Here is a 72,089-nt window from a genome sequence, read left to right as displayed (position 1 = left end):
CTCATAATAATATCAAAGTCCACCATTTTAAACTCATGTAAATCAACCATAGTACAGTGGTCACAAATCACAACTACACAGTTTCTATATACTCGATTAGCTATTACCGGTTCACTAACGAGTGTCGATACCTCGAAAGGTTTGATTGACTCCAGTTTGACCCCAAATCGACCCACAATAAATGGAGCAACATATGATAGCATGGAGCCTGGATCTATCAATGCATATAAATCATGAGAAAGTACCGATAATATAATTGTGATGACATCAAGGGAAGACTCAAGATCCTGTCGCCCAGCCAAAGCATAAATACGGTGCTAGGGACCACTAGAACTGGGAGCTCTCCCTCAACCTCTACCATGGCTGACCGGCGCCTGTGAACCTTTCCCTAGAGGGCGTATAGATGATAAAGACCCAGCTGTCGACCCTAAAGACTAGATCCTCCCCCTACCACCACTCGAGGGGCAGTCATGCACGAAATGGCCTGGCCGACCACATGTATAGCAAACATCTGAGCCTAATCGACACTGGCCCCAATGTGACTTCCCGCACTGGGAACATCATGGCATGGGTGGCCTTGCCTGACCCAAGTGGCCTCTGAAATGAGAACCTGAAGCCCTAAAACTCTGACTCGGCCGGGAGTGAGTAAATCTATCAAATCTCTGGCCCATAAATCGTGGAGGCGCACTAGTCATAGAATGGCCTGAATACCTGAAAAACTGTTGTCTTTTCCCTCCTCTGAATTCACTCATCAGACCCGAAGATCTAGCCCTCTTGCTATACCCTCTATCATGCTCACTTATTTGATGTTGTTGGCTTTCTTCTAAATTCTGGGCATGGGCTTGAATGCGAGAAATATCCATATTATCCTGAAAGGACGCAGTCAAGCATTTATCCATCAAATGTGTCCCCAAGCCACTCACAAAATTGGTGCACTCGGTCACCCATATCCGCTACCATGTCCGGAGCATACCTATCCAAAGAGTTGAAGCGGAGACTATACTCTAAAGCACTCATGCTTCTTTGCTTAAGATTAAAGAACTTATCGGCTCTGGCCCACCAAACCTCTGGAGGCAGATAATGTCGAAGGAAGGCATCAACAAATTCTTGACATACCAGGGAGGTGCATTCAGTCCCATTGAAGCCATCCAAACCGTACACCAACGAACCGCGACATCCCGCAATCTAGAGGATGCTAACTCTACCGATTCAATTTCTGAAGCATGCATTAGCCGAAGTGTCCTCAACATCCCATCAATAAAGTTTTGAGGGTCCTCATCCGGCTTTGACTCGAAGAATTCTGGAGGGTTCAAGCAAATAAAGTCACGGGCCCTTACGCTAACAGCCCTATCACCTTGACCCATACCTTATCGCTAGGTCTAAGCGGCAACCAATCTAGTAAGCAAATGAATGGCCTCTTTCATATCTTGGCCCGAAGCATCTGGTGGAGGAGCTAGGGCTGAGACTCCCTCATGCTCCTCTGAAATAGTCAATGAGTGAGAGGACTGAGATTGAGCCGCATTCTGGGACTCACCCTCTATTATAACCGTTGGCCGTACCCTCTCGGCCCGCTTTTCTGCCAGTGTCTTGCCCTTTTGGGCTGCCGTAGCTTTCCTCCTTACAAGAATTTCTGAAATACATAATACACGGTTAAGGAAAGAGAAATCCTTATATCATGGCTCTATCACACGATCAAAGAAGAAAGAATATCATTCATTCCTAAAATGCCCATAACCTCCTATTTATAAGTGTGGCACGCAACACACCCATAAACAAGACTTTACTGGACACGGCTCATAGACACACCCTAGGACAGAACTGCTATGATACTACTTTTATCACAACTCAACCGGAGGGCCATGACAAGCATCCGGTGCTAACCCACCCGGGCACCCTTTAACGTACATTCACATTCACATCTAGGTGAGCCATATGGCCTACACATGGTTTAAATACAACAATAATACTAATCTCATTGGGCAATGACACAGTTATATCATCTTCAACAACTATGCGTATATCTATATACACAAGCCGACGAGGCTAATGAAATGATATACAAACTATAAGGCGACAAGGCTAAAAGACATCTAACCATACACAATGGTCTATGAGCCTCTAAGGAGAGTATGTAACATCATATAGACAGGACAGGACCCCGCCATGCCCATATGTATGTACAAAAAAGAATAGTACCAACAGCTGCAGCTCTGGATCAAATGGAGCTCCTCTATGCAGTCCATGAACAAATAATCTATGGGTCAAGCCTATCTCCTTGTCCACCTGCGAGTACAACGCAGCGTCCAGAAACAAAAAGAACGTCAGTACGAATAATGTACTAAGTATGTAAAGCATAATCAATAACATAAATGGGATATAGGAAATAACATAAGATAGAGAATTCATGGAATGAAAGAGCTATGCATACTTCTAGCGACATTCTTCATATTTACTTACCCTTTTTCTAATGGGAAACTTCCATTTCATACATTTAGAAGTATCATACCCGACCATAGAGGTTTGGCGTCCTACATACCCGACAAGAATAAGGTTCGGTATTATACGTACCTAGCCCTACCAAGGCTCAGTGTCATCCGTACCCAACAGCAGTGGTGTGTGCGCGAAAGGTATCATACCCGGCCATATAAGCTCGGTGTACATAATAGCCATACATACTTAAACACCTATACATAAGTCCATTGAGTATCATCAAAATCATCACCATCATAGTTTTCAATAAATCTTTCCTTAGAGGATCAACTATCATATAAAGGAGGTAATAGCATCGTGAAAATACCGAGAATCATGAGCTTTAGTAATTTTAGGGATGGAATCATTTGGAGGACGTTTATGGAACTCATGAGAAAGTATATATGTATATATATATATATATATATATATATATATATATATATATATATAGCAATGGAATCATGCCTTAATGAAAGAAGGTCTAGCCTTACATACCTCGTCGTCTTCTTAACTACTTAACGTTCACAGTCGAGCTTGAGAAATCTACATTTAGAAGGATTCATACCATGGTTAAGCCTTAATGATACACTTAAATGCAAACTATAAAAATTCATGATCTAACGAAAGTTGGGCAGCATTTCCCCTATTTCATCAACTTCCACCATATTACAAAACAACTCCTAAATAACCATAATAACATCCATAATATCATAATTGAGTACTTACATTCCATTAAGTCTTCAAAATTCATTCTCATATTCAACTTATACTAATAACTTCATACCGACCCTTTGCACAATTTCATACATGCTTTCTCATCATCATTATTACCTTCTATAACAAGATTATACCCATATCATACTAGGAATCATGACTTAAGTTAGCTTAATACTCAAAAGCACCATAAAAGCTACATTTAGACCTCATTTTCTACTTTCTTCTTCTACCCAAGTTGCTCAACAACTAAGCATTCTTGATAACATGAAATAAGCATGAAAACTAACCTTTTAACTCATTAGAATGAGCTTTTGAGCAGCTATCAACTTATATGAAAACCCTAGCTTTAATACCCAAGAATTTCTTGTAGTCTACTAACCCTAGCAAGATTTCTAACACATGAGTATCTTGATTCTTGCCTCTTGATCTTGGTTTTCTCTTGGGTTGGAGTGGAATATGCTTGGAGAAGTGTTTGGAGCTCTCAAGACTTGTGGAAATGTGAGAAATGAAATAAAAGAACAAGGGTCATCTATTTATACAAAAATAAAAAATCTGCTCGATGGACTTATACGGACCACTTATACGGTTCGTATAATATTATACGCTCCGTATAAGTGGACCGTATAATATTATACGCTCTGTATAAGTGGACCGTATAACACCACCATGAAAAAATCCCTCTCTGTAAAGGTCATGTTATACATACCCCCCTTATATGAACCGTATAAAGTTATACGGACCGTATAAGTGGTCGTATAACTTACAGTTACCCAAAACATTCTCTCGTTGATTCGTTTGACTTCCAATCCTTGTGGAACCTTCTTGGCACTTATATAACACTTTATTAACCATAAAATATGCCCTATAGCAGCCCCTCAAGACATTACCAAATAAACATTAGGTCAATTATAGCGAAAACCTTTCCGAGCACGACTTACATTTCACTTCCTTCAACAAACTAAATTTCATATATTCATATTACTTTGAAATCTTATAGTTTTCACCTTAAGCTATATAATATTTCCCTTAATCTCATAAGGATTTCATAATCACCTAAAGCTCATGTTAACCTACTCACAAGGCAACAATCCGAAATGTTTGAGATGTAACAGAAAGCATCTACAAACTCCTGCCAAGCCGGGGGAGGTGCGTTTTCCTTTCTTGAAGATATCCAATTATTATACCAAAGAACGGTGACATCCCTCAACCTATAGGAGGCCAACTCCACTGACTCCGTATCAGAAGCATGTATTATTCTCAGCGTCCTCAACATTTCATCTATAAAACCCAGTGGGTCTTCATCTAGCTTTGACCCGAAAAATTTTGGAGGATTCAGACTCATAAAATCACAGGCTTTGGCACTAGCCGCTCTATCACCTGGACCCGCACTCTGCCGATGACCTTGAGCAGTAACTAGCTGGGTCAATAACTGAATAGCCTCGGTCATCTGTTGGCCCAAAGCACCCGGTGGAGGAACTCGAGCTAGAGTTGAGGCCCCTTCATGCTCCTCTAAAATAGGTGGAGTATGGGAAGTATGAGATGGAGCCTCATTATGGGACTCATCCTCCTCTATATTTGTCGGTGGCTCCTGTTCAACCCATCTTTCGGTCGCAGTCTTGCCCTTCTGGGCGGCTGTTGCTTTCCACTTCATAGGCATAGCTGAAATCATAACGCCAATTAGAGAGAAAAGAGGAATCTTACATTATAGCTCTATCGCATGATCTATGAAGAAGAAGGACGGTCATTAATCCTAAATGTCCCGCAACCTCTTGTTAATAAGTGTAGCGCGCTTCACACCCATAAATTAGACTCTACTGAACATGGCTCGTAGACACACCCTAGGACGGAACTGTTCTGATACCACTTTTGTCACGACCCATCCAGAGGGCCATGACGGGTACCCGGAGCTGGCTACCGGGCACCACTTGTCATGCTTAATTATCATACTCAACCTGACCAAATATAACTTCTCAAAGTAAAACTTACTATGAAATAATTACTACACATCTCCCAAGAATATGCGTATATATATGTATATACAAGCCCACGAGGCTATAAAATGATATGTAAAATATACACTGAAGAGGCCACATAACATATACTACCCACACATGAGTATCCACGAGCCTCTAACTGGAGTACTGAAATCATAAGGATGGGACAGGACCCCGCCATGCCCCGATATGTACACAAAAGAATATACCAATAAGCGGTAACTCCGAAGTAGTGGAGTTCTCCTGTATAGCTGCTGATAAAGCTCCTAGGCGTCTGTTTCGTCTCCTTGTCTACCTGCGGGCATGAACTCAGCGTCTATAAAATAAAGGACGTCAGTACGAACAATATACTGAGTATGTAAGGAATAAATAATAACATCATAAAGAAGTAAGCAAACAGTAGATAAGGAGATAACCTGTACTGCTAGCCTCTGAAGGCGGATATCATGCATGTTACGTTTCTTTAACATCTTTCATACATACATTCATATATATATATATATATATATATATATATATATATATACATATATACATATATATCATCATTAATGTGGCGAAACGTACTGCCCGATCCATCGTATCATGTATCATGCGGAACGTGCAGCCCGATCCATTTATCCATATATTCATTATACATCTATATATTGCCACGGAACGAACGGCCCAATCCATTTATCCACATATCCCGCATCCAGGCATCCCGCGTCCGAGATGATATCTAATATGATGACTGATCAGGTGGTATTGCGTATAGAACGCCTCATCCTTTTTTCTATATCCCATGTATACATACTCATATATCCATGTACATCATATACTATACATAGCATGCGTGAGAGCCCAAGCGAAAGCTACAACTCTATCGGAGTGACGTAAGGTCGGGAACCTCCGATTACATTATGGAATAATCATCATCGCTATGTCTCACCTCGAAAGAACTAATATCATGAGGTGAGGCAATAACAAGAAATAAGATCAATGAAATCATAAAGGTAGGATTATCAAGCTCATAATAGCGTCATTATCATCATCATGGAACATCTCATCTTTAGTGTCATAAGAAGCTTTTAAGAATCATGAACTTCTAACTTTTGGAAGTAAAGAGGTTATGGAAACATATATGGAATCAGAACATAGGAATCATGCCTTTTGAAAGAAAGGGACTAGCCTTAACATAACTTTACGTCTCCTTAACGACTAAGCGTTCTCCTTCCAAGCTCACAACTCTACATTCAAGAGAATTCGTATTACGTTAGATCATTAGAAACATGCTTAAGACTAAGCTAAGGCAACTAAAAGCTAACGACAATTGGGCAACATTTCCTTTGTTTCAACAACTTCCTCCATATAATAAAAAAACTCCCAAACATCAATAATAACACCCATAACATCATAATCAATAAAATTCTTCAAGTTAAACATTATTCAATCCTCACAACTCCCTTTCAAAATCATCCACAACCATAGCTACAACACAACACCATACTCATCCTTCACATAATACTTCATCAACGACATTAGCATCCTTCATAACAATATTATACTCATTTCATACTAAAAATCATGACTCAAATTAACTTACTACTCAAAATATCATTATTTCCATATTTGAGCTCATATTCTACTTTCTTCTCTAATCCAAGTCTTTCGACCACTCAATACTTTTAATACATGAAATAGATGTACTCACCTTTGATCATGTAAGGATGAACTTTGGATGAATATACTTTACTTGAGAGAAGCCCTAACTTCAATACCAATGGAATTCTTGACTTCTATCAGCCCTAGTGAGCCTCTTTTTCACTTGATTCTTGGTAATTAGTCCTTGATTCCCCTTGAATTTGTGTTAATATGGTGTGGAGAATATTCTAGAGTCTTCAAGACTTGTAGAAAAAGTGGAAACGGCAAAAAATAAAAGCAAGGGTCGTCTATTTATAACTGGAACTGGAAAGTTCCAGCGAGGCGGTTTGACGAGCGGGTCGACGACCCGTTGACATGTCGACAATCCGTTGACTTGCTCCGTCAACATGTCGACGGCTCGTCAACACTGATGATGTCTGCAGAATTTCCTGATTAAGTTCAGATTGCGTCGATTCGATCCGTTCAACTTATAATCCTGTAAATTTCCAGGAATACCTACAGGTACATTTGTGTATAGGGTAAGACACTCTCTCCCTTAACTTTCTCCAACGAGCTTTCTTCTCTAGCCTCAAATGTCTTTGGAATCTTAATTAGAATCATTAAGTATCCCTTCTTACTTGTAGGGACCTCATATGCACCTTAACTTGTGTTAGTCTATTCACCACAACAACCTAAAATTCTGAGGTGTAACACTTATCTAGGCCAGAGCAACAGAAGTTTTGTTACACCTCGTAGCTGGTATGTTAAGATTCGTTAGGTGTTTGCTGCGTAATCGTGGATACTGGAGTATCTTCTAGGGTATATGATATTATGCGCGCCTACCTTATGGTTATGAGAGTTTAAGTTCATATAGTAAGCTAGGAAAGCTTTGGAGGGCAAGCGAATCAAGAAAATTAAGTTTGTTGGATTTTGAAAAAAACATGATGGGTAATTTTAGCCCTACTTGAGGAAGGAATATCTTTTAGTATATGAGGAGCTTGAGGCAAAACAAAAGCCTAAAGTGGAGTTCATGAAGTATATGAGGCAACAAACCGTGCATCAGTCAGACATCGAAGTCAAATGTCATGAGCATTTTAAGATGGGCTGTTAAAGCAAGGAATTAACCCTACGCGAGCGCGCTAGAAGGTGGCACGAACGCCCAGAGGAGAACCCAGCAACTCAGCGCGAACGCGCCAGGGGGCAGCGCGATCGCGCTAAGCAAATATTATGTCTATCCAGGTAGATTTTGGAACTCTATATAAGGGAGGCTTACCCCCCTTTCTTCATCCAAACACACCAGAGAAATCCCCAAATATTCTGAAAATTTCCCACAACTTCCCAATATTAAATTTTAGCCCGAATTAAATATAATCCCCGAATTCTGGTTAAAACTGTGTACAGTTACGATTATAATATCATATTGCGGGGAATTTTAGCTGGAATTCAAGGTGAAAAGTGAAGATATTGCGGTTCTAGTGGAGGTAAGGTATGAATCTCCCTTTAGCAATATTGATTTAGGCATATTTACAAAGGTAGAGATATTAAATGATCGTATACCGAATTTGTTGGTTGAGAAAATTGAATAAACATCGTGTGGGATGTTTTATGGAATACTTTGGTATTGATGATGTTGTTATTGGCGTTGGCGTTGTTGTTGCTGTATTGGTTGTTGGTATTGTAATTTCAGGCTAGGGATATAAACAGGGGAGATGCTACTCGAATTTTGGCAGATTCTAAAGGACTTTGATTTAAAGACTTGAGATAGGCATATGACGATAAGTCTAATGGTAGTATAATTTCTCTTGAACGTAGATTTACAATTTCGGGACAATAAGAGTTAATTCGTAGGAGATCAATCAGGTATGTTAAGGTTGTTCCTTCTTTTCTTGGCATGTTTCCATATATGGTAAGAGCGTGATAAACCTTATGATTTGAGACTTGTCAAAGTAGAGCTTGTCATGTTGTTGTCTAGTCTCCGAGTATTGTGTTATTCTTTCTGATGGGCCACATCCCATCCCTATGTCCTTGAGTTCATAAAAAGACAGAAGAGACACACTACAATATCAGTGTTTTCAGCAGATGCTATATATATATATATATTATTTTATTTTCTTTAGCCTGGCCACTTGGTCAGTGAGACATATTGCTTGGCTACTTGGCCAGTGCGATTTACAGTTGCCTGATCACATGGTCAGTGATATATATATATATATATATATTGCATTTCATATGAGATAGGTTTGGGGACGTATTCAGGGCATTCTTTGGCCTCCGAATTGTATTGTTTCAGTTTAGTTTCAGTTATCATTATCTTACATACTCGGTACATTATTTCATACTGATGTCACTTTTTTCGGGGGGGGGGGGGTGAGGGGGTTGTATTCATGCCTGCAGGTACAGATCGACAGATTGATAGGCCTCGCTAGCAGACAGACCTGACATCAGATGATTGGTGAGCTCCCTTTTTGTTTGGAGTTGCCAGATCCTTTGGAGTCTTTGTTTTTTGGTTTCAGATTGTATGGTACAGTCACGCATCTCCCTAGAGGCTGGTAGACGAGTCTTGTATGTAGTATGTCAGTGTAACGGCCTTGTCGTTTCAGTGTGATGGCCTTGTCGGCTTGTATATGTCTGTTAGATGCTATTGGTTTTGTACGTATAAAGCAGCCTCCTTGGCTTGCTCAGTTTATATATATATATATATATATATATATATATATATATATATATATACATATATATATATATACTGTGCGCCCAGTTCAGAAGAGACAGTCAGCATATTTATGTATCTCCGGATTAGACATTATCAGTTCAAGTTGGGGGTCACTCCCTAGAGTTTCAAATTCAGAATGGTTCGCTCGGGCCTAGCGTGGCTTCGAGTGTCAGTCACGCCACTCCGAAATAGGGGCATGACATGTTTCTTCATTTGGTTTGAACCAAGGGTTCCAAATCATAGGTCTCATTAGACAATATCTTTTATCCATTGAAATGTAATATGCGGGAGTAGAAAGTATTTTGATATAATCTTCCAATAATGAAAATGTAATATGCAGGAGTAGAAAGTATTTTGATGTAATCTTCCAATAATGAAAATCTCATCAAAAGGTGTCTGTCTTCGATAAGGCCAATTTCACACTTACCCTTAATTCCACATTGTTCAGGAATAGCAGTTCTAAGGTCCTTTATGCTAATGATATCATACGAAAACTTCCCCAGTACTGCATATTGCATATTTTCTTTTATAATCAGATGCTTCATTTCTTGTGAACTCCATTCAACATAAGGCTCCCCATCTATGTATTTAACTGGTTTTATGGGTACTGCTGGTATGAGTGCTATTTCTCCTAGATTTGGTTTCAATAGATTAGCATATGAAGTTGGAAAATTTGCATGATTTAGGCTTGTGTCTGCAGTAATGGTATTTTGAGTATGGGTTTGTGGATCGGAACTAAATGGTATGTTAGGGTTAGATGGGGTAGGCAAAATAGGATTTGCAATGTTTAGCTGTATGATGGGTGGAACAGCCCCAAGAGGGGGCTGTCCACTGGCCATGGTGGGCATGATGGACAACGGTGGTAATGGGATATTAGGTTAATAGGTCAAACCTGATGAGACAGAAGAGAGCGTACAGGACTACAAATACAACACAAACCTTTTTAATTCTCATGGGCCTACTCGAAGAGGGTTTTGGAAGAAAGTAAAATTACGTAAGTCCCACAAATATAATATAAATACGCGCGGAAGTAAATGAAATCCGCCCTAGTACATGGTCTTGTCATACAAGAGCATCTAAATCCAAATACTACAAGTCTGAATAATAATAAATAAGTGGTCTCAAAATCATGTCTCAGAATGGAAAGCAAGACATAAATAATAGGAAGAGTCTTCACCTTGAAGAGACTTGGATCAGCAATCCTCGAATATCAGCCACAAGGGGTAGAAGTGGATCAAACCAGGTACTGTAATGACCCGTTTTGCCGTTATAGTCCTTTCAGCATTTTTACCCTTTTTCAAGAATTGATTAGCTCATTTTTTACCTAAAGGGACCATTGGCACGCTTCTCGAGGTGTCTAGACTGGATTCGAGCAACTTTTGTAAAATACAGGCTTGAAGTGAAAAATGGTCGACCTAAAGTTGACCTTTGGGTAGATGGACCTTTTTTGGGATTCCGTCAATTCTGAGAGGTCCAGATGGTCGTTTAGAACTTGTGTGTGTATTTGGTTCGTTTCCCAATGCCCCCGGATGCATTTTGGGACTTGGGTTGGGAAATTAGAACTAAGGCATCGAGGGTTAACTCGGTCAACGAGACCTCCATTAAAACTTTCGAGGCTACGAGCGCATCCATATTGTATTTTTATGTGTGTCTATGTATGTGTATGGCATGTGAGCAGATGGCCTAGGGAACTAGTAGGAGAATTGGATCAAATTGTGAAACTTAGGGAGTTTTCTGATGTCTGTTACCCGCTTTGGCGGCACCGCGACAGCGGTACCACTGGAGTGGTAACCCTGCCGCTGTAGCGGCCCAAGAAATTTAGTCATGACCGCTGTAGCGGCACCACCGGGGGCGATCCCAGTGCCACTAAAGCAGGTGACGGGCAATTTGTAAAATTAATGAAGTATTAAAAGCCCTTAGACCCTCATTATTTCCAATTTCGAAAATAGAGCTTTGGGGAACAATTCTTGGAGGTAAATCTTGCTTGTTCCTTTACACTTCCTTTAATCATAATCATCTTAGATTCCCCCTTCCCTTTAATAATCCCTTAGTGATGGAAGTTGAAAGAGGGTTTTGATGAACATTTTCCCTAGGCTTATTAAAATTGATGGGGTTTATGTTAGATTTTGATGAATCAAAGCTTGTCGATCATATATCTTCCATTTCTAGTGTAGAATTTCGGAATCAAAGAGTTAGGGTGTATACCCAATTTGGGAGTTTTGCTTGAAATCAGAAATTAAGTTAATCCTTGAGTGAAATCAGCAATTAGTGGTTGAGTTATGATCACCTAGTACTTAATTTGATATTTTGCTTTCGAATTTCTCATTTTGCCCTTGTGGCCCCATTTTCCCAGTTTCTAAGATAAGATTTGACCTAATTTGAATAGTAGTAATATTAGTAGCTTTCTTTATGATTTCTAATATAGAATTCGATTATGCTTAGATTACTTTAGTTCTGAGGTTCAGCGGAAAGGCAAGACAAAGGAGTGAGTTGTTGGTATTGCGGTTCGGCCATCCAGGTAGGTTATGGCTTACCTTTGGTGAGACTTCGTATAGCGAAGCACATATTTAGATTATATTGTTGGAGACAACATGTGAACCTTTGGGTATGAAGTCGGGTTGGATATTGTTTTAGGTTGGGCCCTGTTGTGTGTTGGGGATAGCCACCCCGTTGTGATTGATTTGATTATTCTATTGTGCCGACTTGATGCCATGACTTGTTGATAGATATTGAATTCTATGTTATCATCTTGATTATGGTATACTTGGCATACACACTGTTGGTATTTGTACTTGGATATATTGTTGGCGTACCCACTGTTGGTACTTGTGATTCGATTATATTATTGGCGTACCCACTGTTGGTACTTGTGATTGGGAAATATTGTTGGCGTACCCATTGTTGGTACTGGTGATATTGAGCATGATTATTGATGTTGATTCATGCATTACACGCACTCTCATTTTCATGATACACTACTGTGATACTGTTGATACTTGATAAAACTCTTTTATTTGAGTGACGTGAGATGGTCGATATCCGATGTTAGTTCCGGAATTGTTGATGGAGTGAAATTGATACTTGATAAAACTTTTTTACTTTAGAGACGTAAGATGGCCGATATCCGATGTTAGTTTCGAAATGGTTGATTGCATGGCCGATACCCGATGTTAGTTCCGGAACTGTTAATAGTGCATGGACTCCGCGGGTCCTCCAGAGTGGTGCCTGTGAGAACCCCTCGTGGGCAAAGATTCGGGGTCCCATATGTCAGTTGGGCAAAGATCCGGGATGGGTGGCACTTAGACTTCGCGAGTCACACAGGGTTGTGCTACCGAGACGTCGATATTTCCGTCCGGAGTACATGTGCACACACCATTTACATGGCATTGCATTGCATTCATACACTATTTCATAGCATTGCATTATGGCTTAAATTTGTGATGTTTGGTGATGTACTTGTGATGTTGGATTTGATTATGTTTGGCTTATACTTGTTGGTTTATCTGCTTATCTGCTATATTATCTGGCTTGTGTTAGCAATGCTTAGTCGGCCGATGATGCCTACCAGTACTGTTGTTTTGTACTGACCTGCTCTTGCTGCATTCCTTTATGAATGCAGAGTATCAGGTCGGATCCACTTCCGTTCGCTGCCTTGAAGACTTTATGTCCTATTCTATTCAGAGACATAGACATTTATTGTATTATTATTCAAGACTTGTATTATTTCCCTTTTAGATGCTCTTGTATTATTCAGACTAGACCCTGGGGTGTTTTATATATATATATATATATATATATATATATCGTGAGACTTACATATTTATTTTATTCCGTTGCTTAATTTCATTATTTACGCATTTATTCATTGTTGGGTTAAGGGTTCGCTTACCAAGGTGGGAAGGTAAGTGCTCTCACAACTTAGGCAAAATAGGTCGTGACAAGTTGGTATTAGAGCCCTAGGTTACCAGTCCTTTAATACAAGAGCGTGTCTAGTAGAGTCTCGTGGATCGGTACGATGAGCTCCGCACTTATCTGCGAGAGGCTATAGGACATTTAGGAAATCACACTTTAGGACATTTAGGAAATCTCACTTTCTTTCTTTCCTTTGTGCTACTTTATTCTAATTGGTCTTTGAAAAGATTAAATTGGTATCTAACTCTGATCTCTTCTCTCACAGACGGTGAGGACTTGAGCTACTATGGCCCTAGGTCAGGTGCCTGAGCCCGCAGCTATGGATGGCACCTGAGGACGAGCGACAGCCAGAAGGCACAACAGAGCGAGAGCCCGCGGGGCTGCCCCAACTAGGGGTGGGGCCCCTGCGGTAGGACAATGTTACACCCCGAAATATTTTGTGCTACCTAGAGTGTAGACAGTTCAGTGTGAGCCCGAACAAGAGTAAAGTCATGCGAGGATTAAGGAGAAAGGTTATACTATAAGAGTGAATAATGGCATAAATATGACATGTGGAGACCATATGGGGTTAATCGGTTCATATGCCACTTGCCGAAAAGCCCTCCTTGCTGTAAGCCAAGTGGGGCCCACACGCCGGAGTTTCATGAAGGACATGTGAAGAGACATATGAGTAGTATATGGAAAGTTGAGCAAGTCCTAAGAAGGACCGATAAGCCAAACATGGGCATAAGCCCTCCAAAAGGACGATTTAAGGAAACATTTTCAGATGATCTGACTTGGAGGGGCAAAACCGACATTATAAATTTGGAATTTAGAACAACACCAAGAATGAAAGTTGTAGCCAATTGAGAAAGCTTTCGACCCATAGGTCGTAGGCCCTCACACGATATCGGGATCAAAGGTTATGACCCTTTTACTGAACGAACGCGCAGGCAGTGGAATAAGCCAGCGTGAACGCGCTGACCATTTTCTAGGTCGGTGCAACCCGAGCCTAAAAGCTTATAAAAGGGGCTTTACCCCCTTAAACAGCAACCAAACACCCTCTAAGCTTCCCCAAACCTCTGGAAACTTCCACCAACTTCCACTTATCAATTTTCACGCAAATCAAAGTATAATTTCCAAATCCCGATCCAACTGATCTATGCCAACTCTGTAGAGATATGGCTCATCCCAAATGTAGAACTTGTTGTCGTATAAGATCCGCTTCTTCTTCTCATGATGAGCATCAGTAGGATATACCTTACTCACCATATCTGCATACCAAGGGAGCTCGGATGACTAAAGAGCAAAAAGTTTCTCAGCTGGGAAGGTCTCCTTAATCACCACATCTTCATCAACATGCTCTCGATCTTCAAGCCTCGATAAGTGATCTGCTACTTGGTTCTCTGTGCCCTTTCGATCAAGAATCTTAATAACGAACTCTTGTAACAGCAACACCCAACGAATAAGTTTGGGATTCACATCCTTTTTAAAAAAAAAAGATACCGAACAACAGTGTGATCAGTATAGACAATCACCTTGGTCCCCACCAGATAAGATCAGAATTTACCAAAGGCGTAAACAACCGCCAATAACTCCTTCTCTGTGACTGTATAGTTCATATGGGCTGCATCAAGTGCCTTGGTGGCATAATAAATAAGATGAAAATATTGTCCCTTTTTTGACCAAGAACAGCCCCCACAGCAAAATCACTTGCATCACACATCAACACGAACGATAGAATCCAATCAGGTGCAATAATAATGGGTGCAGTCACCAACCGCACTTTCAGCTCATCAAAAGCCTTCAAATAGGCTTCATTGAATATGAACTTCACATCCTTCTCTAATAGCTTGCACATCGGATTTACAACCTTGGAAAATTCCTTGATGAACCGCCGATAAAAGCATGCGTGTCCAAGAAAACTGCGCACTCCCCGAACAGAAATGGGTGGTGGTAATTTTTCAATCACCTCAATCTTAGCCTTGTCAACCTCAATGCCCTTGCTGGATACTTTGTGCCCAAGAACAATGCCTTCCCGAACCATGAAATGGCATTTTCCCAGTTAAGCACCAAATTAGTTTCTTCACAGTGAGCCAACACAGCATCAAGATGGCTCAAACAATCATCAAAAGAATCTCCGATGACCGAGAAATCATCCACGAATACTTCCACATACTTTTCCACCATATCGATGAAAATATCCATCATACATCTCTGGAACTTACATGGAGCATTACATAAACCGAAAGGCATCCTCCGGAATGCGAAAATACCATATGGACATGTAAAATTGGTCTTTTCTTAATCTTTTGGTGCAATAATGATCTAGTTGTAGCCTGAATAGCCATTTAGAAAGCAGTAGTAATCATTCCCAGCCAAGCGGTCTAACATCTGATCCATGAAGGGCAAAGGAAAGTGATCTTTTCTGGTGGCCATGTTCAACTTTCGATAATCAATGCAAATCCTCCAACCAGTAACAGTTCTCTAAGGTACCAACTCATCTTTCTCATTTTTCACCAAAGTCATGCCCCCTTTCTTTGGGACACATTGAACGGGACTTACCCATTTGCTGTCTGAGATGGGGTAAATAATGCAGCTATCAAGACACTTGATCACCTCTTTCTCCACTACTTCTTTCATGATTTGGTTCAGCCCTCTATGACTTTCAATACTGGCCTTACTACCCTCCTCCAATAGTATCTTATGTATGTAAAACGAACTGCTGATGTCTCGAATATCAGCTATAGTCCACCCAAGGGCTCGAATTCTGTCTCTTAATACTCGAAATACACGTTCAACCTGCATATCAGACAAATAAATAGAAAGGATTACAGGAGCTTTCTCAATATGGGATGGTAATGGCTTCAACTCCCAAGAAGGCATAGCGCAGATGGGATGGTAATGGCTTCAACTCCATAACGGGAGCTTTCTCAATAGATGGTTTTGGCTTCTTGCACGACTCTAGTCTGTCTAACTCCTCAATCGGCGTGTTGGCTCGAAAATATGCACAAGAAGTGTCAAGAACCTGAAGACACTCCTCGATGTTTTCATCATCCACCAAGTCTTCACCATACACTAATGCTATCTCCAAATGATCTTGAGAAGCTAGAAAGTGATCTAACTTGGCGTTCCTTGGCTCGGGCTCCATAACTGTAATCATCTTCAATTCTTCATAATGGGGTGGAAGCCTAGTAGCCTTGAACATCAAAAGTAACTTCTTGCCCATCAACTGTCATAGCCATCTTCCCATCTCTGACTCGAATAACCGCATCAACAGTCGCTAAGAATCCTCTTCCCATGATGAGGGAGACATTCTTATCTGCCTCGTAATCAAGGATAATAAAATCACCCAGCAGAATAAAAGGATCCACCTTCATGAGAACATCTTCAATTATACCATTGGGATATGAAAGACATCTATCCGCTAACTGCAGAGTGACTGTTGTTTGGCCTTGGTTCACCCAACCCAATGTTCGAAACACAAAGGTGGGTATCAGATTAATACTAGCATCCAAATCACACAATGCCAGCCCAACCTCGATATTACCAATAGTTATAGAAATAGTGAAACTGCCCGGATATTTCAACTTTGGTGGAATCTTGCTCCTCACTCTAGAACTGCACTCCTCAGTAAGTGTAACAGTCTCGAATTCTGTCCAGTGCCTCTTATTTGCAACAACATCCTGGATGTACTTAGGAAATTTTGGAAACTTATTGCAAGAGCTCTCTCAAAGGAATGTTGATGTGCACCTTCTTTAATATGTCAAGAAATTTCTTACAAGCTGCATCTATTTTTCGTTTCTGAAAGCGCTGTGGGAATGGTGAAGGTGGTCTAGTTACCACACGTTCAGGCTCTTGCATCTCTTTCTCAACAATCTTTTCAGCTTTTGTTCCTTGAGCAAGAATGAGTTCAGCATATACCTTCTTTTTGTTCTTTTGTGGCACTCTTCAAGTTCACTGCCATTCATCAAGGTGACTGCTTTGAAATCTCTCGGATTTTTCTCCTTATCACTTAGAAGAGCACCTTGTGGTCTGACATTTTGAGAAATCACCATCTGCCCGACTTGACGTTCGAGCTCATGAATAGATTTCTTTATCTTGCTCTGGACTTTCTGATTTTGCTGCTGAACCACTTGTTGTTGAGCTATGAACTGCTTCTTTGTGTCTTCCACCAAACTTCCAACTATCTGGGCTTGGGGATTCTGATAATTATTCTGCTTGTAGAAGTCCTGCTTCCCATATTGCTGATTATAATTGTTTCCAAAATAATTTCCCTGATTTCCACCACCATGATTGTATTGCCCCACATAATAGACATTCTGGATTTTGAGGACAATTAATATAAGCATGAGGCTCACCATAACTCTCGTATGCTGCTTTCTGAATATGTTGAACTGGTTGGATTTGCTGACATTGAGAAAGCGCCCCCCCCTACGAAGAAGTGTCCCAATATTGCCCCGAATAGCTGCAACATTATCGACTTGACAAACCCCATCGGCTTTCTGTGGCAGCCCTACGCGACTCGTCTCTTGATACTCATAAACACCTTCGGACATCAGCTCAAGGAGGGCTTCCATCTCCTCATAAGTTTTGTTTATGATCTGCCCTTGAGCTGAAGCATTCAACAAGGCAATTGTTTCATGTCTTAGCCCTTCTACAAAATAGTTCCCAATGATCTCCTTCGGCTGCATGTGATGTGGAAAATCCCGCAAATAACCCTTATACCTTTCCCACGTGTGCGGTAGAGATTCAGAGTCTCTCTGAGTGAAGTTCACAATTTTTCCTCTCAGCTTCTTTGTTTTCTTGGGTGAGAAAAATATGTCGATGAATTTATTCGATAATAGCTCTCAAGAAGTGATAGAGCCAGAAGGAAGATTTGTCAACCAGTGCCTTTCTTAGCCAATCAATGAGAATGGAAACAAGGACAGCTTCACATAATCGTCGGGGGTATCTCTATATTGAAAGTTCTCGCTCAAATCCACGAATTGGATCAAGTGCTTATGCGGGTCTTCACGAGGCTTACCCATATACTGACATGTATTCTGCACCAATCACACTGTTCCTTCTTTCAGCTCAAAAGTTTTGGTAATCTCAGGCCTGACGATAGCCTTAGCAATAGTCGCCAAACTGGGTCTAGCATAACTGGACAAAAGAATCCATTATTTTTGTGCCATCTCAGTAACTTGTATAATATCCCTGTTCCCGTCTTCGGTGTTGTCAACCAACTTGGGATCACGCTCGTTTCCTGCCAACTTTGTTTTTTTGTGTAAAGTTCTTTCAATCTCCGGAACAAAGACAGCTAAAGCTTTTCCTTGACTTCGAGTGTCTGGCATAAACAAGAGAGTTCACCTGAACGAGCACATATCAACCAACAAACTAGAGTAAAAACTTGAATTAAGAAATTCAAAAATCCAAACTAGAAAAATAATAATTTTTCTAAGTCTCCGGCAACGGCGCCAAAAACGTTTTGCTCCCAAATGCATACTCAATTATACGCGGTCGTACAAGTAATATAAGATTTTTAAGTCCAGATATCGTACCCACAGAGACTTAGATTTTATACTGTTCAACTAATTCAAATTTTTTATAACTATTCAAGGAGGTGACAATCAAAGTGTTGTTGTGACTAAACTAAAACTGAAAGTAAACAATTGAGTACGAGTGTTTTTGTGACTGAGAAACTTGTGACAACGACTGTAAGGTTTATCAGATGAGAGAAAGTTTCAGGGTCATGGTTTTCGACAATCCAGTTGATCTTCTGACAATTCTACCTGTCTTATTTCCTGGGTTATTAGTTGACGGGTTAATTATAACTTTATGAGTATCTTTCGAATTGCTCATAAGCCTGTAGATGCTACTATAACGCCTATATCCCTTTGGTCGTCAGAGGTAACAAGAACACATTTACTTCTCCATATTCAACTAAGAAAGGCTAAAGGGTATATTCCTATCACCATTAGCAAAATGATTATATCAAACAAGCCCTATTTATTCTTATTATGCACGCAAATTCCCTATCCCTAGTTCAATTCACACGCCACAAATTGTGTTCAACTATTGGCCACATAATCAAATAATTAAGATCAAGAATAAATAAGCAACCCAAAATATAGAAATTTAATAGTTAATAATTTTCGCCAAACCAACTATCATTTCTTTCGCCATAACCCTAGAATTAAGAATTTTAGCTACTCATGATTCTAGATGAAGAACAAGAATTCACGAATAACATAGGGTTGAAAAGAAGAAAATTAAATAATTCTAGAGAGAGAAAGTAGGACGCCGGCTTAAAGTCCTAACAAAATCCCAATACGTCGTTTACAACTAATAAAATGTCTATTTATATCCTAGGGTTAAAACTAAAATAAGTAGACCTAATCCCGATCGGATAGGGAAAGTTGTTTGCTGACTGATGACATGCGGCACCTTCGCCATGCGTGGGTACTGTGGAAGAGCAAATCATAGACTGAACGATGATAGACATGCGACACCTCTATCACACGTGGGTGCCGCAGGAGTCATCTTATTTTACTGCATATTGATCGACATGCGGCACCCCAGCCACGCGAGGGTGCCGCAAATCAGTTCAGTTCCTCTTTTTCATTCTACTAAATCATGTCGCCCGCAACATAAGACCGATTATATCTAATTTAGTGTAAAAGGTACGATTAAAGTACTAAGAAATCGAGGAGAGACGACGCAAAACATAAATATTTTTGCCAAATATCAAGTTACGGGGTAAACCATCTACCAAATTGAAGGTCTACCAGTTTAGTTTCCAACACATTAAACCGTTCATATATATGATGTCAGAGTAGAGAGATATTCACGTTTTCACGAGACTGCGCAAGCAGCTCCCTTTGGGACCCACTAAGGAGGTGCTATTTTCTTTTAAGTGTATAAATCGGCGGATGAGCTTGTAGACCTTAATTTTTTTTATTATTTCCAGATCCTAAACAACACTGAGCTCTCTCTTAAGAGTTCTCCCATAACCCTAGACCAAAATCAAAGATAAAAAGGTGAATCTAAAGCTAGAAATCCCGTGGTGCTTGCTAGATCGTAGTTCTTCATCTTGTGGTTGTTTTGGAGGATTCGTCCAAGTGAAGTAAGTTCAGATTTAGAGTGATTCTTGTTGTTTAAGGTAAGATTATATCTCTCACAAAGTTGTATAGCAAAACCAAAGTGAAACAACACAAAACAAGCGTCAGAAATCTTGTGCAACTAGTGGAAGCACGTCATTCCTTGTTGTTGATGATTTAAAGGTTTCTTCACTTTAAAGTAAGCTCAAGTTTAGGGATTTTTTGTTATAAGGTAAGTTTTATCCTCTCTTACTTAGCCTTGGACGAATTTAAGCCCTCAATAGCTTGTATGATGAAGAAATTTGCAAAATAATGGTTGGAAGTTGTTGTTGAGCTGCTCATGCATAGTGAACTGTTTTGGAAGTTATTCTTGTGATAATTTGGCCTTGAAGTTGAGGGAGTAACATGAGTATATTGTTGTTATTGTTATTAACATGTTTATGCAGAAAGAGAAAGGTTTTAAACTACAGTTCGTTAATCATAAATCGAGCTTGCCGCTCTATGTTTGTTGAACTGTATGAGAAGCTTATCATGAGTATCATCGCTATTGTATTATACTATTTTGAAATCGTATTAATGATATCTCATAGCTGGAAATGGACGGATTAAATTGAGTATGATTGTTTGGACGTTGTTCGTGTGTTGTTTGTATAGATGAAAGTGCGAGGAAGTAAAGAAAGCAGGGAAGATGCTGTCGGATTTCTTCTAGAACAAGTTGGCCGCTCGATAAACGTTGTTATGTTCATTATGGTAACGCTGGTGTACTTATTGTTGATAGTAGATTCAGAGTAAAGGAGGCTAAGCTCGAGTGAATACTTAAGGATTCGGTATAAGGTATGTTAAGGCTAAACTCTTCTTTCTTTTGGCATGAATCCAATGGAAACGAACATTTTATCAATGGCTCCATTCATGTTAAAATAGAGATATCCTTGACTCTTGTTTGTCCCTTTTTGGTAGTACTTTCTTGTCATAAAGATTTATCCTTCATGTCTATTGTGATCCTTCTTGGGCTGATAATCTAACACATGATGGCTTGATAGTACATAACGATAATCGGAGGTGTAACGACCTTACATCACTCCGACAGGTTTAGAAATATATTCTTATGAGTCTCATGCATTAGATATGTACCAATAGGTGATTAAATGACAGTGCATACGCATATAAAGTATCTAGAAATACATGGTAATTGTACTCTTATCTTACCACCGAGCTACGGCCAGTTGGGCAGTTATGTATCATTATTTACCACTAGGCTGCGGCTGCCCGAGCAGACACATATTTACTACCGGGCTATGGCAGGTCAGACAGTTGCGCAGTTACCACCAAACTACGGCCAGTTGGGCAGTTACCATTGATCAGTTGGGCAGTTAGAGGTTACAACATCGATGTTAGCTGTAGAGTGGCATTATGTAAATAATTCTATTCATCACGTATATCATGGCCCTAATGGCAATCCAGAAGTTTCAGGTTGGTCCTTATCCCTCTTGTTGAAAAGGATTTATTGTTATGTTTCAGTTCTGCCTTACTTACTCGGTACATTATTCGTACTGATGTCCTTTTTGTTGTGGAAAATGCATTCATGCCTGAGGGTGCAGGTAATTAGTTTGACGAGTCCTCACAGTAGATGAGGTTGACATTCAACGAAGAACCGGTAAGATTCCACTTCAGTCGGAGTGCAGCTGAGTCTAGAAGTCATCGTGTCAGAGTTTTGCTACAGACTTATGGGTAAACGGGGCCCTATCCCGACAATGTTTGGATGTCAGATACTCTTAGAGGCTTTGTTGATACAGGTTCAGTATGCACAGTATGTCAGTGGCCTGGTCGGCCCTCGTTTATGTTTCCTTTTAGGTTGTTCGGTGTTGAAACTCATAATGGCCTCCTCGGCCCGCACATATAGATATGTTTCGAGTATAAAAACTCGCCAATACAACGCTTGCCCACTTATAGTATATATATGTATCACGAGTTGTGGCTATGTTGGCCTATGATAGTTTATAGAACGAATAAGTTCGATCAAGTCGTCCTATATATGTTTTGCTTTACGTCCAACGATCATGAGTTACAGAGTGGTTAGCTCGAGCCAGTACGGCACCGGGTGCCAGCCACGCCTCACCTAGGTTGGGGTGTGACACTTACCCTCCCCAGACCATACTTATAGGATTACACTGGGCAAGTTGCTGTAGTTATTATTGTTAATTGATTTTTCACATAAATTGAAGCTGCTGGAGATCAAATGTGAGGAGAATTCAACTTTTCGGGCTTAGAAAGCTTGACAGTTTCAAGGTAAGTTAAACTTTAATTTCTAGAACTTCTCTATGAACATGACTTTAAACATGAATCCTCTTGAACTAGCTAGTACATAGTTGGGCGAGTGAGTACAAGAATATGACTGCTATTTTGAGCTATTACTCTATGTTACACACTCTTTTGACAATAACATGATATTCTTAAGATTAAAAAACACGATCTAAATATTCCTTCTGATAAACTGAGCATGGCATACTAATATTTCATCGACATTGTCACGACTCAAATTCCCAAGTCGTGATGGCACTAGCCCCATCGTGCTACTAAGACAACACAAGCCATTAACATAACCTTATTAACGGGAATACTAAAAGCGGAAATAAATCATACGAGTCAATTTTCAAGTCTTAAGCAATATTTGATAAAATACTTAGAAGTTATTACACATAAACCCAAAATCTGATGTCACTCGCATACAAGGACCTCTAAAGAGTAAAATAGTCTGAAATACATAATGAAACTGTCCGAAATGGAGAACGACAGAGAGTGAATGCTAAGGAAGAGTCCGAAGCAATCCAGAACCATAGTGCTCGCCCCAATCTCTCAACAAGGGCTCTAACGGGCAACCTGGTAGTCACATGCTCCACTAGTACTAGGGACCGAGTTTGCACACAAAAAGGTGCAGCAAGTGTAGCCTGAGTACAATAATCAACAGGTACTCAGCAGAATCATTGACTGAGCCTTTCCGGAATGGAGACGAGGGCTTGTTTACGATACCACAACCACACTAGTCTGCCATTAGTGCAAATCACAAGATAATCATACTTTAATAGTTAAGCGCACATAACATATAGATTTCAAGATAAGAGAAGTCAAATATTAATATTCACAATAGCAAATATAAAGTATGGATGAATGTTATGCAAATGCAATGCAAGACCTTTATTCCACTTCTGGATACACACACGGTCGAATGGCAATCAATCGTCACCTATGGGGTGCTCATGAGGCCCATATATCACCGTTTCGGAAAATTCTCGGGTCACGGACCGCCCCGGTAGCACTCTCGGATCACGGTTTCCACATATCATGTCTCAAGTACCTGTCACTTAGCCGACCGGATCCATTTGTCAACGGAACACGCTAAAGCATCATCACTCGTTCGTAACTAGATCCCCTCGGACTCACAATCATATCCTCAAATAGTACGCATATAATACATATGAAGTATGAATATGGCATACATCAAATCAAATATGGCATACATTAAATCAAGAGCAAATATATACGGATGAAATCCGTTCTTAGGTTCTCATTATCATAAAAGCTTCACCTTTAGCTTCTTTTCATGTCAACGAGGATATATAAGTGATAAGCACATAAACAGGTAAGACAAGCAATAATAAGAGACATAAAGTACGGGCATCAGACCCCAATCATAGATCCAAAGGATCATACTAATCTATCAGCTCGTACCAAAAGCATGGCATTCAGACCAACTATGCAATTGAAATTACGCATATACCCTTAACATGATAGCCTGTATCCGATACTGGTGCTCGTCACCTCAAAAGTATCAGAACCCCCTTAATTAAACCATGACCCTCTTATTAGGTTCATTTTAGCCAACCACACGTTTAGGAAAGAGTGCAAGATCTCAACTTGCCTGGAATTGTCGAATCTCAAATCACGAAGCCCGTTGTCATTCTGAATAGTCTCCAAATGATCAAAGTCTAGTTAAATATGGGTTATACGTTACAATACGAACCCATCAATACCCATATTGGTACATAAATCAAAAATCCCAAATTAAGCCCTAAAATTAGGATTCCGAACCCAGAAGGACAAAACGGTAAATTGAGCCTTGAATCACGTTCCTCATGCTTTATAAAACTCATATACCAAAGTCATCATCCATTAATAACCATAATTCATACTCATATATCAAAATCCCTAATTCTCAAATTGGGTATCAAAACACTTCAATTTACCTATTTAATTCAACATTCTAACCATGGGCTTTGAGAAAACCATGGAAATAATCATAAAATTGACTTTGAAGACCAACCCACTAATTCTTCCTTGAAATCTCTCCAATTCTCCCTCAAAAAGCTTTTCAACTCAAGGGTTTTAGGATGGGGAAAGTCTAAGGAAAGAAGACACTAAAACCATATTCTATCCAGCAATCTCGCGTACCTGTGCACTTCAGTTCGCACCTGCAAACTCGCATCAGCGGAAAATGCCTCGCCGAGGCGTAACCTCACAAAATATCTTAGGTCCACGGTAGCGGAACATTGCTCGCCATTGCGACCTCGCTTCTGCGGAAATATCTTCTCAGAAACGGGACCAACCCAATTCACCAGACACTCACTCCTGCGGGCCTTCTCTCACTGGAGAGCATCCGTATAGGCGAAACTACCTTCGCGCCTGCGCGTGCACCAGAACCAGCCAAAGCCAAAAATTTGGTTTTCGACTCTAATGACCCGAAAGCCCATGACTCTCCCGAAACCTCCCCGATACAAATCAAATATGCCGATATATGTAAAAACGTGTTACAAACTCACTCTCGCACTCAGAATTCCTAAAAGCGGTCTTGTTGACTAAGTCAATTCCGGACGGCCAAAAACTAACTTTCCAACCAAAAGACCAAAATATCCCCAAGACCCCCGGGAACTGAACCAAATACACAACCAGCCTATATTCGGCGTTCCGGAGTTAATGGAACCGATAAAATTCCCAAAATGTCACAATTACCCCCAATGATGCCCAAAGTCAACCTAATACTTAAAGATTCTTTAACTTAGTAAATTTTCCAACTTAAGGTATCCACCTCGAGAATTGTGCCAATCAAGCCCACTACACAACGAACCAAAACAAGCAAAGGGGCAGGTCCACAAGGGTAAAATAGACAGAAACCAGAAAACAATCAAAATGACCTAAGGGGTCGTTATATCATCCACCACTTAAACACGTGCTCGTCCTGCAATATGAAAGTAGAAGAGATACCTGAATCGCTGAAAAACTGGGGATAACTAATCCGCGTATCTGACTCGGTTACCTAGGTAGCCTCCTCAACCAGATGATGCCTCCATTGAACCTTTTCTGAAACTAATTCTTTGGACCTTAACTTCCGAATCTGCCTGTCCAAGATGGGTACCTACTCTATTTCAAAGTCCAAATTCTGATCGAGATTCACTAGGTCAAAAGAAGAGGTTGTCAACACCAGAGGTTAAAGGATGAATCGTTCTCCCTACGCCTTCCTAAATGTATGAGAAGATGACGTCACATATGCTTCTTCCGTAAGTCCCATGGATGAGATTCTCCATAAGCTTTAACCCCAAGGTTGGAAAAGGCTACTCCAAGTATTCTCTACCAACACCGCAAGGAAAGAGCAAGCACCAAGTTATTCTTTGCTGAAGTAAAATAAAACCACCAAAGATGGATCCACTAAGTCGCCTCTCACCAAAGATGAATAGAGTAATGAAACAAGTTTCATCGAATTCGAACAGACGGCACTCCATGTAGTTCCTCGCCAATCAACGATGATGAACTATGAAGGTCCTTCCAGTGCCGCGGGGATTTTGTTTGATCTTCCTTCAACAGAGGGTTGTGACGTTGCGTGCATCTTCTCAGTCTGAAATCGAGACCGTTTACACCCTCATACAGACCTACAAAAAAGGAACAAACAAAAAAAAAGCGCTCATGAATCCTGTCCAAAGTAAGGCATGCCAGATTATGTCGCCGAATTCAAAAATTATTCCCGTCAATCCTGAAAGAGTTTGACTTTTGTTTTTGGATATATCATAGCCTTCGAAGTCTAATATATTCCGAATCAAGCCTCTCACCATTTGGACACTCCAATCTCAAGATATGGAGTTTTTCATGAGATTGCACAGAGTTCAGAGAAGAAAACGCAGATTTGGAGTTCAACTTTAAAATTAAATTCCGTCAATCCAGAAGGCTTTTCGCTTTGACTTTTGGATATGTCTTATCCTTAGAATTCTACTTTATACATAATCAAGTCGCCAGTCACTTCGGCACTCCAATCTCAAGATATGGAGTTTTCCGTGGGACAACACAGTGCTGAGAGAAAGAATGCGCAGATCTAGAATTCAATTTGCAAAATTAATTCCCATCAATATAGAAGGAGTTTCATTGGTATTTTCGGTTATGTCGTAGCCTTTTATGTCTTCTCTCTAAATAATCAAGTTGCTCGTCATTTGGACACTCCAATATCAAGATATGGAGTTTTCCGTGGGACTGCACTGTGCTGAGAGAAGAAAATGCAGATTTGGAGCTCAACTTTAAAATTAATTCTCGTCAATCCAGAAGGAGTTTCGCTTTGATTTATGGATATGTCGTAGCCTTGGAAGTCTACTTTCACCAAAATTAAGCAGCTTGTCCTTTTGATACGCCAATAACAAGATAAAAAAATCTCACAGGCGCGCAAATCCGTAAATCAAATACAACTTCTGCAAAAGGAAAGAACAACTTTAGTTGCTGATTTGCAAGAAAAAATGAAAGAATAAAAAGAGAATGAGCTCCAGCAAAACCTTTGCCATAGATTCAAAAGATTGTGGTTGAGATGATTAAATAACATGTAATTATATAGAGTTCTTGAGGTTGTTCATCAACAATTTCCAATCCTATAAAAGGCAAGTTGTGTTAAAATCTAAATAAGGAAAATATTCTTGTGCACCATATGGAAAGATGAACCAACAATTTAAGGAAAAAGAATCGTATATTCTTTTGCACCATATGGAAAGTTGAACCAACAATTTAAGGGGAAAAAATCATATATCCTTTTGCAGCATATGAAAAGATGAACCAACAATTTAAGGAAAAAGAATCTTATATTCTTTTGCACCAAATGAAAAGATGAATCAACAATTTAAGGGGGAAAATCATATATTCGTTTGCACCATATGGAAAGATGAACCTGCAATTTAAGAAAAACGAATCACATATTCTTTTGCACCATATGAAAATATGAACCAACAATTTAAGGAAAAAGAACCATATTTTCTTTTGCACCGTATGAAAAGATTAACCAGTAATTTAAGGAAAAACAATCTCTATGAATTGAGGCTACTCCAAAAAAGAAGGATTCTTTGCAAATTAAACAAGGAAAGAAAAGTTTCCATGTGCATAATATGACCATTGTTCCTACACGGTTGCAAAATTTTATGTACAGCTTGAAAAAAAATCACGAAGGACATATTTTCTTCTTTTTTTTGAGCCGGACGGTTACATCTCAAAATTGAAAATGAAAGGCTAAGATGGAAGATGCATTGTAATGACTCATTTGGTCGTTATTGTACTTTTGACCTATTTACCCCCGTTTACCCTTCCTCGAGCCCTGTTGGTATGATTTTGACCCTCGGGGATGGGCGACATGGTTTTCTTGGTAATCGAGGGATTTTTATTATGACTTGTGAGAATTAGAACCTTAAAGTGAAAAAACCTTTGACGGATAGTTTACTTTTGGGTAAACGGATCTTTTTCAAAAATTCATCGATTCCGCGAGGTCCAGAGCATCGATTATGACTTGGTGCGATATTCAGTTCGGTTCCCGAGGCACTTAGAAGCATTTTGACACTCCACACTTGAGTCTGTGCCATTTGTGAGCGAGTTCGATGAGGTGTTCCCTACAGATTTGTTGTGTATGCTACCCGATCGTGGCATTGACTTCTACATTGATCTAGAGCCGGGCACTCGCCCTATTTCCATTCCGCCACATAGGATGGCACTGGCCTAGCTGAGAGAGTTAAAGGAGCAATTGCAAGATCTTCTGAGTAAGGGTTTCATCAGACCGAGTGTCTCCCCTTGAGGCGCTCCCGTGCTTTTATGATTAAGAAAGATGGGTCGATGCGGATGTGTATTGATTACCGCCAATTAAACAAGGTCACCATTCAAAATAAGTATCATATTCCCCGCATTGATGACTTGTTCGACAAGCTTCAGAGTGCTTCAGTGTTCTTTAAGATTGATTTGAGATCAGGTTATCACCAGCTGAAGATTCGGGCCGAGGATATTCCGAAGACGACCTTTAGGACTCATTATGGTCATTACGAGTTCCTTATTATGTCTTTTGGGCTTACGAATGCCCCGGAAGCTTTGATGGATTTGATGAATGAAATTTTCAATCCATAACTGGACTCCTTTGTCATAGTCTTCATTGATGATATTTTGGTTTATTTGCGACGCAAGGAAGAGCATGAGCGTCTTTTGAGGATTATTAGTTTGTTGAAGGAAAAGAAGTTTTATGCTAAGTTTTCTAAGTGTGAGTTTGGCTTGATTCTGTGGTATTCTTGGGCCACGTGGTGTCAAAGGACGAGATTATGGTTGATCCCAAGAAAATTGAGGCTATTAGAGATTGGGCGAGGCCCACTTCAGTGACTGAGATTCTTAACTTTGTGGGTTTGGTGATACTACCGTCGGTTTGTGAAAGGATTTGCTTCGACTTCTTCTCACTTAACTCGATTGACTCGAAAAGAGGTACCTTTCCAGTGGTCTGATGCTTGTGAAGAGAGCTTCCAAAAGCTCAAAACCTTGTTGACTACAGCCCCGATTTTGGCATTACCCGTGAAGGGTAAGGATTTCTTCGTGTATTGTGATGCGTCGCGTGTTGGTTTGGGCACCGTATTGATGCAAGAAGGTAAGGTCATTGCTTATGCTTCTAGGCAGTTTAAGATTCATGAGAAGAACTACCCTACTCATGATTTGGAGTTGGCAGCGGTAGTCTTCGCTTTGAAGATTTAAAGGCATTACTTGTATGGGATCCATTGTGAGGTATTCACCAATCGCCGCAGTCTACAGCATATGTTCAACCAGAGGGATCTCAATTCTAGACAGCGTAAATGGATGGAGCTGCTTAAGGATTATGCTATCACCATTCTATACCATTCGGGCAAAGCTAATGTGGTAGCTGATACATTGAGCCGAAAGGCAGTGAGTATGGGCAGTTTAGCTCGGTTGATTACTACGGAGAGTCATTTAGCCATGGAGGTTCAAACTCTGGCTAGCAGTCTTGTGCGACTTACTATTTCGGATCCAGTCAGGGTTTTAGCATGTGTTGAGGTGAGGTCGTCTCTTTTGGAGCAAATCAGGGTACAACAGTTTGATGATGCTAAGTTGTATAAGATTCATGAAAAAGTGTTGAGTGGTGAGGCCAAGGAGGTTATGCTTGATGATGAGGGGGTCTTGAAGATCAAAGGACGTGTGTGCGTTCCTCGTGTGGGTGGTTTGATTCGCTTGATATTAGAAGAGGCTCATAGCTCTAGATATTCTATTCATCCGGGTGCGACCAAGATGTATTTTGATTTGAGACAGCACTACTGGTGGGGCACGATGAAGAGAGATATTGCAGATTTCGTCGCTTAGTGTTCGAATTGCCAGCAAGTTAAGTATGAGCACCAAAGACCTGGCGGTGTGCTTCAGAGGATGCCTATTCCCGAGTGGAAGTTGGAGAGGATAGCCATGGATTTTGTTGTGGGTCTTCCAAAGACCTTGGGCAAGTATGATTCGATTTGGGTCATTATGCATAGGTTGACTAAGTCTGCGCATTTTATTCCAGTCCAAATTACTTATAATGCAGAGAAGCTGGCCAGGATTTACATTCGAGAGATTGTGTGATTGCATGGGGTTCCTATTTCCATTATCTCAGACCAAGGTACTTAGTTTAACTCCTATTTCTGGAAGACGTTGCCGAATGACTTGGGTATACAGTTAGATCTTAGCACCACATTTCATCCTCAGACCCATGGTCAGTCCAAAAAGACTATTCAGGTGCTTGAGGATATATTGACGGCTTGTGTTATTAACGTTGGTGGTCATTGGGACCAATTCTTACCATAGGCAAAGTTCGTGTACAACAACAGCTACCATTCGAGGCTTTATATAGTATGAGGTGTCGTTCTCTGATTGGGTGGTTTGATGCTTTTGAGGTGAGACCTTGGGGTACGAATTTGCTGAGGGAGTCTTTGGACAAGGTGAAGCTGATTCAAGAAAAGTTTTTGGCAACTCAGAGTAGGCAAAAGGTGTATGCGGACCGGACGATTTGAGATTTCGAGTTTATGGAGGGTGAGCAGGTTCTTCTAAAGATTTCACCCATGAAGGGTGTTATGCGATTTGGGAAGAAGGGCAAGTTGAGCCTGATGTACATTGGCCCATTTGAGATTCTCCGTCGTGTTGGTGCAGTGGCTTATGAGTTAGCTTTGCCCCTAGGCTTCTCAAGTGTCCATCCGGTGTTTCATGTTTCCATGCTGAAGAAGTACTATTCAGACAGTTTTTATATCATTCGTTGGGACTCAGTGTTGCTCGATGAGAATTTCTCTTATGATAAAGAGTCTATAGCGATCTTGGACAGGCAAGTGAAAAAGTTGAGATCAAAGGAGATAGCTTCAGTTAAGGTGCAATGGAAGCATCGTCCAGTTAAGGAGGCCACATGGGAGACCGAGTCCGATATGCGTACCAGATATCCCCAGTTGTTTACCGACTTAGCTGTGTTTCCTCCGTTATTTTCCTTTATCATTTGAGGATGAACGATTGTTTAATTGGTATCTGACGTAACGACTTGTTTGGCTGTTATTACACTTTTGACCTATTTACCCCCGTTGACCCTTCCCCAAGCCATGTTAGTATGATTTTGACCCGCGGGGATGGACGACATGGTTCCTAAGGTAATCGGGCGAGTTTTATTATGAATTATGAGAACAGAACCTTAGAGTGAAAATCCTTTGACCGATTGTTGTCTTTTGGGTAAATAGACCTTTTTCGAAAATCTATCGATTCTGTGAGGTCCGAAGGGTGATTATGACTTAGTGGGGTATTCATTTTGGTTCCCGAGGCACTCGGGAGCGTTTTGTACTAATGGTTGAAAAGTTAGTTTTTGGCCGTTGGGGTTTGACCCGATCAAGTAGATCTCCGATGGGAATTTCGAGACTATGAGTGAGTTCGTAGCATGTTTTTACGTATGTATCCATATTTGTTTTTTATCTGGGAGGTCTTGGGTAGATGTCAGAATTTGGGGCGAACTTGGTGAAAAATTAGAATTTCACTGGTTTCTGGTGTCTCGCCCCAGCGAGACTGGGTGCGCCCCAGCAGACCCGCCTCTGCGAGGCTTGGTCCGCAGGCTCGGAAGTTCTATTGTTTTACTAAAATTCGCCCCAACGGATGGTCCTCCGCTGAGGCGAAACCACTTCCGCTGGAGCGGAAGACGCTGAATCAGATTCATTAAATGTCTAACTTGATTCATTTCCCATTCCCAAAATTAATTCTCCAAATGACTCAAGGGCGATTGGAAGTGTTTTCTGAGTGGATTTATCTTGGGGTAAGTCTCTTCCACCTTATTCTTAATTATTTACCTTCCTAAGCTTGAAATCTATGTAGAAATCTAGAAAGCTAGTTGGAGAAGATGAGTTTCAGCCTTAATTTTATTATTTGAATTTTAGACTATGAATGTGAGTTAAATTGATGAATATTTCTATTCTAATTATGGAATCTTGTGAGTTAGTTACTAATAAGCTTGAATCTCCAATTTGAGTTGAGAAATTGATTATAAAAATTAGGGTTTATTCCCAGATTGGGGGTTTTCTCTTAAATGATGAAATTGATCAATAATTGAGCTTAATTAGCAATTGGAGAGTAGAATTGAACTTCTAGAATGCTGGGTCACCAGATTCCGCTTTTGAACTACCCATTTTACCCTTGTAGGCCCGGTTTCCCTATTTTCCTTAGTTAATTTGGATTCGAACGAATGTATAGTAATATGGGTATCGTTATTCCCTGTTTCTAACTTAGATTCCGATAATGACTAGACTTTGAGTATTCGGAGGGTCTTCGGAAGGGCAAGGCTCAGATTTGACTGTTCGTGGCACCAGCTCGGCATAGAGGTACGTTACGGCTTACCTTTTGGTTAGACTTCAGTTACGGAAGAATATGTAGGAGTTAGTCATTGACGGAGAAAGCATGTTAAGCCTTCGGGTATGGAGTTAGGATGGATACTCTTAGGTTGGTATTGTTAATAACTTTGTGGGCTTATCGCCTCATTTATTGTGATTTGGCTTGTTGCCATATGTATGATGTTGGGCTTGTTGCTTATTTGTCATATTGTTGTTTTGATACGTTCGTCTCTCACTTATCTCGACATTTATCATGGATAGGGGAAATAACTTGATTCGGTATTGATATTGTGATATGTGCTCATGTAGAGGCACGATTGAGATTTGATATTATTACACTTGAGATTGATATCTTGCATAGCATTCATACTCATTTTACATGATACATTAATATGATCTATGCTTGGTACTAGTTATGATAAGTGAGAAAGGAACATCTGAGATTATGGACAGTTTTGGCATGGAAGCCACCTCTGGGTTGTGTGCGGAGTGACTTGTGTTGTGGAAGTCACCTCTGGGTTGTGTGCGGAGTAACTGGTACATGGACTTCGCTAGTCCCTCATGGGTCATGATTATCAAGATGTGGAGGTTATCCGTCTGTAGCATGTGTATACGGAGACAGATAGTTGGCCAGTGCATCTCATTGTATTACATATGCACTCATTTATCTCATTCATATATATCACTTTATTCTGCATTGGTATTTATATCACTTGTGTTGTTTAGATCTTGGATTGTGTTGTGATTGTACTTGACTGCTCGCATGCCTATCTTTCAAATTTTTTCTTTTATATATGTTATCTAACAGTTATCGGCCTATGATACCTACCGGTACATGGTGCTTGTACTGATACTACCTTGCTGTACTTTTTTCCTGAGTGCAGAGTTCGTATCAGGTTCCTCCTCTGCACCTCGTTAGTGATCCCGAGACTTGGCTTAGAGTGTCTAGGGTGAGCTTCTGATGGATCCCGCTACCCGGAGACTCTTCTATCCTACTTTTTTTATTTCTTATTCTGACACAAATTTATTAATCAGACTTGTATTTCTAGGCTTATGTATTTAGTTGCTCTTGTACTACTCAAACTAGATATAGGGGATTTAAGCTGTAGTATTCCGTATATTTAGCTATTTATGATTTGAGACTAATTTATCTTCTTATTTACTTACTTATGTTTGTGTTGGACGTTGAATAAGGAAAGGGTTCGCCTACCAGGGAGTTAGTGTGGGTGCCCACTCAACCCCACGAATTGGGTCGTGACATGCATTTTGTACTATAAGTTGAGCAAAAAATAAATTATTTCAATAAGTTGTTTCAAGATCCTACAAATACACATTGCCGAGTGCATTTTGAAGACACAAAAAAAATCAAATTGGCTAAACTTCAAGTCTCGCCATCAAATTTCGGCAAGCTTACACCTCAACAAGTCATGAATTAGGGGGTTGTCACACCCTATTTTCGCGCCTCGAAGGATGTGAAAGGTTTTATTATTAAAAAGGATTTTTTTCAATTGAAGTGACGTTTTGAAAAGGAATTATTTATCTATTCAGAGTCGCCACTTTGAATAGAGTTTTGGTGTTCCAAGTCACCTTATGAATCCCTAATCAAAAGGAAATGACTCTATTTATTATTAGTCTGCGAAAACAAAAGATCGGGTAAGGAAATCTATTGACCGGGGAGAAGGTATTAGGCATTCCTCGAGTCCCGTGAATCTATTGACCGGGGAGAAAGTATTAGGCATTCCTCGAGTCCTGTGAATCTATTGACCGGGGAGAAAGTATTAGGCATTCCTCAAGTCCCGTGGTTCTAGCACGGTCGCATTTATTGACTTATACTTGGCTAAAATTAAATCTTAGATAGAAGAATCTTAGATAGAAGGTGTTTGTCTTGCTTGCTTAATTACCTAAAATTAGCTTATAAATGTGACTTATATTATTGGCTTAGGAGCGTAACCGCACACAAAGCTTCCTTTAAATTATTAAGAGTTGACCAAGGGGCGTAACCGCACACATGGCTAAACTCAAATTGATTGCACTCTTCTCACAATTTTGAGTTAAAATGGAGTCAAGGAGGGAAACCCCACACGAATCTTTGGACTTTTTTAATTCCGTTGGCCAAGGAGCGTAACCACACACATGGCCAACACATTTTATTAGGAAGTCAAGAAGCGTAACCGCACACATGACCCTTTTAAGTTGTTGTTTGCACTAGCCGAGGAGCATAACCGCACACATGGCCAACACATTTTATTAGCACCTAAGAGCTTCTACCATTAAAAGGAGTGGTATGTCTCGTAAATCCGAGACTCTTTTTCTTTTTCTTTATATTCAAAAACTCAACTTAAACTCAATTCTATTTCAAGTCTATTCTCAAAATCAAGGCCTAATTACTCAACGTCCTATTAAAACCAAACAAAACAATCAGATCTTAAAATTTTGCTAAATGTGTTGAATTTCCAAAAAAAATTACCAAACTTCAGATTACCAAGACCTTTTTTATTCCCGATTTTTCATATCAGCTAATTTACACAATAAGAATAAAAATAGATTTATTCAATTAATAAAATGGATTGGAAATTAAAGCACAAAAGAGCTTTCCACGTCAAACTTTAAAGCCATCATGACAAACTTCATGCTTAAAATCTCATGGCCAGCATACTCAAATAATTACAAGAGTGCATAATCAAATCCCAGCGATATTCCATTTCACAAATATCCAAAAGAATTATTTATTCAGTATGACCAAATGAAGCTACTCAATAAGACAAGAAACTAAACAAATGAACTTTTTGCACCGTCACAAGACATCAAGTAATCAGAAAACAATCCATGTAATTTTTATTCAATAAACAGAGATCTCAAACAAAGGTAAAGTTGAAGTAAAGTAGAGAGAGATGGACCTCCTTTGAATATCACTATTGAGCAATGTTTGAGCAAGAAAAACCATAAACCAGAGCTTTGATCGGAAACCTCGACTGGAGAGCCTCGCGAACTCGATGAGCTACTGACCGAAAAAAAACTCGAACGGCAAATCCGACTAACTGGAACCAAACAAACGAACACCCTCGACTCAACCTGCTTGCTTAGATCGGAATACCCAAACCCAAAACTCACCAATTTTGATTCGAATGGAGTTTTCACGACGGTTCTTTGGTGGGTTTATATGGTGGTTTCACGGTGGTGTGAAGTTGATGAAAAATGGGTCACTGTGGGAGGTTGAGTATTTTGGTGTTCTCTCTGCGTGTAGTGTATATGTATAGCTGTCTATCTAATTTTTGTCCTCCATTCGTATCTCTTTATGTTCCTTCTCTAAATCCTAAACTAATTATGCCCTATGCCTAACCCATATCTCTTCTGCTAATATGTCCTCTCTGTATTGTTGTGCCTCTGTATTCTATTCCCCTATTTTTGAATTATGTGTGTATATGTAACGATCCAGAGTTTTGCCCGACCTTTTCCCGAGCTATATTAGCGTATAATTGACCCACAGGAATGGGTGGTATGATATTCGAGGTCATCGGATGCGAAATAGGTTGGGTCTGTGAAATTAGACTTAAAGTGAAAAATGTTTGACCCGAAGTTGACTTTCGGATAAACGGATCTTAATCGGAAATTCGTCGATTCCGAGAGGTCCGGATGGTCATTTAGAATTTGTGTGTATATTCGGTTTCGTTCCCAATGCACTCGAGTGCATTTTGGGACTTGCGATGGAAAATTAGTTACGAGGTATCGAGGGTTGACTCGGTCAACGAGACCTCCGTTAGGAATGTCGAAGCCACGAGTGTGTATAGGGCCTCGGGTGATAATCGGATTTCAGAATGAGTTTGTGAAAGGTGAATTATTTTCTGGTTTCTGGTGTACCGCAATAGCGGTGGCCACGCCGCAAAAGCAGCTAAGTGCATTTTCTACGTAACCGCTGTAGAGGTGGGGTGAGCGCTGAAGCGGTTGACGGGCAGTAATATCATTTAATGACTTGTTAAAACCCCAAACCCTTGTGTCATTATTCTATTCTTATAACCTTAAGCTTGGGAGACGAATTTAGGAGTTTTGGGGCAGATTCTTCATTGAGGTAATTCTCTTGGCCTTAGATTTCATCAATTGCTACTCCTAATCATGAATCTAATACTAGAAATCTATAGAATCAAAGAGGGATTAAATGGGTTTTCATGAAAGTTTTTTAAAAAGGGTTTAGACTTCCTAAGTTGATTATGTTGATGAAATTGGTTGAGTTAGTCATAGAATCTGATGTATCTAATGTTGTTGAACTTATATCTACCATTGTTAGAGATTAATTCCTGAATTGAAAAACGAGGATTTATACCCAAAATTGAGGGTTTTGCCTACAATGCGAATTTGAGTAATCCATGAGTTCTTCTAGCTTATAATTGATGGGAATTGATCATCTAGAGTATTAATTCATGTTGAGACTTATAGATTCCTAATTTCCTCTTTTTAGTTCATGAAACCCATTCCATGAGTTAGGAATAGGGTCTTGAATAGAAGTAAGGTTTGAATAATTATTCTTCTTGATTCTAATTTCCTAATCCGGATATGATTCGACTTTCATTATCATGAGGCACAAAGGAAGGACAAGACTAAGGGTTGACTGTTGGAGATTTGATATTCGGCTTTCCAGGTAGGTTACGGTTGATCTTATGGTGAGACTTCGATTAGCGAAGCGTATGTTTAGATGATATTATTAGAGAATGCATGTAAATCTTCGGGTATGAAGTTGGCTTGGACATTGCCTTAGGTTGGACCTTGTTGAATGATTTGAGGGCTAGCCACCCCGTTGCATTGTTGACTTATCTTGTTTTATTTACTTATTGGCTCGTTGCCACTGTTACACCTCGTATCTTCGAAGAGCACTTATCTAATTTGAAACACAAGTACGTTGAGTTAGGGTTAAGTAAAACCACTTTGGAATATAAGGAGCAAGCATTATTAAGTATATTTAATGAGTGAATGATGTGTATAAGTTATACCGGAAGGTTTTATAAGGAAATGAGTGGAAGAAATGAAGTAGTACGACTTTGGAGAAAGGATGGGTAATGTTTTGTGTGAAAATTTTTGTCCAACTTGGGGGACGAATATCTCTTAGCATATGAAGTGTTTTAAGGTGAAACAAAAGCCTAAAATGAAGTTCGTCGAGTATAGTTTCCAACGCAACAAACTGCTCGTCAATAGGACATCGGAGTAGAGATTTATGGACGTTACAAGTTCGGCTGAAAGAGCAAAAATGTGTGCTACAGTACTGCTACAGTAACCGAGTGTTGCAGTACCCGGGTGCTACAGTACCCGACCCGAACCACATTTATAAATACCATTCTAACCCATTATTTCTCATCATTTTCTCACCTCCCATACTTCTTGAGAGTTCTATAACTCTCCATAACATTCTACAACTCTCCGTAACATTTCATCATCTTGTATAACACTCCATAATTCTCCATAATCCTTCCTAACCTTCCATAATCTTCCAAAACATTTCCATATCATCAGGAGACATCAAAACCTCAAGGAAAAATTTATGGAAGATAATTGTTCTTGTTTCTCTTCAACGTGGTGATGAACTTGATATTGGAAAGGGGTGAATAGAGTGAAGTTCTTTCACAATAAGGTACGTTCTTCCTATTATTTACATGATTAAGATGATGTAAAGGTTTAGCAATTCTTAGAGAGGAAAGAATCATAGGAGAAAATCATGAAGAGTTGAATTGAAGTTGATGGCCATGAGGTGAGATTGAAAGAAAATTTTGGATTAAATTGAGATCAAATTGAATATAATTTTCTTTGATTATGGTATTATGGATGTAGTTATGGTTGGTTTGAAAATTGGAGAAACATCGTGTGGGATGTTTTATGGAATATATTGGTATTGATATTGTTGTTGATGTTGTTGTATTGTTTGGGAGTTGTTTTGGTACTTGGAGGAGGTACAGAATATTGGGGAGATGCTGCCCGAATTTCGGTAGATTCTAAAAATATTTCAATTCGACGCTTGAGACAAGTGTCAGATATTGAGCCTAATGATAATATGGATGGTTTACGTGTAAGAGTTGCGAGCTTGGAAGAATAAACGTTGAACGACTAAGGCGACCGAAAGGTATGTTAAGGCTTGTCCCTTTCTTTCAAAGGCATGATTCCTATGGTACGATTTCATAAATGTTTTCATAACTTCTTTGTTTCCAAAAGCTAGATGTTTATGACTCCAAAGCATGATTCCCTTCCTGATAACCCGTAAATGTTTTCCAAAATGTTCGTATTTTTCCAAAACAAAGGTTTATGATTTTGTAAGCTTTTATGACTACAACGACGGACATGTTTTTGTAATGACAACGATGATGTCAAAGATGAGAATATGTCTATGATGATTATGATGAGAATGGTTTCATGTTTGAAAGTCTCAAGTTGTGGATTCAGTATGAATATGAGAATATTGAGCTATTTCTTGATCCTTAATTTTATTCCTTGATAATGACTCTATTTTCAAAAGACTTCAAAGTATATGAATTGACGCCTTATGAGATTTATGACCTTATTCTATGTTTTCTCTTAATGTTATTCTTCATTGGTAGTCTCACCTTATAATAATTGTTCCTTCAAGGTGAGACATGACGATCATGATTATTCCATAATGTAATCGGAGGTTACCGACCTTATGTCACTCCGATAGAGTTATAGCTTTTCTTGGGCTCTCGGGCATGCTGCTTATATGATATATGAATATGATATATGTATATGTATATGTATATGGGGAATATGGTAAAAAGGGCGAGGCGCTATCGACGCATGGCCACCTGATCAATTGGTATAATATGACATGATATCATCCCGGACGCGGGACATATGTGGTTAAATGGATCAGAGTCGACGCCTCGGCAACATGATATGTTCTATTTTATGTATACATGAACAAGAAATATTTTTCAAAGAAAGCTAAGCATACATGTCATCCGCCCTAAGAGGCACTCATATGTACAGGTTACTCTTTAATCTTACGACACGCCCTATATTTTCATTATGTTATTATTCATACTTTGCATCCCTTACTATGTTATTATTCATACCTTACATACTCGGTATATTACTCGTACTGACATCCCTTCCTGTGGACGCTGCGTTCATGCCCGCAGGATCAGGTAGCCAGTCGAACGATCCACCGCATTAGGGCCTCCCCTCAGCAGCAGTCAGTACACTCCATTGATCCGGAGCTACAACTTTTTTGGTATGTTATTCGGTTACGTACATATATGGGTACGGCAGGGCCTTGTCCTGCCCTTTCTACCATGGGTACTCCATAGAGGTCTGTAGACAGTGATATGTAGTCGTGATGTTATGCAGCCTCGTCAGCGTTTATTTTGTTGTATAGTATATATATGTGGCGGCCAAATCGGCTCGCGCTGTTACTCTCAGTGTTCATGTTTATATGTATGTGTTAGCCGTGAGTTCCCGGTGCAGTGCCTCGTATGTTGATTGTTCGGGAGACAGTACAGCTCAGTTACAGATTGTGTATGGGCCCAGGATAGTCAGTGAGCAGTAAATGCAAGCATATGAGTGCTTGGCCAGTAGTGGTCGGGCACTTGTTACGGCCCATCAGTTTGGGTCGTGACAGCCACGTTGAGACATTAGATATTGGTGATTGGTGATATATCATGATTATGATATTGCGGTACCTTACTTTGATTTGAAATTGAGATGAGAATTGTGATTCCATTGTGGCTTATTGTGTAGCCTTATTATTGATATTACTTGTGTGTCATGTGTGTTACTATTTGGGATTGAATTGGTTATTTGATATTACATTGCATCGTATTCATACTCATTTCCATGATAGATTGATATTGTCTTGTTGTGGTACTGAGAATGGAAAGTGATAAGGAAATAAAGATGCATTGAGACACATTTGATACGAGTCATCTCTGGGCTGTGTACGGAGTGACCGGTTCTATTCTGAGACTTATTGTATATCGAGTCATCTCTGGGTTGTGTGCGGAATGAATGATATGAGGCATATTGGTTGGATATAGAGTCATCTCTGGCTGTTTGCGGAGTGACTTGTACAAGGACTTTGTGGGTGTCACGACCCATTTCAGGATCGCGCAAGCGCCTACCTTTTTCACCTCGGTAGGCGAACCCTCTCATTGAATACACATCAATTAAATAAAGATGATTCATTTAAACCAATAGATATTTAGAAATAACAGCGGAACATCATAAAATATATTTAATAAACTCAAGTATTCATATGATTACAACAAATACACGATTACAGACTCAATCCATTTTTCCATGACCTGATCTAGACTAGTACAAGAGCGACTAAATGAATTCCGATTTCCACTATATTCTAAGACTTAACCTCCGTCCCGGAATAAAATGGGAGGAGGCCTTTTAGATAGGCACCGCACATTCCCGCTTCGTATCACAATCAACCACCTGAAACAATCTACATCCCAACAAGGGTGTAGCAAGTGCAATATCAGTACAATCTACGCGTACTGAGTAAATATCATAGGCCGACAATGGTTAGTAACACATATCAGTAAAAGAATTCACAGATAAACATGATAACAACCCAATCAAGTCATACGTCTATCTACCACACACTGTACATCAATACCTTTAAGCATAAATTTCGTTCTAATACTCACCATTCAATCTCACAACGATCTCGAAACTCACATATCATTAAATCGTTCATTTCAGTCTAATAGTCCACTCATCATCGAGACACCTGTTACCCTACATCACATAGTGACCAAACATATAACTAATCTTACGAACGGTCTATGGGATACTTCAACAAGTTCAATCAATAAATCCATATCCAAGTACACGTCATTGCCTAAGTAAAGCATCTAATCCCAAATGTGTCAAGTCTGAATATATCAAGTCCGAATCCAACACCACAAGTACAACACCAACATCTCAAAACCAATCATAATGCAATGTGATGCAACAGTGTGTTAATGCAATGCAATGCAATAGTGTATGAATGCAATGCAGTGGCATGCAAATGAGGTGTACATATGTACTCCGGACGAAAATATCTACGTCTCGGTAGCACAACCTAGTGTGACTCGCGAAGTCTAAGTGTCATCCATCCCGGGTCTTTGCCCAACAGACAGACGGGACCCCGGATCTTTGCCCACGGGAGGTTCTCACCGGCACCACTCTGGGGGGCCCGCGAAGTCCATGCACTAACAACGATTCCGAAAATATCATCGGAATCGCCCATGCAACAACAATGCCGGAATGGATCATCGGACATCGGTCATCTCACAATCACTCAAGTAAAAGAGTATCATCAAAATTTCAGTTTCCCACAATCAACGATTCCGGAATTGATCATCGGACATCGATCTTCTCACAATCACTCAAGTAAAAAAGTTTATCAAATATCAGTTTCACACAATCAACGATTCCGGAACTGATCATAGGACATCGGCCTTCTCACAATCACTTAAGTAAAAGAGTTTCATCAAATATCAGTCTCACTCAATCAATGATACCGGATCATCACCGGGTATCGACCATGCATCATGAATGAATGAGAGTGCATGTTATGTGTGTATCAACCTGAAGCTCAATATCACAAGTACCAACAATGGGGTACGCCAACAATGTATCATATCACAATACCAACAGTGGGTATGCCAACAATATATCAATATCACAATACCAACAGTGGGTATGCCAACAATGTATCTACATCACAATACCAACAGTGGGTATGCCAACAATATATCCGAACCACAAATACCACAGTGGGTATGCCAATAATACATCCAAACCAAGACGGATAACAGGATCTAATCTCTATCAACAACTCATGACATCAAGCCAACACAATAGAACAATCAAACACAACACAACAGGGTGGCTAGTCCCAACACACAACAGGTCAATCAATCGATATACATTATTACCACTTCCTTAAATCATCCTATTAGCTTAGAACACGAATCTCGCCCTTCACTCAAAATCCCTCGTCACAACTCATTTAGGACTCAATCACAATTGTTGGTACATTTTGTCCTTCCATTTATCAACTAGATTCACTATTGATAGCATAACACAATTAATCACAAATTACGGGAATTCTCATCATTAGACACAGAAATAGATATCACCCACTACTCCCAAGTCACATAAAATCTACCGATTTCAAGAAGGCCACATTATACATCCTAAATAATCTACAGGCCACAAGCCCGAACACACAATCACACATCAATACCATCCTAGGGTTCCATCCCAAATCTCTAATTCCTTCTAATACACGAATATGGAAAACTAACAGGAATCTACCGAAAAGAAAAGCCATAACCTACCTGGCAGCCGAACATGTATCACGAACCCACACGTTGCCTTGTCTTTCGAATAGTCTCCAAATAATCAAAATCTATCACATATGAATTCTATGTAAGAAACCATGAATAATGATACCCATATTGGCTACCTTACATTCGGGTCAAATTCCAACCCTTAATTTAGGACAAATGAGTCTCAAGGGCAAAACGGGAATTTTATGACCAAAATACCAAACTCAATACCAAAAGGTCAAAATCCATTACTTTAATCATAGGAATACTCAATTAGTTCTCAAAACTATCATTAATATGAAAATCCCCAAATTTGGGTCTAAGAACCCTAACTTTAATTCACGAAAATCAACTCTAGAATCGAAGATTAATGATTAACAAGCCTAGATATGACATTAGCTAGCATGAACAATAACAATTTCATCATTAAACATCATCTAAGAATAAATTTCATTTTTAACCCCTCTTCACATGAAACCCCATAAAAATCCTTCTTTTGATCTTAAGCCTTTTTATGGAAAATACGAATCTAGCTAGTTTGTTCCCAACATATTCAAGCATATTCAACATTAATATTACTATTTAGGAAGATTTGAGGAACTAAAAATTATTTAGAACTTAACTCAAGAACCCATTTGAAGACCCATTAGATTCTATGGATTCTAAATTAGGCTAGATGATTAAGAGAGGTTAATGAAACATAACAAGGTAGGAATGTTACCTTAGGGAAGGAATCACTTGAAAACCCTCCAATTCACCTCCACAAAGCTCTCAAGTCGGAATAGAAATAATGACTAGGTTTTTGGGGTTTTAAACTTATAACACTGCTCGTCGACCGCTCCAGCGGTCGAGACACCGCCCCAGCGGCTGGGCAGACCGCTACAGCAATTGAGGCTAGGAGTCCACTTACCGCTGCAGCGGTGCCGCTACAATAGACACCTGACAGCAGCAATTTTTCCCAAGTTTCACCATTTGATCCAATTTTCAACTAGTTCTCGAGCCCATCTACTCACATACCATACACATAGACACGCATAAAAACTCGCCCGTGGCCTCAAAATTCCCAACGGAGCTCTCGTTGACCGAGTTAACTTTGAGTCAACTCTTTTTCATGTTAAGCCTATATTTCATAAAAGTTGTTCGAATCCCGGTCTAGACACCTTAGGAAGTGTGCCAATAGCTCCCTCGGGGCAAAATGAGCTAATCACTGCTCGAAAAAGGGCAAAAATACCGAAAGGGCTATAACGACCAAGCGGGTTGTTACAACGGGTCCCCCACGAGTTGTGCTGCCGAGATGTGATGTTCCATCGTCGGAGTACATGTGTACGGTGCATATGCATTGCATTCATCATTCATACATTATTGCATTGGATTGTACCTCTTGGTTTTCTGTGCTATGGTTGTGATATGATTGTGATATACTGGTTCAAATTGGTTATACTGAGACTTGGCACAGTCAGGTTTAGATGCTATAACATAGGTGATGACTTATACTATGGTTATTGATTCATGTTGACTTGTACCTTATTGTTTTATGTGTTTATATTTTTTTGTTGTCTTTATATACATAGCTAGTCTTATCGGCCTATGATACCTATCAGTATGTGTTGTTTGTACTGACCTACACTTGATGCATTCTTTTATGAATGCAGAGTACCAGGTTGGATCCGCTTCTATCCCTCGTGGCTGATAGTTCGAGGTTGCTGATTCGAGTCTATTCAGGGTGAGCATGAGGACGTTCGCTGCCCGAAGACTCTTCCTACTACTTATGTCTTACTTTTCATTCTGAGAAATGATTTGAGACTACCTATGTATTATTATCACTATTCAGACAAGTAGTATTTTGATTTAGATGCTCTAGTAAGAAGCAGATACTGGGGTTGGATTCTCATTACTTCCATCTTTCTTTATATCATTATTGTGAGACTTACGTTATTCTATTTTCTTCCGATTTACTTATATTTTATGATTATTGGGATAAGGGTCCACCTACCGATATGTGAAAGGTAGGTTCCCGCATGACTTAATGAAAACAGGTCGAGTTGGTGTCAAAATATTAGGTTACCCGATATACAATACAAGAGCGTGTCTAGTAGAGTCTCGCGGATCGGTACGATGAGCTCCGTATCTATCTGCGAGAGGCTATAAGACATTTTAGGAAACTTCCAACTCCTTCATTCTCTCATGCGACTTCATTCAAATTGGTATCTAGTCCATTCCAATTGGTATTTAAACTTTCTTATCTTAATCAACCACGGATGGTGGAAACTCGTCCTCGGATTCCTATGCGAATGGTTGATCTATGACATGTTGTGGTATGGTACGAGATGGGTTATTCTGATTCGGACGCGTTATCAAGTTCAGTTTCTAGCTATGGCTTAAATATTTTATTATGTGGAGGTGTGATTAGACTTAGTTGTTGTGTGGAGTCGCGATTAGACTCGTTTGTCGTGACAGATTTCTTGAGAAATAGAAGACTTTTGTGGAAAGCGAGTAGTGAAGTAAGTTTTCTTAGGATATCTTGGATATGAGTACTTTTGTGATATTAGAAAGGAAAAACTGATATCTGACATGGTTGTCACGATAAGGTTGCAATTGATGCGAGGGAGAATTTCGCGTTCTGCTGTGAAAGGTAAAAGGGGTTCGGCATGACAGAATGGCACCGATGAAGGTGGTCGTCTGATCTATGTTTATTATAGAGTATTGAATCTTGTGGAAATAATTAGACATGGTTTGGTAATGGTCCTACTTATAGGTTCACGTGATATCTCGGGGATATGGTACTAAATGTCATTCTTGATATAAGCTCGTTGATGTTAAAGGACTACTCTGTTATTAAGTGAATGCTATGGGTACATCGTTTGTTCGATAAATTTGACTGGGTTTTAGACTTCTCAGGAGCTAGTAATCGACTGATAGAAATAACTTCAATTATGGGCAAATGCGATGAGTTACTAACTTGAGGAGTTACTGGTTGTTTCACTTAGATTTGAGGAGAAATATTGATATTTTTTTGTGGTTCGTTTGTCTTAGATGGATGATTAGTTTAGAGGATCGAGTGGATTTGAGTGTTTGTTGGTTAATAGTGATAAAAGTGATTTGAAATAAAATATGGGAACTGAAGGATTACGATGAGGCATCTTGTTATCGGGTTCAAGGGAATAAGGTTCGTAAAACTTGAGGTGAGGTAATATATGTACTTGAGTCGTGTTTGGATTGCGGTGGCATTATATCATGACCTTCAGTAAAAGGTATGACCGATGAGGTTGATTGGTGTCTTCGAGGTTAAGGGCAGAAGGGGAATTGCTGAAACAAGAGCCAGTAAAGTGAGAGCTTGGTTGCGATGGTACAGTGTAGAGTGGGCTTCAGAGTTTATGGATGATTTGGTATGTTCGATTGTGTCGTGGGCTAATAGAGGTCAGTGGAGTCGTGCGAGTGGTTAGAAGTGTTCAGATTCGATAATTGAGGTACAAGGTGATTCTTCGAGGACTAAAAACGTTAATGATTTTGAGTAAGGGATTAGTAAACAAGGATACTTGAAATGGTAGATCAATGATGGGTTAACTGAGTTAAGTTCGGGATAACGTTTCGGGAATTGAGAAAGGCAATTTGGGCAAGGACGCTTCAGTGGGATACATAAGGATATTAGTAAGACTAACAATGTGGTATGCTGAATTTAGAGAGTTTTCAGTTTAGAGTTGAGTGAGTTAAGGGAAAGATATAATGTATAGAGTGTATGGCCTACTTAACTCCAAGGTGATTCAGCTAGTGTGTGAGACTTATGGTTATGCGATAGACTATTGAACGGGTTCGAGTGATGATTAGACGATGGCAATGATTGTGATCCGATGAGAATTAAGAAATTAAAGAGTTAAGAAAAGACATAGTTGATCAAGAATCGATAAGAATGAAATACATCTTCGGGATTACTTGGGTCAGTGTAGATAGTGGTGATGTTATCCTGCATGTTTTAGATGAGTGTGATTGTTTTGCGCTTAAAGAAGGAAATCTACAGGAATGGACTATGTGATATGACAAAGTATTGTGAGGATTGTGATCAGCGACTAGTGGGAAACAAGCTTCATGTCACTAACATGTTAAGGCTTATGGAAGTGGCTTGCGTAGTGCACAATTGGGTAACTTCGTAACACTTTTTTGTTACACCTCGAAAAAATCCTCCATCGTTGCCCAAGTGAATGGACCGCGAGGAGTACGAGTATCCGATATTTTCATGAGTAAGAAATAACATTTGACGACCCTAAGTAAGATTCCAAAGGCAATTGCAATAAGAGATAGGTTATGCTCCATAATGACTAATTATAGGTTCTGAAAATGTGGAAAGTTGCAGATCTGCATTTTGGCCAGTTGCACGTAAAATGAAATACGGACCGTAAAGTGGGATACGGCCCGTAAACTGCCATGTCGTATTTTGGCTTCCAAAACTTTAACTTTCTGCCAAATGATCAAATGGTTAAATACGACTTGGAATACGGACCGTAAATTGAAATACGGCCCGTAAACTGCGATCGTAAATCACCATGACCTCCAGCATACCTTTCTGGTTTTGATATGCTTAAATACGACCACGAAATACGGCCCATAAACTGGAATACGGACCGTAAATTAGGTTTACGACCACTGTTCACTTTCGACGACTGTTCATTTTAAATCAAATTTTGGGTTATTAAAAAGGGGACCAAGGTTATTATTTCATTTCCACACTTCACCCCTTCTCTCTAAAACATCTCTCTACATTTATTCCACAAGAATTCAAGGATTATTGGGGATCAACAACATAAACCAAGTGAATCAAATGTAAGAAAAACCCATCAAAGATCCTTCAAGTCAAGAAATCTCATTGGAGATAAACTAGGGTTTTGCTCAAGTAGAGTATTATCAACCAAGGCTTGTTCCCACAACATCTAAGGTAAGATTTATGATATTTCTATGTTGTTTAAGGTATTTAAGGGTTGAAATACTTGGATTGTAGAAGGGTATAGAAAAATGGGTCATGAATGTGGAATGGAGCCATTTTGAGAAATAGCTTGACTTGAGTTATGAGTCTTGATGTATTGTGATGTAAATGCATTATTGACGTTTGGGAGTTGACACGCGTTATGGAGGAATGTCGTATAAACAAAGGGGATGCTGTCCGATTTTCTCTAGTTTTAGTCATATATGCTAGTTATCGATTCTAATGATAGTATGACTTTAATGAAGGTAGAAACGCTAACATTGGAGGAGAACGCGCAAGTGTAGAATAGTTGAATGAAAAAAGTATGTAAGGCTAACCCTTCTTTCATAAGGCATGTTTCTTTGGCCAACATCTGAATCTTCTATGAGACCATGATATCCCTCAAAAGATTTGATCTTCTGAGCTAGTAGGCTCAGGATTCTTGATACGCTATGATTGTACTAAAGTCGTCGTATGACGAGTAAGCCTATAAAGATAGATGTGATGAATGACGATAATAGCGATAATGATATCGGTGATAATAGTGAAGATACTTATGAGCAAATACGTATGTGTGCCCATGGATGGCTATTATGAAACCCCGAGCTTATATGGACGGGTAGAATATACAAATGAATATATATATATGTACGTATATGACGATGCGCGCGCACCACTGCAGTTGGGTACGGAAAACACTGAGCCTTGGTAGGGCCATGTCACGACCCAACCCCGTAGACCGTGACTAGTGCCCGAGCTAGGCACCCGTACACACCTATTTACCAGATTCGTCGTACACTGACTTATACAGATACAAAGGTCAGATATTGTCTTAAGCGGTTGCATATAATCAGATGTATCACAAGGAAGCCGGCAAGGCCATCATAAAACATATCATCCCACAAATACATACATATGCATATACATACAAGCCGACGAGGCTGTCATAGCAAATGGAACCGCTTAAGACACAAATCACGCAGACACAACAGAATAGTAACTATTCACAACCCACATGTATGTTTACAGGCCTCTAATACAGACAACAGAATCATATGACGGGACAGGGCCCCGCCGTACCCCTGAATATATACATACATACATATATGCAACGAAAGAGTCTATACCAGAATGTGGGCTCCAGAACAAAAGGAGCACTCCAAAAATAGCAGAATAGGTGTACTAAGCTGTCGGGTCACCAGAACGAACGTCTGTACCTACGGGCATGAAACGCAGCCCCTGAAGAAAGGGGTTCAGTACGAAATATGTACAGAGTATGTAAAGCATGAAAGACAAAACTCAGAATCATAACTGAAATAAGAAGTATGGAAAACAGGTACAAAAATCATACCGACGCTGGCGCCACAACACATCATACCCCAAAAGATTTCATATCTCCGTACAACCCCGAAACACATCATAGCACATCATACGCCATAACACATCATAACGCCATATATAAGCGGTACACGGCCCTATGGCGAGGGACTCGGGAAATCGTAACACATCATACTGCTGAATATAACATAGTGCGCACGATGACAAACCGGCCCGGGACTCGGCGAAAGATATAATACAATATGCACGAGCAGAGTAGTGAGAAACTATATGCAATTTAAAAACATTATTATTTCAGACTCAGCAAATAAGTAAACTAACCAACGCTCGAGGGTTAAGACGATAATCATGTGAAATCCTTTCAAAAGTCGTTAGAGTTATACAAAGGTAAGTCTCGAGGACCACGGATAAGTAGCAACCCCATCCGAGCCCGCCTACGAAAGTTACAACCATAATACGCTTTAGAACTCCCTTAGAATGTTTCGGAGCGATCCGAGCTCGTCTAAGAAAGTTAGAGACATTATTCGACATAAAACTTTTAAGAATAAAAATTTTGTATTCCCATTCTTTATCCAATGATACAAATGATCTAAGGACCATAGTTCGATTCGACTAGGAATGTAACATCAAGTAATGAATAAGAATCGTCGACATGCTCGGATCTTAAGAATGGAGTTACCCCGAGGCTCGTTTCATAGCTTACTTGCAACTAGGACATGCCAAAAGAAAGAAAGGGTAAGTTTTACATACCTTGTCCGCTCCTTAAGCTAACCTGAACTTAAGCCTCGGATTTCCCAAAATCTACAACAACACCAATGAATATCAAGCATTAGCTATAGATCTTAAGACTCTAATTCTAAACTGATCACTTTGTTTATAAAAATTTCGGCAGCATCTCCCCTGTAAATACAGCCACCCCGAGAATCCAACTTGGCCAAATTTGTCAACAACCATACCAACAGTCATTCCAACAATACCAACAATCAATTTAAAACGCATTCTAACATTAGTAACCCGCTTAACATAATTCAACGGCATTCCGTTTTCATTCACTTCAACTACATACAATCAAACCAACACCAATGCTCGCATACTCAAATACTAATCCGAAGTCATTTAAAACAAGATTTAAGAACATTTCAAACAATCCGCACAACATTCAAAAAAATCCAACCAAAACTTCATTCCACCCGAAACCTTCCAAATGCAACAAAAACGACAACAACACATTTCCTTCTTTAAAATTCATGAGCTATACCAACTATTCACATGCTAGCAACACTAATTTCCATAAATACAAGAAGTGGTTTTAAAATCACATTAGCTTCTAAAACAACTCTCCAACACTTACAACTTCAACTAGAATTATTAAACTTTCATTTTCATCATAGATTCCATTACAACAACAACCAAAATACTAAGTAAAATTGATTCATTCTCTTCTACACCACACACAATACCTACACGGCCACACACTACATATACACGGCCACAACATAACATCCATATTTTCATGAATTTCATCCATTTCTACACACTACAACATACACAACCATCCATAACATATAAAAAGAAGATTAAACCTTACCTTATTCACCACACTTCTCACTTGGCTAGGGTTATGAATCTGCAACAAGGAGTGGTTTAATTGCTCCAACAACTATCTCACGTTAAAGAGGACCTTCCAATTAGTAGAAATGCTAGAAGAAAATAATTTTTTGATCAAGATTTTTGGACCTCAATTTTGGGTCACCATGGCCGAATAGGCTCTCCTTTTTTTTCTTCTCCAAGTTTCTTCAACTTTCTTAAGTGTGAAGATGAAAAATGTGATGAAATTTTCATCTTCTATGTGCTTATATTAGGCTGCCATGTGGGCCTTGGCCCACCCAACTTGGACGGCCACATGGCCCTTTGGTTTCAAGACCTTTTTTTTTTTTTTGTAATTCATGAAAACTTATTTTCCTAATTCCAAATTTGCCCTTAGCCTTCCCCAATATTACCATGAACCACCTTGTGAATTTCCCTTTTTACCCCAAGCCTTTCTTAATATTTCCACATCAATAATTTTCAGAAACAACCTGTATATTAAACAAGATCAAAATATAGCCTTGCCCTTAACTTCTCGCAATTATTCTTGAAATATCCGAATGTACAAAATACGGGATATAACAGGCCAAGTATGTGTAACACTACGCCTTGGTTGGCCAGGTATGTATGATCACCGAACCTAGCTATGGTCGGGTACGAGAAGCACCGAACCTTTGTGGTCGGGTACGCTATGTAAATGAGAAATGTATGACATGAACATGTATATGCTATGGTAGATTTATGATATAGATATGAGTATGAACACGTATATGATGTGATTACGAAATAGAATATGTATACAATATGGATATGAATATGGATTCGGATACGGATGTATGTACCCAATCACGCAAGCGAAATGGAAAGATCCTATATAGGGAAAGTAAGTTCCATGATGATGACATTTCTATCTCCTGTCTTATGTTGTTTTTCTTATTTTGCACAATATACTTCCATATTGGTATTGATCATGCGTTACATACTCAGTACATTTTTCGTACTGACGTCCTTTTGTTTGTGGACGCTGCGTCATGCCCGCAGGTGCACAGGGAGACAGGCTCGATCCATAGCTACATTCTCAGAGACTACATAGCAAAGCTCCATTTCCTTCGGAGTCATAGCTTTTGGGCACTTATTCTTTTGTGTACATAATTATGGGCATAGCGGGGTCCTGTCCCGCTTATGTGATATGTTATACTCTTCTTAGAGGCTCGTAGACATGTGAATATGGTTAGATATGTCTGGCCTTGTCGGCCTATATTTTGTATCTTATTTTGATAGCCTTGACGGCTCATGTACATTGACGTGGTATAGATGCCAACCATGATATGAAAGCATTGTCGTCCAATGGGACCTAGCATGAATGGTGATTAGAAATGTATGTATAATTATGTGGCTCGCCTAAATATAAGTGAAGGGTAAGACAAGGGGTGCCCGAGTGGGCTAGCACCGGGTGCTCGTCGCGGCCCTTTAGACGGGTCGTGACATTTTTGGTAGAAGAGTAGTTTGATTTTAAGAGAAAGGAGTTATGGAAATACCTATCATGTGAGGACTAGAGTTATATTTTTTAGGTGAGACCGTCTCGTGGTAGTATATTATGTGGCCAGTAATATAGACTGAATAGTTTGGGTGAGCCCTCTCGGTTATTAAGGACTTAGGAGTAGTTGCGTAAGATTTAGAGCGGCAGTTGTAAGATCGGATACTTTCAAAAAAATTATGGGCATATCGAGGTGGTACAATGAAATGTTCGATGGTTAAATGATTATTAAATAAGGCTACAGGTTTTGATTTGAAGAGTCGGGGTAGTATCAGATTTGAGTATCGGGTAAAGGTTGAGAAACATGAAGATTGGAATCGTAAGGTATAGCTCTTCGGTACTAAGTTGATAACTTGGATAGGACTCAACTTATGGAGTCAAGGGTGATAGACATGATTTGTTATGCATGAAGAAAAGATTAAAATTGGTCGTCACAGATGTGCGATAGGACTGTGATTGGTTCCGGAAATTCAGAGTCAGTTCAAATGACTATTGGTGATATTCGAGAGTTGTGCATTCATTCAAGGTCAGCATTGTGCGAGTTAAGCTTAATGGTCTATGACTAAGATATTTAAGGATTCGATGTGTTTCGGCTCAGATTTGAGGTATGACAGATTTACCGAGTTTTGTCAGGGTTTTCTAGTGGATTTGATGATATTTTCTGAGAACAGTTACTTGGATAGAATAATGGTTTACAATGAGCTTAGTACAGATTTGAGCAGGAACTGTTGTGCGAGAGGTCTTTGTAGTGATCAGTTGGGTTCCGACGGACTTTGCTCAACGAGATATTTAGTGGTATGGTTCGTGTATTGTGATTTGAAGGTTTAAGAAGACTTGGAACTAGCCAAGTTGGCTATCAGTAAGATCAGTTTTTATGGAATTGCGTAGAGATCTCAGATGGATCAAGGATTCTTTTTGGCGAGAGTGAGTCATGGTTTCAGGCTTGTGGTGTGTATGTTTATGTGTTTCTAAGAAATCGCGGTGGCAAAAATGGCTTTAGCAAGTGCGAAAGAAAGGTTAGCAGAAATCCAACTATCGTCCCGGTTCAGGATGGGCTATGGTTGTGGCCATGTTTCAGAGGATTGCGTTGGTTTAGGAACGTGTTTGTGGGGCCTATTGATCGCGTTCAGAATTGCGATTTTATCAAATCGGAGAATTCGAGCAAAGCAATTCGATTATTCGAGGATCAGTTGCGAGGGAAATTTGAATACGAAGATATGAGAATTGGAGCTTGAGTTAAGTTTAGAGAGTTGTGACTGGAAAAGTGAGCGATCAGGTTTTTCTAAATGTTACACCCAACAAGGGTGACATGCAATGTAGGAATGAGGGCAAGTGAGCCCGAGGTGTATTGGCCTATTTGAGACTATCTGTTGTATTAATCCTGTATTTTATGAGATAGTTTTCACCAGGCTTGTCGGGTGTTCATCCGGTTTTCCATGTTTCTAGGTGAAGAAGTACTATTCTGATGGTTCCTGTATCATTCTTTGGGATTCAATTCTGTGCGATGAGAATCCTTCCTATTAGGATGAGCCCGATATGTGTTTGAGATATCCCCAGTTGTTGCGGGCTCAAGTATCATTCCCCGTTCTCTTTCTTGTCACTCAAGGACGAACGATTGTTTAATTGGTATCTGATGTAATGAACCATTTGGTCGTTACGGCTAGTATGACCCTGTTGACCCTTTCCCGAGCATCAGCGTATATTTGACCAGCGAAGACGGATGGTACCGTTTCTGAGGTCATCGGATGCGAAATAGGTTGGGTTTTGTGAAATTAGACATAAAGTGAAAAATGTTTGACCCAAAGTTGACTTTTGGGTAAACGGACCTTAATCAAATATTCGTCGATTCCAAGAAGCCTGGATGGTCATTTAGAAATTGTGTGTATATTCGATTCGGTTCCCAATGCCCTCAACTGCATTTTGGGACTTGGGGTGAAAAGTTAGTTTTGAGGTATCGAGGGTTGACTTGGTCAATGAGACCTCCGTTGGTAATTTCGAGTCCACGAGTGCGTTCGTAGCGTGTTTTAGGTATATCTGGATATCTAGTTTATGTGTATAGGGCCTCCAGTGATAATCGAATTTCGGAATGAGTTTGTGAAACTTGAATTATTTTCTGGTTTCTGGTGACCGCATTAGCGGTGGCCACGCCGCAAAAGCGACTAAGTGCATTTTCTGGGTAACCGCTGTAGCGGTGGGGTGAGCATTGAAGCGGGACCGTTATAGCGGTCCCGTGATCGCAGAAGCAGTTGACGGGCAGTGATATCATTTAATGACTTGTTAAAATCCCAAACCCTTATGTCATTATTCTATTCTCATAACTTTAAGCTTGGGTGGTAAATTTAGGAGTTTTGGGGCAGATTCTTCATTGAGGTAATTCTCTTGGCCTTAGATTTCATCAATTACTACTCCTTATCATGAATCTAATACTAGAAATTTGTAGAATCAAAGAGGGATTAAATGGGTTTTCATGAAAGTTTCTTTAAAAGGGTTTTGACTTCCTAAGTTGATTATGTTGATGAAATTGGTTAAGTTAGTTATAGAATCTGATGTATCTAATGTTGTTGATCTTATATCTACCATTGTTAGAGATTAATTCTTGAATTGAAAAGCTAGGGTTTATACCCAAAATTGGGGGTTTTGCCTAGAATCCGAATTTGAGTAATCCATGAGTTCATCTTATAATTGATGGGAATGAGTAAATACTCAAAATACCCCTCAACATTTGACCAAAATCCCAACTACACACTTAACCTTTGCGTTGGTCCTATTACCCCCCCCCCCCCCGGACAATTTTTTTCAGTATTAAAATGCCCCTTTTTTGCTGATTTGGCAGTCCAATATGATAACCCCCAATTATTAACAGGCGCTTGTCCACACGCGCCTGGCCCACGTGCCACATCTTTAATTTCCGCCCATTTTTTATTAATTTCCCTCCTTCCTCCATCTATCTACTTTTCTTCAAAAAAAAAAAAAATCTCTTAATTTTCCATACTCCATTTTAGTATGAGGATCCGAAAACCCATACCCAATTCTCCTTCATCTTCATCAATATCATCATCATCATCATCTTCATTAGGAGTTGAAAAAAAAAATCACACCAACTTCCTCAAATCTGATCCAAACAAACTCAAATGTGAAAGGAAGCTTCCTAATACCAAGTAGAACAAAGTGCATCCATTAATTTGATCAAACAATCAAGAATTTAAATAAACCCACTTGGTGTTTTTCATAGCTTTCTCCAAATTCCTAGCAATGGAGTTTAATTTTCTCTCCAAATCAACTCAAAGAATTAGTGCTTAAACAACTCCAACCAAGCAACAAGCAGCAACTCCAAATAAGCAACTTCCAATCAGATTTTCTTTAACAAGATTAGATTTTCAACCTTGTATTTTTTTTTCCAGATTTTTCATTTTTTTTCTTCACATTTTTTTTTTTTTAATTTGATTTGGGAAAACAGTGATTATAAGAATAACTGCTAAGATTTGTGAGGAATTTGGGTCTTGAAATTGATTTTTGGTTTATTTTATGAGATCTTAGATGATCTTTTCTTTTAATGGTATTAATTTGCTATATAGTACTTTTTCGGGGGATGGGTATTATTTTTTATGTTTTATGAATCTATAATGGGTATTATTTTGACAAAAAAAATGGAGATGGGTAGTAAATAGGGTGAAGAAGAAGATGAAGTAGCCTAAAAATGGAGGGAATTTAAATTTATCTATGTGGCATCTATGTGGCAGTCCAGTTGGCATTTTAAAACACTTCAGATGCTTTTTTTAAAGGCTATAACGCGCCACTGAGTGGTGTAGTCACGCTCTTGTCCACATTAGCAAAAAAGGGGCATTTTAATACTGAAAAAAATTATCCGAGGAGGGTAATAGGACCAACGCAAAGGTTAGGTGTGTAGTTGGGATTTTGGTCAAACGTTGGGGGGTATTTTGATTATTTTCTCTGATGGGAATTGATCACCTAGACTATTAATTTCATGTTGAGACTTATAGATTCCTAATTTCCTCTTTTTAGTTCATGAACCATATTTCATGAGTTAGGAATTGGGTCTTGAATAGAAGTAATGTTTGAATAATTATTCTTCTTGATTCTAATTTCCTAATCCGGATATGATTAGACTTTTATTATCACGAGGCACAAAGGAAGGACAAGACTAAGGGTTGACTGTTGGAGATTTATTGTTCGGCTTTCCAGGTAGGTTATGGTTTACCTTATGGTGAGACTTCGATTAGCGAAGCGTATGTTTAGATGATATTGTTGGAGACGCATGTAAATCTTCGGGTATGAAGTTGGGTTGGAGATTGCCTTAGGTTGGGCCTTGTTGAATGATTTAGGGGCTAGCCACCCCGTTGCGTTGTTGACTTATCTTGTTCTATTTACTTATTGGCTTGTTGCCACGTTGAGACATTGGATATTGGTGATCAGTGATATATCATGATTATGATATTGTGGTACCTTACTTTGATTTGATATTGAGATGAGAATTGTGATTCCATTGTGGCTTATTGTGTAGCCTTATTATTGATATTACTTGTCTGCCATGAGTGGTACTGTTTGGGATTGAATTGGTTATTTAATATTACATTGCATCATATTCATACTCATTTCCATGATACATTGATTTTTTCTTGTTATGGTACTGAGGATGGAAAGTGAGCAGGAAATACAAATGCATTGAGACACATTTGATAAGAGTCATCTCTAGGCTGTGTGCGGAATGACCGGTACTATTCTGAGACTTTTGTATTCCCATTCTTTATCCAATGATACAAATGATCTAAGGACCATAGTTCGATTCGACTAGGAATGTAACATCAAGTAATGAATAAGAATCGTCGACATGCTCGGATCTTAAGAATGGAGTTACCCCGAGGCTCGTTTCATAGCTTACTTGCAACTAGGACATGCCAAAAGAAAGAAAGGGTAAGTTTTACATACCTTGTCCGCTCCTTAAGCTAACCTGAACTTAAGCCTCGGATTTCCCAAAATCTACAACAACACCAATGAATATCAAGCATTAGCTATAGATCTTAAGACTCTAATTCTAAACTGATCACTTTGTTTATAAAAATTTCGGCAGCATCTCCCCTGTAAATACAGCCACCCCGAGAATCCAACTTGGCCAAATTTATCAACAACCATACCAACAGTCATTCCAACAATACCAACAATCAATTTAAAACGCATTCTAACATTAGTAACCCGCTTAACATAATTCAACGGCATTCCGTTTTCATTCACTTCAACTACATACAATCAAACCAACACCAATGCTCGCATACTCAAATACTAATCCGAAGTCATTTAAAACAAGATTTAAGAACATTTCAAACAATCCGCACAACATTCAAAAAAATCCAACCAAAACTTCATTCCACCCGAAACCTTCCAAATGCAACAAAAACGACAACAACACATTTCCTTCTTTAAAATTCATGAGCTATACCAACAATTCACATGCTAGCAACACTAATTTCCATAAATACAAGAAGTGGTTTTAAAATCACATTAGCTTCTAAAACAACTCTCCAACACTTACAACTTCAACTAGAATTATTAAACTTTCATTTTCATCATAGATTCCATTACAACAACAACCAAAATACTAAGTAAAATTGATTCATTCTCTTCTACACCACACACAATACCTACACGGCCACACACTACATATACACGGCCACAACATAACATCCATATTTTCATGAATTTCATCCATTTCTACACACTACAACATACACAACCATCCATAACATATAAAAAGAAGATTAAACCTTACCTTATTCACCACACTTCTCACTTGGCTAGGGTTATGAATCTGCAACAAGGAGTGGTTTAATTGCTCCAACAACTATCTCACGTTAAAGAGGACCTTCCAATTAGTAGAAATGCTAGAAGAAAATAATTTTTTGATCAAGATTTTTGGACCTCAATTTTGGGTCACCATGGCCGAATAGGCTCTCCTTTTTTTTCTTCTCCAAGTTTCTTCAACTTTCTTAAGTGTGAAGATGAAAAATGTGATGAAATTTTCATCTTCTATGTGCTTATATTAGGCTGCCATGTGGGCCTTGGCCCACCCAACTTGGACGGCCACATGGCCCTTTGGTTTCAAGACCTTTTTTTTTTTTTTGTAATTCATGAAAATTTATTTTCCTAATTCCAAATTTGCCCTTAGCCTTCCCCAATATTACCATGAACCACCTTGTGAATTTCCCTTTTTACCCCAAGCCTTTCTTAATATTTCCACATCAATAATTTTCAGAAACAACCTGTATATTAAACAAGATCAAAATATAGCCTTGCCCTTAACTTCTCGCAATTATTCTTGAAATATCCGAATGTACAAAATACGGGATATAACAGGCCAAGTATGTGTAACACTACGCCTTGGTTGGCCAGGTATGTATGATCACCGAACCTAGCTATGGTCGGGTACGAGAAGCACCGAACCTTTGTGGTCGGGTACGCTATGTAAATGAGAAATGTATGACATGAACATGTATATGCTATGGTAGATTTATGATATAGATATGAGTATGAACACGTATATGATGTGATTACGAAATAGAATATGTATACAATATGGATATGAATATGGATTCGGATACGGATGTATGTACCCAATCACGCAAGCGAAATGGAAAGATCCTATATAGGGAAAGTAAGTTCCATGATGATGACATTTCTATCTCCTGTCTTATGTTGTTTTTCTTATTTTTCACAATATACTTCCATATTGGTATTGATCATGCGTTACATACTCAGTACATTTTTCGTACTGACGTCCTTTTGTTTGTGGACGCTGCGTCATGCCCGCAGGTGCACAGGGAGACAGGCTCGATCCATAGCTACATTCTCAGAGACTACATAGCAAAGCTCCATTTCCTTCGGAGTCATAGCTTTTGGGCACTTATTCTTTTGTGTACATAATTATGGGCATAGCGGGGTCCTGTCCCGCTTATGTGATATGTTATACTCTTCTTAGAGGCTCGTAGACATGTGAATATGGTTAGATATGTCTGGCCTTGTCGGCCTATATTTTGTATCTTATTTTGATAGCCTTGACGGCTCATGTACATTGACGTGGTATAGATGCCAACCATGATATGAAAGCATTGTCGTCCAATGGGACCTAGCATGAATGGTGATTAGAAATGTATGTATAATTATGTGGCTCGCCTAAATATAAGTGAAGGGTAAGACAAGGGGTGCCCGAGTGGGCTAGCACCGGGTGCTCGTCGCGGCCCTTTAGACGGGTCGTGACATTTTTGGTAGAAGAGTAGTTTGATTTTAAGAGAAAGGAGTTATGGAAATACCTATCATGTGAGGACTAGAGTTATATTTTTTAGGTGAGACCGTCTCGTGGTAGTATATTATGTGGCCAGTAATATAGACTGAATAGTTTGGGTGAGCCCTCTCGGTTATTAAGGACTTAGGAGTAGTTGCGTAAGATTTAGAGCGGCAGTTGTAAGATCGGATACTTTCAAAAAAATTATGGGCATATCGAGGTGGTACAATGAAATGTTCGATGGTTAAATGATTATTAAATAAGGCTACAGGTTTTGATTTGAAGAGTCGGGGTAGTATCAGATTTGAGTATCGGGTAAAGGTTGAGAAACATGAAGATTGGAATCGTAAGGTATAGCTCTTCGGTACTAAGTTGATAACTTGGATAGGACTCAACTTATGGAGTCAAGGGTGATAGACATGATTTGTTATGCATGAAGAAAAGATTAAAATTGGTCGTCACAGATGTGCGATAGGACTGTGATTGGTTCCGGAAATTCAGAGTCAGTTCAAATGACTATTGGTGATATTCGAGAGTTGTGCATTCATTCAAGGTCAGCATTGTGCGAGTTAAGCTTAATGGTCTATGACTAAGATATTTAAGGATTCGATGTGTTTCGGCTCAGATTTGAGGTATGACAGATTTACCGAGTTTTGTCAGGGTTTTCTAGTGGATTTGATGATATTTTCTGAGAACAGTTACTTGGATAGAATAATGGTTTACAATGAGCTTAGTACAGATTTGAGCAGGAACTGTTGTGCGAGAGGTCTTTGTAGTGATCAGTTGGGTTCCGACGGACTTTGCTCAACGAGATATTTAGTGGTATGGTTCGTGTATTGTGATTTGAAGGTTTAAGAAGACTTGGAACTAGCCAAGTTGGCTATCAGTAAGATCAGTTTTTATGGAATTGCGTAGAGATCTCAGATGGATCAAGGATTCTTTTTGGCGAGAGTGAGTCATGGTTTCAGGCTTGTGGTGTGTATGTTTATGTGTTTCTAAGAAATCGCGGTGGCAAAAATGGCTTTAGCAAGTGCGAAAGAAAGGTTAGCAGAAATCCAACTATCGTCCCGGTTCAGGATGGGCTATGGTTGTGGCCATGTTTCAGAGGATTGCGTTGGTTTAGGAACGTGTTTGTGGGGCCTATTGATCGCGTTCAGAATTGCGATTTTATCAAATCGGAGAATTCGAGCAAAGCAATTCGATTATTCGAGGATCAGTTGCGAGGGAAATTTGAATACGAAGATATGAGAATTGGAGCTTGAGTTAAGTTTAGAGAGTTGTGACTGGAAAAGTGAGCGATCAGGTTTTTCTAAATGTTACACCCAACAAGGGTGACATGCAATGTAGGAATGAGGGCAAGTGAGCCCGAGGTGTATTGGCCTATTTGAGACTATCTGTTGTATTAATCCTGTATTTTATGAGATAGTTTTCACCAGGCTTGTCGGGTGTTCATCCGGTTTTCCATGTTTCTAGGTGAAGAAGTACTATTCTGATGGTTCCTGTATCATTCTTTGGGATTCAATTCTGTGCGATGAGAATCCTTCCTATTAGGATGAGCCCGATATGTGTTTGAGATATCCCCAGTTGTTGCGGGCTCAAGTATCATTCCCCGTTCTCTTTCTTGTCACTCAAGGACGAACGATTGTTTAATTGGTATCTGATGTAATGAACCATTTGGTCGTTACGGCTAGTATGACCCTGTTGACCCTTTCCCGAGCATCAGCGTATATTTGACCAGCGAAGACGGATGGTACCGTTTCTGAGGTCATCGGATGCGAAATAGGTTGGGTTTTGTGAAATTAGACATAAAGTGAAAAATGTTTGACCCAAAGTTGACTTTTGGGTAAACGGACCTTAATCAAATATTCGTCAATTCCAAGAAGCCTGGATGGTCATTTAGAAATTGTGTGTATATTCGATTCGGTTCCCAATGCCCTCAACTGCATTTTGGGACTTGGGGTGAAAAGTTAGTTTTGAGGTATCGAGGGTTGACTTGGTCAATGAGACCTCCGTTGGTAATTTCGAGTCCACGAGTGCGTTCGTAGCGTGTTTTAGGTATATCTGGATATCTAGTTTATGTGTATAGGGCCTCCAGTGATAATCGAATTTCGGAATGAGTTTGTGAAACTTGAATTATTTTCTGGTTTCTGGTGACCGCATTAGCGGTGGCCACGCCGCAAAAACGACTAAGTGCATTTTCTGGGTAACCGCTGTAGCGGTGGGGTGAGCATTGAAGCGGGACCGTTATAGCGGTCCCGTGATCGCAGAAGCAGTTGACGGGCAGTGATATCATTTAATGACTTGTTAAAATCCCAAACCCTTATGTCATTATTCTATTCTCATAACTTTAAGCTTGGGTGGTAAATTTAGGAGTTTTGGGGCAGATTCTTCATTGAGGTAATTCTCTTGGCCTTAGATTTCATCAATTACTACTCCTTATCATGAATCTAATACTAGAAATTTGTAGAATCAAAGAGGGATTAAATGGGTTTTCATGAAAGTTTCTTTAAAATGGTTTTGACTTCCTAAGTTGATTATGTTGATGAAATTGGTTAAGTTAGTTATAAAATCTGATGTATCTAATGTTGTTGATCTTATATCTACCATTGTTAGAGATTAATTCTTGAATTGAAAAGCTAGGGTTTATACCCAAAATTGGGGGTTTTGCCTAGAATCCGAATTTGAGTAATCCATGAGTTCATCTTATAATTGATGGGAATGAGTAAATACTCAAAATACCCCTCAACGTTTGACCAAAATCCCAACTACACACTTAACCTTTGCGTTGGTCCTATTACCCCCCCCCCCCCCCCCCCCGGACAATTTTTTTCAGTATTAAAATGCCCCTTTTTTGCTGATGTGGCAGTCCAATATGATAACCCCCAATTATTAACAGGCGCTTGTCCACACGCGCCTGGCCCACGTGCCACATCTTTAATTTCCCCCCATTTTTTATTAATTTCCCTCCTTCCTCCATCTATCTACTCTTCTTCAAAAAAAAAAAAATCTCTTAATTTTCCATACTCCATTTTAGTATGAGGATCCGAAAACCCATACCCAATTCTCCTTCATCTTCATCAATATCATCATCATCATCATCTTCATTAGGAGTTGAAAAAAAAAATCACACCAACTTCCTCAAATCTGATCCAAACAAACTCAAATGTGAAAGGAAGCTTCCTAATACCAAGTAGAACAAAGTTCATCCATTAATTTGATCAAACAATCAAGAATTTAAATAAACCCGCTTGGTGTTTTTCATAGCTTTCTCCAAATTCCTAGCAATGGAGTTTAATTTTCTCTCCAAATCAACTCAAAGAATTAGTGCTTAAACAACTCCAACCAAGCAACAAGCAGCAACTCCAAATAAGCAACTTCCAATCAGATTTTCTTTAACAAGATTAGATTTTCAACCTTGTATTTTTTTTTCCAGATTTTTCATTTTTTTTCTTCACATTTTTTTTTTTTTAATTTGATTTGGGAAAACAGTGATTATAAGAATAACTGCTAAGATTTGTGAGGAATTTGGGTCTTGAAATTGATTTTTGGTTTATTTTATGAGATCTTAGATGATCTTTTCTTTTAATGGTATTAATTTGCTATATAGTACTTTTTCGGGGGATGGGTATTATTTTTTATGTTTTATGAATCTATAATGGGTATTATTTTGACAAAAAAAATGGAGATGGGTAGTAAATAGGGTGAAGAAGAAGATGAAGTAGCCTAAAAATGGAGGGAATTTAAATTTATCTATGTGGCATCTATGTGGCAGTCCAGTTGGCATTTTAAAACACTTCAGATGCTTTTTTTAAAGGCTATAACGCGCCACTGAGTGGTGTAGTCACGCTCTTGTCCACATTAGCAAAAAAGGGGCATTTTAATACTGAAAAAAATTATCCGAGGAGGGTAATAGGACCAACGCAAAGGTTAGGTGTGTAGTTGGGATTTTGGTCAAACGTTGGGGGGTATTTTGATTATTTTCTCTGATGGGAATTGATCACCTAGACTATTAATTTCATGTTGAGACTTATAGATTCCTAATTTCCTCTTTTTAGTTCATGAACCATATTTCATGAGTTAGGAATTGGGTCTTGAATAGAAGTAATGTTTGAATAATTATTCTTCTTGATTCTAATTTCCTAATCCGGATATGATTAGACTTTTATTATCACGAGGCACAAAGGAAGGACAAGACTAAGGGTTGACTGTTGGAGATTTATTGTTCGGCTTTCCAGGTAGGTTATGGTTTACCTTATGGTGAGACTTCGATTAGCGAAGCGTATGTTTAGATGATATTGTTGGAGACGCATGTAAATCTTCGGGTATGAAGTTGGGTTGGAGATTGCCTTAGGTTGGGCCTTGTTGAATGATTTAGGGGCTAGCCACCCCGTTGCGTTGTTGACTTATCTTGTTCTATTTACTTATTGGCTTGTTGCCACGTTGAGACATTGGATATTGGTGATCAGTGATATATCATGATTATGATATTGTGGTACCTTACTTTGATTTGATATTGAGATGAGAATTGTGATTCCATTGTGGCTTATTGTGTAGCCTTATTATTGATATTACTTGTCTGCCATGAGTGGTACTGTTTGGGATTGAATTGGTTATTTAATATTACATTGCATCATATTCATACTCATTTCCATGATACATTGATTTTTTCTTGTTATGGTACTGAGGATGGAAAGTGAGCAGGAAATACAAATGCATTGAGACACATTTGATAAGAGTCATCTCTAGGCTGTGTGCGGAATGACCGGTACTATTCTGAGACTTATTGTATATCGAGTCATCTCTGGGCTGTATGTGGAATGACTGCTATGAGGCGTATTGGTTGGATATGCAGTCATCTCTGGGCTGTGTACGGAGTGATTGGTACATGGATTTAGCGAGTCCTCTATGGGTTATGCTGCCGAGATGTGATGTTCCATCGTCGAAGTATATTTGTGCGGTACATATGCATTGCATTCATCATTCATACATTATTGCATTGGATTGTATCTCTTGGTTTTCTGTGATATGGTTATGATATGGTTGTGAAATACTGGTTCGGATTGGTTATACTGAGACTTGGCACAGTTAGATTTAGATACTATAACATAGGTGATGACTTGTACCGTGGTTATTGATTCGTGTTGACTTGTACCTTGTTGTTTTACGTGTTTATCTTGCTTTGTTGTCTTTATATACGTTAGCTAGTTTTAGTCAGCTTATGATACCTACTAGTACGTGTTGTTTGTACTGACCTACACTTGTTGCATTCTTTTATGAATGCAGAGTACCAGGTTGGATCTGTTTCTATTCCTCATGGCTGATAGTTCGAGGTTGTTGATTCGAGTCTATTTAGGGTGAGCATGAGGACGTTCGCTGCCCTGAAGATTATTCCAACTACTTATGTCTTACTTTTCATTCTGAGACATGATTTGAGACTATTTATGTATTATTATCACTATTTAGACTGGTAGTATTTTGGTTTAGATGCTCTTATATGACCAGACCAGATACTGGAGTTGGATTCTCATTACTTCCGCATTTCTTTATATCATTATTGTGAGACTTACGTTATTCTATTTTCTTCCGCTTTACTTATGTTTTATGATTGTTCGGATAAGGATCCACCTACCGAGGTGGGAAAGGTAGGTGCCCACACGACTTAGTGAAAACAAATCGTGACAATATATTTTAACAGTGAGTGTATATAGTTGTAGTGTATTTTGTCTAGATCTAATGGAGACAAAATTGTGGGTCTTGTTTTCTTTTTGATTTGGAGGTAGCTAAGAAATTGGAGAAAGACCCTTGCGGCTTAAGCTTTGTAGTGTGTAGGTGTAGTGGATGATTATCTTTTCTAGGTGTAGTATATATATTAGTATGCGGCTGGTTTCTTTTGTGTGGTGTCTAGGTTAGGAAATTAGGTCTAGCTTCTTTTTTTTATAGAATGTTTAATTTTGGTAAGTTTTCTAAAAAGTCCTTCTAACACTAGGATATTCTTATTCCTAAAATGTAACATGCCATATGGGTAGGGATGAAATTTTCCATGTGGCAATATGGTATTGGTTCTCCTTTCCCTCTTTTTTATTTTTCTTTTTCAATAAAGTTATAAATAAAAATACTACGATAAATATATTAATCAACTACTTTTTAACCCAAAACTAAGAAAAATCAAATAACTAGATTAAGAAATAATTCAAAAATAATTAACTAAAAGCTAGACTAAAAGCAACCTATTTTTGTAATTTTTCTTCCTTTAAAATACAAAACTTGTGCCTTAAAAAAATAGTGAATATTTTTTGTCCTTTTTATTTTCCACAAATAAACCTACTAAACTATCAATGAAAGTTAAAAATGTCAAAGATTAGACTAAAAGGAAAATTAGACACCAAGACAGTGAAAAAGTCCGGGGAGGGTCAAAAATCACGTGTCTGCAGGGGCATCTGTAGACATCAAAATTTAAATGGAATTAATCCATACGAAAATTTGATTAATTACTAAGTTATTGACACTTTGACCAAGTCAAATTTTGGTTAATGCAGTCGGGTTGATTATTTAAGTCAAAATTATATGACTTGAATGAGATCCAAATTACATTTGGGTTAGTCCATCAAATTGGACCTCTACAAAATGAGCCCAACCCACGTCTTTCTAAGCGAAGGTCCGCTAGAATTACTTAAAGATCAAAATACCCCCAAGCTCTAGCTCAAACCTATATGAAGGAGTCACATATCCCCTTTTGAAGACATCTTGGAAATAGGCATAGCATCAGAGGAGAGCAACGATATCAACATAAATCTTCTCCAAAGGTCTTTAACAAGAAGGAGAGTTAGAGAGACGTCTTCCCTCAAGAACAATCTAAAGTGCTGCTCAAAATTCTTCGAAGATTCGACAAATCACCAAAAGCCCATCTTTCGTTCGAGAAAGACGCTACATAGGCACTCGAATCAAGGCGAAAAACACGGAGATTAGAATCGAGGGATACATCCATCGTTGTACTCACAAAATAATTAATAAAATTTCATATATTTATTTTATGATTGCAGTTATTTATTTTCTGCTACCAAATTTATCGCTAACATAAAATATTTGTCTTTGCTGTCTTCTGGTAAATTGATAGGAGGATCTAAAAGCAATTGAGAAGGAAGAAAAAATCTTCATATATAATACCAATAGGGTTAATGCAGCTAGTTGGTCCCAACTAGCATGCAAGCATACATGGCCTACAAGTAATAAAGTGATAAGTAGGTCTCATTCCCAACGAGGACTTGTGATTAATTATTTACTAAATCAAACTAGCACATATTATCTATTCAAGTAATTTTAAGAAATGAATATGATCAACTAATGTTACAACGACACGATACCGTAGTCATTACTTGAAATTTGTGCATAGTTACTTAAGCATGAAAAGCTAGAGGAATTAGCTGGTGTGCTAAAACCATTTGGGGGAGAAATCTGGTTGACAAATGGATTAATGAATCTTCAAAGCCAAGGTGAAGAAGTTGAGAGTGCCTAGGTTCTTGAGATTTTCTTGTAGAGTATATAAAAACTAAAGGTCATATCCATTCGGTCATCTAACTAACCATTTTTAACCGAACTATTACTTTGTTACAGGATAACACCACTCGATCGTATGGTTTATCAAAATTGGCCCAATTGTTACCGGTTCAGTCCAACTAACACGCTAGAGTTTTTTCTAAATCTGATCCCCACTCCCACGTGACTTTTTCTCCAGTTCTCAATTCACTTCCTTAGTCAACCCTCTATGTTTCTCTTTGTAATGTCTCTATCGCCCCTTTTCTCTAGTTTTCTTTTTCTATCTTTCCATGTTTCTCTCTCTCTTTTTTTTTTTTTTTCTTTCTTTCATTTTTCTCCTCCTTGTTATGCTTACAAATCCAAATTAAGGGTCTTTTTAATTCAAAAAAAAAAAAATGGCTGGATGGACGTTTTGTAAGCCCTCTATCAGAGAGGTGTTTTTAAATCTAAAATAAAAAATGTTTAATAGCAAACCAATGGACTTCTTATATCTTTTTTTGTGTGTGGTAATTCTAGTGTTAAAATTGAGGTGTACTGGTGGCGGATGGTCTTTTATAATATAATTGTCTATAATAGGTGTAGCTACATTGTTATACATAATTATTACAACATATATACATGGTTATACCCTATTTGTACAATATAAATGCCTTAACTATACATTGTATATAGTGTGTATGGATGTATATACATCTTTTATACATTGTTGGATAATGTTTATATATTGTTTAATGATGGTGGTGTATCTATATTGTTATACATAATTATAAAGCATATATACATGGTTATTAGACTATCTATACAATATAGATACATTACCTATACATTTTTGGGCTACCGTGAATGAAATTCTTTTTTAGGCTACAGTTGGTCAAAACTGTTATGTTTGTGAAAGAAGCCCACTTAAATACAAGCAATGATTTTTGTTTTTGAGTTGATCTTGAATGCATGTAGATAGAAGTAGGTCTGGGCATAAATACCGAAAATCAAAAAATCAAATCGAATCGAACCGAAACTTCAACAAACTGAACCGAACCGAACTAGTTTGGTTAGGTGTTTGGTGTCTACCGTCAAAAAATCAAAACCGAAATAGCCGAACCGAACTTTGACAAAACCGAACCGAAAAACTGAACGCACACCGAAATTTAATACATTACCCAAAAAAAATTAAAATAATTCAGGCCCATTAAGTTTAAAGCAAAAAAAAAAAAAAAAAAAACCCCAATTGTAATAAGTCCTCTTTTACATTTGTATCCCTAATTTTCCACTTCAATTGAGAAAATCAAATATCCTTAACAAAGAAAGGTAACTAGGATGTCTCTTTAGAATTAATGTATGTCCTTTATGTGTTTTCTTAATTATTCTTACGGTATTTATATAACACATAGTAATCCTATATCATAATTATAGTTTTCTGTTCTTGTATATCTTGTTTGTTTGATTTTGATTTCAATTTATCAGTTTTATGTTTTATTGCTTTTGAGAATATGAATTATTGTCAATGGAATCGCTTCTAATATTATATCAAAAAAACTGAATTGAAAAAACCGAAACCGAACCGAAGCGAACTTTAAAAAACCGAAATCGAAAGAATCGAACCGAACTAGTTTGGTTCGGTGTTCGGTGTCCACCTTCAAAAAACCGAACCCGAAATAGCCAAACCGAAGTTTGATAAAACCGAACCGAAAAACCGAACGCCCACCTCTAGATAGAAGCTTCAAAGAGAAGAAGATGTCGGCTTTTAGATAAAGCAGCTAAAGCCCAAGGTTTAGGATCCTAATTAAGGGGCCCACTTTTTAGCAATAAGGCTATACATTTTTTTGTGCGGATTGCCCTTCTTTTGGGGTGGTCTTTAAATTTTGCCCCTCATATTTGTGGTCTTTAAATTATGCCCCTCATATTGCTGGTCTTTAATATTTTCCCTTCGCATTGCAACACTGAGCGTTCACGCAAAAATCATGAGGTTTTGAGTTCGAATCCCCGCTCAAGCATAAATTAAAAAAGAAAATTGCAAGGCAAGGTTTGAGTCGCGTGTATGCCAGACCCGGCATAAACTTATGAAGGAATTACCAAAGTTATGCCGGACCCGGCATACTCATGCCTTATGGGCAGACTTTGCATAAGTATGCCGGGTCCGGCATAACTTTGGTAATTCCTTTATAAGTTTATGCCGGGTCCGGCATAACTTTGAAATCTCATGTCAACTTTTTACAGATTTTTAATGACATCAAAATGCTCTATTAAAATTCAAGTGGTTTATGTGTCAATGTGGCCTAAAGACTTTCTTTGCTACATTTCCTGTATTGGATATATTATAACTGCTCTGTTAATATATTATGGGGTAGTGTTAGAAAGAGTAGTTGTCGTGATTTTGTTCCATTATATCTAAGCCTAGTTTTTCATGAGTATTAACACTATGATAATTGTTGACAGCATTTGCATGACGATGAGTGGAAGAGGCCACGCACAAAGTTTTTACCATGAAGCCTTTTAGTTCTATAATAATATTAGAAGGAGGACAATGAAATTCTTCCTAGGTACCCTCATCCGGTGGGGGCATACTTTTAATGGGCAAACTTTTATGCCGGACCAGGCATAAACTTGTGAAGGAATTACCAAGTTATGTCGGACGCAGCATACTTATGCCAAGTCTGCCCATAAGGCATAAGTATGCCGGGACCGGCATAAGTTTGGTAATTCCTTAACAAGTTTATGCCGTTGGGGGCATACTTTTAATGAGCAAACTTTTATGCCGGATCCGGCATAAACTTGTGAAGGAATTACCAAAGTTATGCCGGACCGGGCATACTTATGCCAAGTCTGCCCATAAGGCATAAGTATGCCGGGTCCAGCATAACTTTGGTAATTCCTTCACAAGTGTATGCCGGTGGGGGCATAGCGAATTTAAACTCTGCCTTGCGAATTTTTTTTAAAATTTTGATTGTGTGGGGGTTTGAACCTGGAACCCATGGGGTTTAGCCGAAGGGCAAAACTTAAAGATTTCAAATATGAAGGGTAAAATTTAAAGACTACCCCAAAAGAAGGGCAATTCTGCGAATTGCCCAAGGCTATATGTTTTTTAAAAAATATAAAATAATTTCAAGTATAAGAAGTACATTTTTTTCCATCTATAATTTGGTCTTCTTAATATTTCTATTACGGAGTTATATAATATTTTGAAGTATTTATTAAAAAAAATATCAACTAGAAAATATGAATTCAGTCATTTCAAATTGAAAAAAAAAATTGAATCTTTAACACAATGTCAAAAAGAAACTCTTGATAATTTTTTAACAAATGATAAGTAAATCAGAAAATATAAGAAAATGTCTCGAGATGAACAAGTCACTAACCTAATTGAGGTAGATTGATGCCCATCTTGTCTATATGCTACTTTTCTCTATTCAAATAGAATATCATCTGATGCGTACCTAAAAGTATGAAATTATCAATTTTAAGAAAATGAGACAAAAAGTTATGCTCTTACGAGGAATACCATAATGTAGTGCTCCTTAGTAGGGATCTAATAGCTCACTTGGTTGGCTACCTGAAATTTCACCTTGTTGGTGAAGGTTCAAATCCCCACATTATAATTCTCTCTCCCATTTTCCCTTCCCCTACCCTATGTAATAAAAAACAAAACAAAAATGTAATGCTCCTTTCGGAAAATACTATATTACTTGAACCTCGCAGAATTTAGTTTAGAATGAATGAATTGTTCCAAATCTAAATATTGAAAAAAACATAAAAGAATGTGGTTAAGAGACCGTGGAACATTTGTCCTCTAAGGATTTTGTTGACACACTTGATATTTATCATTACTTTCTTATTGAAAATTGATAGGGAGATCTTAGCTTCTCAGTTTCTCCTATTGAAAATCAATAAAATTAATCTTGAATTTGGTCGACTAGATTCATATTTTGTATACTACTCGAAGGTGGCAGACATAATGTGGATGACTCTATAGATATAGCTAAGATAAGCAGAAAGTCAGAGATATTCCATAAAAAAAGAGAGAAAATAATGAAAAAGATGATTCCAGGAGCACCTATAATTTACAAACCAATATTTTCATTTTGACTTGATTCTATTTGCGCAGAACGATCAAGTTGATATAACGTAACACTATTTTTAATTTAATTGTTAGTCATTGTCAAGAATTAAAATTACTAATTCATTCTAGTCAATGTAAACTTCATTCGTAAAATGAACTGCTACTGTGTAACACTCGGGGTGCTAGTTGTAGCCCTAGAGACTAGTTTAAACAAAGGCACAAGAAGAAAAAGAAAAAGAAAAGGGACAACTTAAAGAACTATTGAACTATTTAGTCAATGAACATTTATAATACTTTATATATTTCTCTTATCAAAATTTAGTGTTCGCCATTATTTGATCTATTATAAGCTAATGGCCTTTAGTCCTAAAGCCCATTTGGACTTGACAAATTTAGATGTAGCTATAATCATTGAAAAATTCATAAATATAAGATCAATAAAGTTAATTATATAAACTGCAACTAATTGAGTTATTATAATATGTGCAACTAAAAGTTAAAAATAAGGAGATTGTTGCTACGAATAAAAAGCTAGAATAGAATATTTTCTATATTGGGGTTAACGGAATTAAATGCATATCAAGCCATAATAATTGTTTACCTGAAAAAAGCTTCATTACAATCGGCTAGTATTCTAATTCATGAACATATGTGTTATTGTATATATTATATATGGTATTCAATTCTTTGAACAAGTATACATATTACTGTATCTATATATTATGTATCTTACCATTTTGAATATATCATATATTCTTACCATTTTAGTATTTTTTTTTCCCTCCTTAATCCTTGACTCCACAGTATAATATAAGTATGTGAT

The 72,089-nt window shown here is 38.7% G+C and overlaps 1 protein-coding gene and 1 long non-coding RNA gene across 2 annotated transcripts; both read right to left on the bottom strand.

The window, feature by feature from the left end:
• Nucleotides 1-16,601: 16,601 nt before the first annotated feature.
• Nucleotides 16,602-18,104, bottom strand: LOC132631164 (uncharacterized). Its single transcript, XM_060346762.1, has 3 exons — nt 17,372-18,104; nt 17,164-17,306; nt 16,602-17,096 (listed from the first exon to the last, which is right to left on the bottom strand). The coding sequence occupies exons 1-3, from the start codon at nt 18,102-18,104 to the stop codon at nt 16,602-16,604; spliced, it is 1,371 nt and encodes a 456-aa protein (XP_060202745.1).
• Nucleotides 18,105-23,139: 5,035 nt separating this feature from the next.
• Nucleotides 23,140-36,025, bottom strand: LOC132631913 (uncharacterized). The gene is made up of 4 exons (XR_009579178.1): nt 35,542-36,025; nt 27,296-27,388; nt 25,749-27,214; nt 23,140-23,534 (listed from the first exon to the last, which is right to left on the bottom strand). It is a non-coding gene; the product is annotated as an uncharacterized LOC132631913 (long non-coding RNA).
• Nucleotides 36,026-72,089: the final 36,064 nt, after the last annotated feature.

Source organism: Lycium barbarum, chromosome 3 (assembly GCF_019175385.1).
Source record: "Lycium barbarum isolate Lr01 chromosome 3, ASM1917538v2, whole genome shotgun sequence".
Classification (NCBI taxonomy): Eukaryota; Viridiplantae; Streptophyta; class Magnoliopsida; order Solanales; family Solanaceae; genus Lycium; species Lycium barbarum.
The sequence above is the reverse complement of the archived record's forward strand: the minus strand, read 5'-3'. Positions and strand labels throughout refer to the sequence as shown.

What these genes read in the sequence shown, in the direction of transcription:
- LOC132631164 (XM_060346762.1), bottom strand. Translation starts at nt 18,104, where the DNA reads ATGCAGCCGAAGGAGATCATTGGGAACTATTTTGTAGAAGGGCTAAGA. An exon ending in AGTCACCTTGATGAATGGCA is followed by an intron (nt 17,307 to 17,371) that starts GTGAACTTGAAG and finishes TTCTTGCTCAAG; the next exon opens with GAACAAAAGCTGAAAAGATT. An exon ending in TTCTTGACATATTAAAGAAG is followed by an intron (nt 17,097 to 17,163) that starts GTGCACATCAAC and finishes AAGTACATCCAG; the next exon opens with GATGTTGTTGCAAATAAGAG.